Source organism: Lactuca serriola, chromosome 7, assembly GCF_051521515.1.
Source record: "Lactuca serriola cultivar US96UC23 chromosome 7, Lser_US96UC23_V15, whole genome shotgun sequence".
Taxonomy (NCBI): Eukaryota; Viridiplantae; Streptophyta; class Magnoliopsida; order Asterales; family Asteraceae; genus Lactuca; species Lactuca serriola.
This window is the reverse complement of record NC_136414.1, coordinates 190679385-190750143: the sequence shown is the minus strand read 5'-3', so window position 1 is coordinate 190750143 and position 70759 is coordinate 190679385. Positions and strand designations below refer to the sequence as shown.

The 70759-nt window shown below is 34.2% G+C and overlaps 8 protein-coding genes across 12 annotated transcripts; 1 reads left to right on the top strand and 7 right to left on the bottom strand.

Annotated features, from left to right (window-relative positions):
- Window positions 1-5047: 5047 nt before the first annotated feature.
- On the bottom strand, window positions 5048-6738 carry LOC145064808 (uncharacterized). Its single transcript, XM_079012174.1, has 2 exons — window positions 6013-6738; window positions 5048-5659 (listed from the first exon to the last, which is right to left on the bottom strand). The coding sequence occupies exons 1-2, from the start codon at window positions 6644-6646 to the stop codon at window positions 5241-5243; spliced, it is 1053 nt and encodes a 350-aa protein (XP_078868300.1). The 5' UTR covers window positions 6647-6738; the 3' UTR covers window positions 5048-5240.
- Window positions 6739-16893: 10155 nt separating this feature from the next.
- On the bottom strand, window positions 16894-21671 carry LOC145061510 (ADP-ribosylation factor GTPase-activating protein AGD5-like). The gene is made up of 10 exons (XM_079009011.1): window positions 21538-21671; window positions 20366-20424; window positions 20178-20268; window positions 19635-19689; window positions 19445-19535; window positions 18279-18447; window positions 18040-18202; window positions 17488-17951; window positions 17344-17411; window positions 16894-17258 (listed from the first exon to the last, which is right to left on the bottom strand). The coding sequence occupies exons 1-10, from the start codon at window positions 21586-21588 to the stop codon at window positions 17090-17092; spliced, it is 1380 nt and encodes a 459-aa protein (XP_078865137.1). The 5' UTR covers window positions 21589-21671; the 3' UTR covers window positions 16894-17089.
- Window positions 21672-27334: 5663 nt separating this feature from the next.
- On the bottom strand, window positions 27335-29116 carry LOC145063422 (uncharacterized). Its single transcript, XM_079011032.1, has 6 exons — window positions 28537-29116; window positions 28338-28415; window positions 28202-28236; window positions 28065-28120; window positions 27878-27976; window positions 27335-27541 (listed from the first exon to the last, which is right to left on the bottom strand). Exons 1-6 carry the CDS (start codon window positions 28939-28941, stop codon window positions 27483-27485), a joined length of 732 nt encoding a protein of 243 aa, XP_078867158.1. The 5' UTR covers window positions 28942-29116; the 3' UTR covers window positions 27335-27482.
- A 1536-nt stretch (window positions 29117-30652) lies between these two features.
- On the bottom strand, window positions 30653-32416 carry LOC145063130 (uncharacterized). Its single transcript, XM_079010723.1, has 5 exons — window positions 32277-32416; window positions 31711-31985; window positions 31506-31628; window positions 31129-31419; window positions 30653-31010 (listed from the first exon to the last, which is right to left on the bottom strand). Exons 2-5 carry the CDS (start codon window positions 31957-31959, stop codon window positions 30813-30815), a joined length of 861 nt encoding a protein of 286 aa, XP_078866849.1. The 5' UTR covers window positions 31960-31985; window positions 32277-32416; the 3' UTR covers window positions 30653-30812.
- Window positions 32417-34729: 2313 nt separating this feature from the next.
- LOC145063256 (uncharacterized) lies at window positions 34730-37896 on the bottom strand. Of its 2 annotated transcripts, none has more exons than XM_079010849.1 (11): window positions 37633-37896; window positions 37153-37266; window positions 36924-37034; window positions 36783-36845; window positions 36615-36728; window positions 36366-36515; window positions 35821-35904; window positions 35526-35747; window positions 35346-35432; window positions 35029-35241; window positions 34730-34952 (listed from the first exon to the last, which is right to left on the bottom strand). In XM_079010849.1, exons 1-11 carry the CDS (start codon window positions 37777-37779, stop codon window positions 34893-34895), a joined length of 1365 nt encoding a protein of 454 aa, XP_078866975.1. In that variant the 5' UTR covers window positions 37780-37896; the 3' UTR covers window positions 34730-34892. The 2 variants fall into 2 exon arrangements, with proteins under 2 accessions (XP_078866975.1, XP_078866976.1); XM_079010850.1 differs by having other exon boundaries at window positions 35827-35904; window positions 37633-37892.
- A 1295-nt stretch (window positions 37897-39191) lies between these two features.
- SRT2 (sirtuin 2) lies at window positions 39192-42493 on the top strand. Of its 2 annotated transcripts, none has more exons than XR_013687089.1 (11): window positions 39192-39318; window positions 39971-40013; window positions 40131-40377; window positions 40464-40529; window positions 40692-40737; window positions 40845-41005; window positions 41090-41219; window positions 41301-41462; window positions 41575-41702; window positions 41819-41913; window positions 42291-42344. XR_013687089.1 is itself a non-coding variant. In XM_079008374.1 (11 exons), the coding sequence occupies exons 1-11, from the start codon at window positions 39277-39279 to the stop codon at window positions 42339-42341; spliced, it is 1176 nt and encodes a 391-aa protein (XP_078864500.1). In that variant the 5' UTR covers window positions 39192-39276; the 3' UTR covers window positions 42342-42493. The 2 variants fall into 2 exon arrangements, 1 of the variants encoding a protein (XP_078864500.1); XM_079008374.1 differs by having other exon boundaries at window positions 41814-41913; window positions 42291-42493.
- A 63-nt stretch (window positions 42494-42556) lies between these two features.
- Window positions 42557-45648, bottom strand: LDL2 (LSD1-like2). 3 transcript variants are annotated; one of them, XM_079008373.1, is made up of 4 exons: window positions 45557-45648; window positions 45259-45369; window positions 43624-45155; window positions 42557-43504 (listed from the first exon to the last, which is right to left on the bottom strand). In XM_079008373.1, exons 3-4 carry the CDS (start codon window positions 45146-45148, stop codon window positions 42732-42734), a joined length of 2298 nt encoding a protein of 765 aa, XP_078864499.1. In that variant the 5' UTR covers window positions 45149-45155; window positions 45259-45369; window positions 45557-45648; the 3' UTR covers window positions 42557-42731. The 3 variants fall into 3 exon arrangements, with proteins under 3 accessions (XP_078864499.1, XP_078864498.1, XP_078864497.1); XM_079008372.1 differs by having other exon boundaries at window positions 45259-45648; XM_079008371.1 differs by having other exon boundaries at window positions 43624-45369.
- An 8005-nt stretch (window positions 45649-53653) lies between these two features.
- On the bottom strand, window positions 53654-54217 carry LOC145062412 (uncharacterized). Its single transcript, XM_079010024.1, has one exon. It carries the CDS (start codon window positions 54122-54124, stop codon window positions 53918-53920), a length of 207 nt encoding a protein of 68 aa, XP_078866150.1. The 5' UTR covers window positions 54125-54217; the 3' UTR covers window positions 53654-53917.
- Between the last annotated feature and the right edge of the window lie 16542 nt (window positions 54218-70759).

Here is a 70759-nt window from a genome sequence, read left to right as displayed (position 1 = left end):
TTTGTAAAACCTTTTGATAAGTTTAAAAACAAATATCGATGACTTGATGTCACTTTATAAAACGATTTAAAAGCAGTTTGGCATATAAAAAACAAGTTTGATAAAGAGTTTAACGTGTAAAACAAATTTGGTAAACAGTTTGAAGTAGTTTGTTTGATAAAACACCTGAAAGTATAGTAAATCTAATTGTTTGATAGTTATTAATCACATGTGATTGATATAATAACTATAATGTTTCAATTGTATTCTCCCCCCCCCCCCCATAAAAGCATTTAAAATCATTTAAAAAGGTAGATTAAGGGGGTATGAACTCACCTGCAGTGAGTGGTTTGGATGAAACTTCTGTATAGGATGCTAAGTGCCAAGTGAAGACTTAAACACACGTACAGACCCTAGTTAACATATAATGACACATATATGTATCTAATTAGTGATTAAACAACTAATTAAATAAGTATAGACACCCTAGATCATGGAAAACACTTTGATTCAAGTGTTATAAGTACTAAAAGGTTGCATCTAAGGGTTGTAGGGGTGTACCATGGAGTTTACGGCCCAAGAACAAACTCCTCTTGAGTTTACGGCCTATGGTTTGCAGCCCTAATGTGTTTACGGCCGTAAAATCATGGTAAGGTGTGCCATTTTGATGTTTAAGGTCATTAGTTCACTTTGGAGATGTTCTAGACCTAGTTCTAAGGCTTAAAGAATGAGTTAAGGCAACTTTGCACCAATCATTTGAGTTTACGGCCAAGGGAGATTTCCTTGTCCGTAAACACCCTTTGTTCTTTGAGTTCTTGGTGTTTTCAAGGTGTAAACTTAGTCCTTTAGACATATAACAAGCTAGGGTAAGAGTACTTACAATATAGAAGCTTGTAAGCGTGTTTAAATTCCAAGAACACTAGTGTGTGTTCTTGGTGTTCTTGGTGAAATGTAGAACACTTGAAGATCTATGAAAATGAAAGGATTTCATGGATGAAATCATGTGTATTCACTAGATATGGAAGGATATCAAGTTGAAAATGGAAAGACTACTTACTAGATTGAAGATTGGAAGGAAAGTTCTTGATGATACTTGAGAGCAAACCCGAGTTCTAGGCTGGAAAGTGTGATAATGAATGAAAATGGCCAAGTTTTTCATATATAGGCATGGAGTTTACGGCCATTTTGAGTTTACGGTCGTAAACTCCAAGGTCTTGGCCGTAAACTGCTCTTTTGAGGGTTTATCGCTTTTTTGGTAGCTTACCAATCCAACTGGCACTCCCTTTCACTTATTCCTTTGATGTATTAAGGCTCAGACCGCTCAAACGGACTCTAAACTGTGCTAAAAGTTAGCAAAAGCAAGCTTGACTTTTAAAGAAGTGTTTGACTTTACAGGATAGAAAATTGTCGGTTTTCACATCATCCCCCCGTTAGAGGGAATTTCGTCCCGAAATTCGAGTTTAAGTAAGAAATAGTTACAAATAACTAAGACAAATGACGAGGATATTTCAAATTCATCTTATCCTCACGCTCCCAAGTGAATTCCGGTCCTCGCTTGGCGTTCCAGCGAACCTTTACTATCGGGGAAACGCTTTGTTTCGTTTGCTTGACCTCTCGGTCCATGATCTCTACTGGTTCTTTCACGAAGTTGAGGCTCTCGTTGATCTCGATCTCGTCGAGTGGGATTACAAGAGTCTCATCAGACAGACACTTTTTCAAGTTCGAGATGTGGAAAGTAGAATGTATGTTACTAAGTTTGCGGGGTAGATTAAGTTTGTAAGCTACTGGGTCGATTCTAGCGAGAATCTCGAAAGGCCCTACGTATCTTGGATTTAGCTTTCCACGCTTTCTGAAGCGTATCAAGCCCTTCCATGGTGAGACTTTCAAAAGAACACGGTCTCCCACCTGGAATTCCAAAGGTTTCCTTCTCTTGTCTGTGTAGCTTTTCTATCGGTCTCTAGAGGCTTTCAATCGTTCACGAATCTAAACGATCTCCTCTGTCGTTTTCCGAATGATCTTCGGACCTTCGGAGCAATTTCCACTGCCCTTAACTCCAGATCGTATGTTACATAGCTGGCTTCGAGTGTCTTAAGCTGACGGGAGGCATAGGCAATGACCTTACCTCGTTACATCAGAATACAACCGAGCCCTTGATTTGATGCATCGCAGAAGACCACGAAGTCTATTTTTCCTTCTGGGAGGGATAGTATCGGTGCGGTGCATAAGGCCCACTTCGGCATTTTGGAATGCTTTCTCTTGCTTCTCTTCCCAATCAAAGGCCACTCCCTTTTGGGTCAAAGTTGTAAGAGGTTTCGAAATTCGAGACAAGTTCTGAATGAACCTACAACAGTAGCCAGCGAGACCTAGAAATTGGCGAATTTCTGTAGGCGTCTTTGGTGTTGACCAGTTTCCAATGGCCTTGATTTTTGGAAGGGTCTACATGAATTCCCTCCTCACTGACAACGTGACCCTAGAATTCGACTCTTCGAATCCAAAACTCGTAATTAGAGAACTTCGCGTAGAGCTTCTCTGATCGTAACGTTTCCAAGATCGGACATAGGTGCTTACTATGCTCTTCCTTACTACGAGGGTAAATAAGTATGTCATCTATGAAGACAATGAAGAATTGATCCAAGTAAGGATGGCATACTCTATTCATTGAGTCCAGGAATATTGCGGGTGCATTAGTCAATTCGAATGGCATCACTACAAACTCGTAGTGTCCAAAACGAGTTCGGAGGGTTGCCTTGGGGACATCCTCCTCTAGCACTCGTAACTGGTGATACCCGGATTTCAGATATATCCTTGAAAAGTAATTCTCCCCTTGAAGTTGGTCGAACAAATCGTCTATGCGAGGCAGAGGGCAGCGATTCCTAACGGTAAGCTTGATGAGTTCTCTATAGTCGGTGCACATACGAACTGATCTGTCTTTCTTCTTGACGAACTAGATGGGAGCTCTCCAGGGTGAAAGGCTTGGTCTAATAAAGTCCTTGTTGGGTCGTTCGTTAAGTTGACCAGACAGTTCTTGCATCTCTGTGGGTGCTAGACGATAGGGCGATTTGGCTACGGGGGTAGCCTTTAGAACTAAGTCGATTTTGAACTCAACTTGACGTTGTGGAGGTAGTCCGGGGAGTTTTTCTGGATGGATTTCGGGAACATCTAAAAGGAAGTACGATTACTCATGAGTTAAGGAAAAGGATAGGTACTTCTGTCTTATCTGCATCTCTTGTCCCGGTCGGCGGGAAAAGCACTTGATTGGATTCTAAGTTTATTCGATTGGCAGCACGATCACTCGTAGTCTTGAGTAGTCTCCGTCCTGAAGTTCATATTAGAAGTCATACTTGGTTCATCAATCACAGCTTCGCATATACGAGTCGTATATAATTAAGATTGAAAAGGCATTCGAATAGATGATTCTTCTCTAAGCTCACATCCAAACAAGGAAAAGAAGTTAAAGCGGAATCATCAATTCTAAACCTATAGAACATTGATTATATACCACCCTTGAGTATACATTCTTCAGCAATAGATTAACCGTATGGGTCTTCGGATTGAACTTAACGTACTGTACGAGTGGTACTCCGGGGAAGTTTCTTCTGGAAGGATATGAAACATAAGATATTCCACACATGAGTAATTCGGAGTTCTGGAATGACGGCTTCGCTAGAAAGGTGATTACGAGGAAAAAGAATTTCCGCACGAGACTGGCACTATGAGGATCAAATTGACTCAAGTTACATGATAATTTTGGACTACTCATAATAAAAGGTGTTAGACTAGATTATAATGGTGTTACAATAACATAATGTTGCAACTTTGACAGAGTCTCAGTACTTTAGTTCATCTACCAGACTATTGTTGTGAACATGGTATACAACAAAAGCAAGTATACGCAGTATGAGAGTCCCTTGACTGACGGGATCTCGCAAAAGATTAGACTCGAGTTGCACTAGTTTTTAACATTTTATAAGTCTACTATAACGAAACGCCCTATTATTTCAACATGGGTCCGGAGTAGTCTCTCCTGCGGCAGTGATCCTTAGTATATTCCCGTCTGCGCCAGAGTTCTTTGTTATTGTACAATCCTTCTTGAGATGTCCTATCTCACTTCATAAATGACATATCTGGCTTGTACCAGCGTCGGCAGTGGAAGTGATGTGCCGGTTTGGAGTGATGTGGACACGGGTGCTTTTGTTGTTCCTCCCTTTTAGACAATCCCTGTAATAATGTCCGGTCTCGCCACAACTATAGCAAACCTGGTTGGCTCCAGTGGTGGAGGTGGTTCTACAGACACGAGCAGTGTGCCCCATTTTGCTGCAATTGATGCATTGCAATACACGGCAAGCTCCATTATGATGATAGTTACACTTGTTAAACTTCGGGAGTGTTCCCTCATATCATTTTATCGGTGTTGGGGTGGAAGGGGTCGCCACTAGTTGCTGTTGTATAAAACCACATAGTATTTATATATTTATATATGTAAAGTATTGTATAATAAATATGATACTAAATTGCAATTAATACATTCCTTTATTTTGTTATTTCAAAATTTTATTTTAAAAAATATTTATTATTTACATTTTAATATTTAATCTCTTTTTTAATCAATCCGTGTAACACACGGGTTTTACCCATAGTCCTCCTTAATAAATGAAAAAAAAATGTCACATCAATCTCTCATGAGTTTTGATACTTGTCATTTTGTGGTATTTTTGAAATAAATATTATTCATTTGTCAATTTTTGATTTTTTTCAATTTTTAAAATAAAAATCATATTCTTATATATGTAAAGTATAAAATATATATCTTATATATATGTAAAGTATTAAATATTCATATATATGATATTAAATTACAATAAATACGTTTCTTTGTTTTTTATTTTAAAATTATATATTAAAAAATATTTTTTATTTACACTTTAATGTTTAATATTTTTTTAAATCAATTAATGTAATACACGAGTCTTACACCTATTGGAATATAAATTAGAGTTGGACATCTAATTACATTCATATAAACAAAATTAACAAAATAAAATACAAAAATATTATATTCCATTATGAATATGATCTAATATACAGTCGTTTACTCCTACGATAAAATTGTACATAATCTACTTTGATCTTGATCTTTAGAAAACCATAGGTAAGGTAACACCAAAAAAAAAAAAAAAAAAAAAAAAAAAAAAAAAAAAAACTTGTTGATAAAACGATAGAACAAAACAGGACGAACGTATGTACGAACGACCTTTGCCAATTTAATGTGCCCCACGATTGATCATCTCCATGTACTGATTCAAGGATTCTTGTCTCTGTAATCTCATATCCTCATTGAATTTCTTGATGAACGCTTCCACTTTCCGGTTAAGTTCCTCCTGCCCCAACGACGGATCCTTCCTCAGCCTCCCCGACCCACCCGACCGACTCAGCTTCGACGGCAGAGGCGGTGGTTTCCTACTACTGCCACCTCCGCGGTTAACGTCAAACGTATCGGACTTCGTCATCCTTTCGGGGTGATGCTCGATTGGTGAGTCCTCGGAGTTGCGGTGTGTCTCCCACGTGTCAGATTTACGTAGGTGTCTCGTCAACGGCACCGACCGGCCCTCCGTTATTGTCTTCCACGTGGTTTCCAGTGTGTCCTGACGCTTCGGCTTCGCAATTCCCAACGTCCGTCCACCTGCAAATCCATGGTGTCAACTGTTAACTGTAAAGTGTAAACCCAAAGAAAGCTGACGTTATCTTCATGGTGTCATTTTTTTATGACGATGTTAACCTTATCTTTTTAAATTATAGTGGAAGGATCAAGCTTCAAGATTACGGCTAGTAAGTTCTGTTTGTCCTCTTCCTCACCGTCTTCAAATTAAAGGGCAATATCGTAATTAATATCTTTGATTGAAAACTCAGTGTATATCCGTTAAATACTCCGGCGTATCACCGGCGATTACTAGTAACATATTGAATACGTATACTTCGTGTAACCACGACTTAAATTTGAAAGAGCTTAAAGAGAAAGAGAGTGAGTATTATTACCTTCGGCGCTGCCTTTTGCAAGTTTCCGGTGGCTGAATCTGGCGGAAGCTGGTGGTTTCTCCACCGGAAAAGTGAGATCTACTTGTTTTATATTTGACGGGGTCCAGGAAGACATCGAGATTACATGCTTATTAATTTTATTATTTGTGATTTCTTCATAAGCTTCGGTTGCTACCTTCATATCTTCATCCTTGTATTCATCAGTAAACTGATCAGGAATACCAACCGGTTCCGGAGCTTGAACAAACATCGGACTATCGCCGTAACTAGCGGCGGTGATCTTCACGGGTTCATTCGCCAATTGACCACCGTGGAACGGTGGTTCCAGTGGGGGTAGCTCAACCTTGACGGGCTCGGTTGAGAGTAGGAGTGCAGTAGGGAGAGTTGAGGACATCGAGGGAGAAGGAGAATCATCGAGCTTGGACTGTAAGCGTGAAGAAGCAACGATGGTGATGATGATACAGTTGATGACGACGTAAAGATACGGCGGTTTGAGCCAAGAGATGACGGAGGTCCATATGAAAGGAAGGTCGGAGATTGTCAGCTCCATAATGACAGGTGCTACAAGTTTTAGCATGACAGCGGTTGACAAGACAGTGGCGGAAACCACGGCGAGTTTAAGAGAGAAGCCCATGGCGGTTTGTGGTGGCGGTGGTAGTGGAGTGGAGACGGAGTTATGTGGGTATAAATAGTCGGAAATATGTGAGATCGGGGGTGGTGGAGGGATGGTAATAAATGGAGGAAAGTGTGGGCTTCCGCGATATGTATTTAAGTACACCCCAGTGGGACCTACGTGCAGATGATGTTCACACTTGTATTTTTTGTGATAATTAATTCATATGTTGACCCATAAACTTCATCAATTGTAATTTGTATAGTATGGATAATTTAATATTTTATCTGTCAATATGTATGATATACTGAATTGGTTTGTTTAGTTCATTCCTTTTTTCCTGACCAGAAAACATTAAAATCAATTATTTTTTTATATTTCTTTCGATCCAAAGAAAATGAAAAATTATTATCATTTTTTTTCTTTTTTTCTTTTTTTTTTTTTTTCGTTTCTTTCTCTCCATTTCTTTGAAAGGGGAGACAAATATATTAATGACAAAAATGCGAAAATGGTCCTATGGTTTGTCATTTTTTGTGGATATAGTTCAAACCTTTTAAAAGTTGGATTTTTGGTCCTTATTGAGAGGTTTGTTTGTGGAACAAGTCCCTGGACTTAACTTCCGTTTGTTTGTGGTTATTAAACCCCTCACATGCATTGCACACGAGGGCATAAATATCTTTTTACATGAGGGACCATTTTTACAATTCCTGAACTAAACCCACTTGTTACCGTCTTAGCGTCATATTACACAAAAAATATTTTAGTTACCTTTCCATCTTCTTCGTCATTCATTTTGAACACAAAAACCCTAATCAAGATTTGGTCCAAAGTGTTTACTTGTTTTTGCTCTTAAACTGTAAAGGGAAAATGACCTTTGAGGGTAATAAAGTATTCGTCTTGTATTCATTAGGTCCCTTATCTTTTTTTTGTCTTTATTATACCATTGAACTTATAATCCCTGCTCACCAAAGCCACCACGACCAGTTATCACCTGTTTTACCGGTTACCACATTTAATTAGAGATGACATGTCTTATTACGTGGAATTAGAACACATTTAATTACTGTTTCTCTTTCACCCCCTTTGTCCTTACAGTTAGGGTTCGTTTAAATTGAAGAAAAAGTTCAATCGAAGCATACGGTTAGGAAATTGAAGAGAACTGATGAATGCGAGTGTTATAGTGAAGAAGATGGCCTCCGATTCCAAACAAAGTAATTATTTAACAGTTTATATACATTATAATGGTTTATTCGCACCAAAACCATTAGTGTACTTGAACGTTGTTGTTGTTTCAATCTGTGATGTCGATTTTGGTGCAATGGATTTCAAAGACTTTAACTTGTTCATTGTAAAGTTGATTGAAGGCAGTTGTGATAATGTATATTATTGCACTAGAAATGAACCGTTGGCAGAGGGTATTAGGAGAATTGGGAATGATGCTGACTACTTTGAGTTTATTGAAACGGGTTATAGTGATGAAGTTGGTCTAAGAATGAATGTGTATATAGACCACGAAAATGAACCTGTACTTGATTGGGCTGATATGGAAGTAGTGGAAGATGATGAAGGGCATTATTCTGAGGAAGACCTGGATGATGATAAAGATTCACAACTTTCTGATGATATTCCATATGAGCATGAAGCAGATTATTACATTCCTTCTCTTGACAAGACTATTGGTGATGAATTCTTACATCGGGTGTCAGGTATGTGTAAGGATATAAATGATGAGGCTGATACTGATGAGGTTGAAACCAAGAATGGAGATGACAAACCAGTGTACCTTGTCCATAATGAGAACCAGAAATGGGACAAAATGGTGCCAATTCTAGGTATGAGATTCTCTAACTCCATGGAATTGAAAAATTGTTTGACTAACTATGCAGTGAAGAATGGGTCCAACCTTTATTTTGAGAAAAATGATAGTCAGAGGTTATTAGTGAGATGTTGTAAAGATAACAAGAACCCCTCCTGTCCTTTTAGACTGTGGGCTTCCTGGATGAGCAGTGAAAGGTCTTTCCAGATTAAGTCATTAGTTGATGACCATAATTGTTCAAGAGTCTTCAAACTTGGTTCCATTGTAACATATAAATGGATTGGAAAGCATTTTAAGAATCAACTTGTGAAGAACCCTAAAATGAGCATAAGGAAAATGAAAGCCAAAGTGAGTACAAAGTTTAACTTGATTGTTAGTGTCACTCAATGTAGAAATGCTAGGAGATATGCTTTGGATGAGATAGAGGGTAGTTTGATAGAACATTATTGTAAAGTATGGAGTTATGGAGAAGAAATAATGAGGACAAATCTTGGTTCAACAGTAAAGATAGATGTGAATGTCATGCCTGATTCCATAACCTACTTTTCTAAAATGTATGTTTGTTTTAAGGGTGTGAAGGATGGTTGGATTGCAGCATGTAGGAGGGTAATAGGGGTAGATGGTTCTTTTTTAAAGGGCATATGTAGAGGCCAACTGTTAGCAGCTATGGGTAGGGATGCAAACAACCGCATCTTCCCTATTGTATGGGCTGTGGTGGAAGTTGAAAATAAGGAAACATGGAAGTGGTTTCTTGACCTCCTTCTGGATGACATTGAAATGGGAATTGGACATGGATTGACCCTCATATCAGACCAACACAAGGTATATTTTTGTTTTGTTTTGTTTAAGTTGAATGTTTTTCTTATGTCATCTATTTCATGCTTTCTTTCAGGGATTAATAGAGGCTGTCAAAGAAAGGGTTCCAGCAGTAGAGCATAGACAATGTGCTAGGCACATCTATGCTAACTTCAAGAAAAGATTCAAAGGTGAACAATATAGGAAGTTGTTTTGGGCAGCAGCTGCTAGTACTACTCAACCTAAATTTGAGGCAGAAATGAATTCCATAAAAAAAATTGACCCTTTGGCTTATGAACACCTCATGGAAAGGGACCCTAAAAGTTGGTGCAGGACATTCTTTGAAGTGGACAGGGCTTGTGATGCTTATGGGAATGACAAAGTTAGGGGAATTTAAAAATATGTCCATCTATAAGGTTGAAGATATCAAAGCTAAAGAAACAGCAAAGGTATGATATAACTTCTATTTTATAAATATTATATGTCTCATCTATAAGATTAATAGAACTTCTTATTTTTTTTGGGCAGATTTTGGGGGGTTATACCATCTGGGATACAACAATATGAAGTTAGGATTGGAAATGATGGATATGTTGTGGACCTTAACAACAACACATGTTGATGTAGATCTTGGCAAAGTATCAGGTATCCCATGTGTGCATGCAGTGGCAGCCATTTCATACCTCAACAGGAATGCAGAGGATTATGTTGCACCATTGTTCCATACAACCATGTTCTTGACTTGTTACAACCATACCATTAATCCACTTACTGGTAGTTCCATGTGGCCTGAAGTTACCTACATGAAGCCATTGCCTCCCCAAAAAAGAAGGTTACCAGGAAGGCCAACCATTAAAAGGAAAAGGGATCAATCTGAGAGGGAAAGCCAGGGGAAAACAAGGCATACTATCTCAAAAGCAGGTGCAGTTATCAGATGCACCATTTGTAGAGAAACAGGCCACAATAGATCAACATGTCCTACAAGACCAAAAGATGCAGCATCCACTTCACTGCCAAAAAAGAAGAAAGCTAATAAATGTAAAACAAAGAAAGGTATGCTATTAAAACAATGTAATTATACTACAACATCCAACTCATTAACTACACCTTTGTATAGCAGGTACTGTGGAACCAGTTCAAGTAGATCCAATTCAAGTGGAAGCTCCTGCACAACTAGATAATGATGTTCAAGTAGATGATCCTGCTCCACATGTTGATGTTCATGTAGATGATTCTGTTAATGATGTCCCTGCTCAACATGTTGATGTTCATGTAGATGATCCTGTTAATGATGTCCCTGTTCAACATGTTGATGTTCATGTAGATGATCCTGTTAATGATGTCCCTGCTCAACCTGTTGCAACTGGGAAGAGGACACAAAAATACTCAGAAAGAATTACCAAGATTGGGTTGAGGAGGAACGTTTTGAAGAAAGAAGGAAGCATTGATCACCACCCACTGGAGTTGGAATGAATTTATGTTTTAATATTTTTGTAAAGACAAACTTTTAGTCTTTTTATTATGTAATTGGGAATACTTTTAGTCATGGCACATCTTTTGATAATGTAAAGACAAATGTGGGCACAACTTTTGTAATGATGCACATGCTAATGGAATCTTACAAGTTCGTCTTCTATCTATATTATATGCTTGGGTGTTATACGTAATCTGGACCATTTTACCCCTGTATCATGTCCAATACACTAACCACTTAAACACATTTTGAAACCACTCAAAACATCAAACTAACTATCATTAATAAAGAACATTTAGTCTTCATACATTAAGAAATGTTTGATGTTGTTGTTGTGGTTAAAATGGACCATTTTACCCCTGCATAATGTCCAATTCACTAACCTATTAAACACACTAATATGTCTTTGTAACCACTCAAAATATCAAACTATTGATTGCTGTTATACTTAATCTGGACCATTTTACCCCTTGATCGCATTAAGACGTTAACAATTGATTGTTGTTATACTTAATCTGGACCATTTTACCCCTGCATCATGTACAATTCACTAACTTGGATCACATTAACACATTAATATTTCTTTGAAACCACTCAAAACATCAAATTGTTATTACTCAGAAAGATTTAGTCTTAATACATCAAACAAAATTCAACATTGTCTTTGAATACAACTTAATTAGTAAAAAACATTTAGTCTTAATACATCAATAACTACTTCTTAAACACAAACAACAGAAATAACGCAATCATCAGAACTTTATGAGTAAATAGCTTCCATTTGATTTTTTCAAGCTCTTGTCTAACAACCAAATTTTCTTGTTCCATCTTCATCTTACATATGCTGATCTGGTTTTCCAATGTACAAATTTTGAGGGTTAAATTGCACTGTTCTTTTTTGTCCTTCCCAGAACTGACTTCATTATCAGGGGTTTCAGGCACCAACCATTCCCAGAACTTGCATTTTGGTCCTTCATTCTTGAAAAAAAAGTAACAAATTGGTCAAAGAAAGAACATTAAACCAAAAACATAAAAACATTTGATTTACCATGGAGTTAGGGCACAATCTGAATTTTTTTCCTGGATTGTCTTTAGTTCGTGAAGTTTATACGCGAGATGGTAACCCACAATAACAAGGATTTTCAGGTTGAAATTCAACATTTCGTTTGGAAGAGATAGAAGAAGAAGAAGAAGCATCCATGTCGGTCGATCTAGGGCACAATTGATGAGAATGACGCAGCTTAATAGGGATGACCTGCATTTAATAAGCCAAATGTATGCCACATAATGCCACGTAATATCCACATAAGCAGTAACCTACAACAACCGGTCGCAGTGGCTTTGATGAGCAGGGATTATAAGTTCAATGGTATAATAAAGACAAAAAAAAAAAGATAAGGTACCTAATGAATACAAGAAAAATACTTTATTACCCTCAAAGGTCATTTTCCCAACTGTAAATGGTGTTCATAATGTGGGCGATTAGGCCAAAAGGCGAGACGTATGACATCACAAATGAATATGGTTAGTTTCACTTATCCTCTTTGTACGAAAAAATTTTGGGTTTCTTGATGATCTGAAGAACAGAGCCTAAAATACAAACATCTGATAATTTTTTACTTAATGTTTTTTGTATCTTGTAGAGCGTGTACCAACAATGTTCACCATAAAGCTACACCATGGTGGAAATTTTACCAAGCTTCCAAACACAAAATATGTTAAAGGTGAAGTGTGATATATTGATTTAGTAGACATTGATGAGTTCTCAGTTCATGAACTAGACACAATGATGTTAGAGCTAGGTTACTCCGTACCCCCAGTAATATATTACCATTTTAGGATTCCTCATGAAGACTTGGATTTTAGTCTTAGAGCTTTAGGGAATGATAATGATGTCTTGAATTTGGCTCAATATATTGGAGATAAAAAGGTCGTTGAAGTGTATACAGAACATGGACAAACTAATTTGCTGACCTATTTTATGTCTCCAAAAGGAAAGCAAAAAGTCATTATTAAGGAGCTCTACGATGGTGATCTTCCAAAAGAAGAAAACGTATCAAAAGTACCAGCAAAGGATAAAACCCCAATAATAGATGAAGCTAACGATCAAACACAGTTGGCAGGGTATATGTCCTTGATACTCTTTGACAGAGTCCCTACACAAGTTTCACCAGAGTATAGAAGAAATAGAAGGGTGAACTCAATAGTTGGTCAAAGTTCTTGTGCCAAGAAGCTTCGTTTAGTTGAATTGGATGATGTAGTAGAAGATCAAGGTGGTGATCATGCTAAATTGGATGATGTAGTAAAAGATCAAAATGGTGATCATGTAAAATTGGATGATGTTGTACAAGATCAAGGTGGTGAGAATCCTAAATTAGATGATATGGTACAAGATCAAGATGGTGAGCATGCTAACATGGATTATGTGGTACAAGATCAAGGTGGTGACCATGCTAATTTTGATTATGATGACTTTCATTATGAGAACTTTTCTCATGATCACTTTGATCCTTTTGATGGAGAACATTATCAACCACCAGAAGATGAGAATGTTGAAGACCATCATTCTGAACATGAAAAGCCTGTTGATAGTGATGATTTTGGGCAAGAATCAGAAGAACAGTATGATGAACTTGTTGATGATGAAAACAATGTATCAGAAGTGGAGGTGGATATGACTGAATTTAACATTAATCTTGATAGGGATGATGGTTGTGTTCAAATGGATGGGTTGATAACGGGGTGGGGGCAAATGATGAACATGAGAGAATAGCCTATATTTGGGGAAATTACCTATAAGCCTAATGAAGTTACTAAACCGTTCAAAAAAACTCAATTATGTTTTGTCTGTTCAAGAAAATCCAACGAACTTAACATTCTGTCTAAAAAAAACCTAACTAACTTACATTTTTATTCAATTAACCAGCTAATAAAACTCAACAAAGGACATAGCTTATGACGTGGAATTAAATATCGGGAAAATGACTTGTAAGACTAACAAAGTTTTGAAACCATTCAAAAAACCTCAATCATGTTTTGTCTGCTCAAAAAAACCTAATGAACTTAACATTTTGTCTAAAAAAACCCAACGAATTTAAGCTTTTATTCAATTCTTATTAGAGACAACCAGATTCATTAGATATACAATTAGTTGACAAATGATATGGCATTATATTTAATGACATGAAATAAACAGATTAGAATTGTGCTTCATATATCGAATTAGGGCTTGGAGAGATGAGATTAGTCCTGGAATCGAACGAACCAAACTGAGAACCAAAAAATTGAAAACAGAAAATGAGGAAATATTGGAACCGAAAACCGAACCGAACTTCTAAAGTACATTGTCGTTTTTTGCATTTTGAGGTAGGTGGCAGAGGAAAAAGGAGGTGGTCAGGCCCAAATTAACTCTCTCTCTCTCTCTCTCTCTCTCTCTCTGTGTATATATATATATATATATATATATATATATATATATATATATATATATATATATATATATATATATATTACAAAAACCTTGATACCCTGAATGTTGCTCATGACGATGGGACCATTATATTTAATGTAACGAATATAAAAACAACCTATAATATTTACAAGATTCTTGTATGCAATTTAGGTGTAGTACTTGTAATATAAAACTAAACTAATTATTAGAATAAGATGCATGAGTTGATAAAATAACAAATAATAGTTGAAATTTCATCGGTCTTGTGCATGTTTGTGACAGCTAGTTGGGCTGTCGCATTTATCAAAATATCTCATATTTGCTCGAACTTAATAGCATAATTTATTTTTAAGAAATATTTACTTATTTGTATCGTGTAAAGATGGAGATGTCTTATTAATAAAATCAGGCCCAGATGTCTACTGATCTACTAATATTTATTTTATAAATGTTTGTACCCGTTTTCCAAATTTATTATTTATGTTTTTTACCAATTTGCTTTTAACAAGAAATATGCGTATGAGTTTTTCCTGATCTTAAGAGTACTCGAGAGCTTATTGTTTTTGGGAGAATCACTAGAGTAGCAACAACACGGAATCTTATATTTTGTTTGTGTGTGTGATTAGACATGATTTCAATTTATTAATTTTGGTGTTTAATTTGGTCGAAAAGGTTACAAGGGAAATAGTGCATATTTAATACATAACGTGGAAGGTGGCGTTAAATATAATTAATTTAGTAAAGTTGGTTTGTTTCTTAATTAATTAACTAGATCTAAGTGATTAAGGATTTAAGATTAGATTAATGAGGAGCCAAGTGTTGATATGGTTCCCTACCGATAAGTCATTATCATAGACATAAGCAAACCTTCTCATGTACTCCATTCCTTGATCGTACTTTGTTATTGTAGTTGATTAGTTGTCGGATTAGATAGAACGAAATTGTACTCATTAAGGTGATTTTTTTTTTTTGCTTGGAAATTTGAATTGAATAGACTTGCTACTAAGAATAATTTAGATCAAAGGGGGATTGATTTGCATTCTGTTGTTTTCCTGATTTGTGAAACATAGATAATGTCGGGGTTTGAGAAGAATAAGATTGTTTATGGAATCATGTAGAACACTTTTCGAATCTGATATTTTTACATTATGTTTGGCATCATGAAATCCAGTTTATGAGATAATATTTCAAAGAACAATTTTATATGAAGATGAGAAATCACAAACTATGAATTTATATGAATATGAATTCTTCTTATTAACAAAAAAAATTGATCAATTAGCATCAAATGCTCATTATATCCGTAAATGGTTGCAGCCCACTTGACCCCTGTCATTTGGTCGAACCGAGATCAAACTTCTCTTATACAAAAATGTACTCTATACCTCCTAACTTGTTTAAAATCAAGACTTGAATTCTATTGTTAATCTTGTAAATTCCATTACACTACAATGATATAATGACAAAATTACCAACAGATAAAGACACGACAATATTTATTTGTTGGTCGTTAAGTTGCTAAGGATTTGTAAATTTGAAAATGCACTTAATATATAAAGTATGTTTTAAAAACTATGGAAACTGTGAATGGGGAGTTTTAATTGCATGAAAAACTGAAGCTTTTTACAACGTAAATTTATTTACATGAACATAATCATTATATTCGAACTACATATCAGTTTTTATAATAAATAGATTTTGATAATAATAAATATCTTCTACTTTTTATTTTCTATCATCTTCCTATCCACCTATCCATTTAAGATTGTGATATTTGCCGTATTTAATATAATTAATAAATTTTTATTACACGGAGAAGGATGGATATGAAGAAAAAGTATAAAAAAAATTAAGGATATTTAAATTTTCTAATATGTTTAAGCACTCAACAAAGTTAAAACAGTCGGCACCTGTGGCAACTGGCATCGCATGTGGGTTCTCCCAAAGGTACACACATGTGCATATTTGAAACTTCCATTTTTCACGCCTACTTTTACTAGCCTTGTTTGTAATTAAAAATATATAACACAAACTTATTCTGACTTATAAAAATCGAACTCAATATTATATACATAATATACATGAAAAGAAGAAGATATTTTATACTTGAAGAAAGGAAGAGAGTGATCAATAAATGGAGAATATGAAAGTGATATAATAAAAAGATAAATTCATCACTAAGCACGATGATGAATGATTCAGGTATTGATACATCTTGAATGTTTAGATTATAAAACTTGATTGTATACTAATGTGAATTAAGGTTATTTAAAAACGTGAAGTAACCTCTCGAAACGTGTAATACTTTGACCAAAATTTTATAAACGATATGCATACAATCTAATAAAAAAAACATCAAACAAATCTAAAATTAATCGAGCAACGTCACCCGCAAACCTACCATAGTGAGTCACGTAACGTTTAACGGTTTAATCCATCCATCAAAAGTCAAAACTCAAAAGTCAGTTTAAACTTCAAAGTTACGTGTAACTTGTGTCATGAAATTTTATTATCCTCGGGATTCACAGCATACCATTTCCATATTTGTTTAACCCAGTTTTTAATATTATTGATTTTAAAATACTCACTAAATTTTCTATTATACGCATAAGTTTTCTTATGTTGAGTCTTAAACTTTAAGGCTGATGAGTGATAACGTTTTGATCACAAGTGGTAGACAATTGTCAATGTAAATAGATTATCAAATACGCAAACGCAAGTAAGAAAAAAAATGCAAGGAGCAACAATTTTAGAAATTCATTCACATAAATTGGAAAATTAAGAACAGAGAATAATGAGAAAAAAAAACAAGCTGAAAATTGCATCCTCTACAAATAGTTTACAATCCCCGACACAGGAAAAATAGATTTTTTTTTTTTTTTTTTGTGAATTATAGTACACAATATAAGAAGGGCGTATTAAAAAAGATCATGGTTTGGAGAACATCCCTTGAGTTAAGGAGGAGAAATCATAGTCTTTTGCAGACTGTGAAGCCGATGCGGTTGCTGCTGGTGGTTTAGACCCACCAGATCCCCCCATGCTGCCAGGTGGCATCACCCCATTGGTAGTTGCATTCAATCCCATCGTGTTGTAAACACTATAACAAAATAATAATAATCATAGTGTTATCATTTACGCCAATTAATACATACAAAAAAGTAAGATATAAATTAGAATCATACCTGGATGATGTTGGAACCTGAAATGAAGTGCCAGCTGGAATTTGTGCTCCAAGTCCCATATTTCCCATCTATTATTTATTACACCAATTAAAGTCTATCCATATTTGTATAGAAAATAATCAAAACATAAATATACTTGTATACCTGTTGTAAATATTTCTCTAGTTCATCTTTTCCAGAAGCTGGCGTAGGTGTAGCATGCATCCCAGGAAACTGGTAGCCGACATTTGCCCAGTTTTGATTGGGGAGTAAATTACGTTGTTGCCCTTGGCCTCCATTCCCATTGCCAGTAAGATTTGGCAAACCACCTGATTTGGCAGCAGCAGCCATGAGTAGGTACTGCTGCTGAGCTAACATAGCAAGTTGCTGTTGGTGAAGAGCATATGGTGATGTTGTGTTGTTATTGTTACTCTTTTCAAAGAGACTCATGATATCATTTTTAACATCCTTCTGAGGCTTCTGTGATTGTGGTTGTGAGAGAGGAGGTGAGTCTTTGAACAGATCTTCAATTCCAGAAGTGGGAACGGGATTTGGCTTTGTTTGGTTGTTAATGTTATCAACAGGTTTTGAAACGTCTGTTGTGATTGGTGGTACTTGAACAGCAGCAGCTGTAAATCAATATCACGAGATAAGTTGTTATGTGTAGTAGAATTTTAATCTTATTAAGTAATAAAAGGAAGGAGTAAGTAGAGTTACATTGAAAGCCTGCCCATAGATCGTCTGTAGAAGCTTCTGGAACTTTCTCATCCATTGAAAGCATGTCGAAAAGATCAGTAGCAAAATCATGTTTTGGAGGAGAGACAGCTTCTGATTCAGTAGAAGAAACTGCTGATGACTCGGCTTTTGGAATTGGGATCACCTGTTAAGTTGAAATAAATGAACAAACTTAACACGTATTGAATTTGATGATGATGATGATGATGATGATGACATACAGATACAGGTTCGGGTCCTTTTGGGGGGACACGAAGGTTGACTCTTGCAACAGGTGTTTGATAGGTCTTTCTTTCAGTATGCTGAACAGGTGGTGGTGCTTTCTCTTCATGCACTACAGGAGGTGGGATTTCTCTTCCTTCTTTAGCAACCCATCTTTTGTCTTCATATCTTAAAAATAGCCACCACATTTATTTTTAAGACTTTGAAACATAGATAATGAAGAAGAGAATAGATTTTTTTAAAGGGTTAATGTCATAAAAACCCTCAGTTTTTCAGGATTTTGTTGGTTTTACCCAAAGTTGGATTTTATGTCTGTTTTTACCCTCACATTTTCCAAAAAAATGTTTGGTTTTACCCTTTTACCGGTGATAACAGGTTTTCTAGGTTACCATTATATTAACTTCGCAAAAAACCCTTAAATTTACAGTTTTTGACGTTTTTACCCTTAAGTATATAATTTTTTTTACACTTTTACCCTAAGTATTTTTTTTTTCATAATACACGTATTCATGCAAAAAAATCGTGTTTATATACGAAAAAAAATGTTTAATTAAATGTTGTATTTATAGTTTTTTAATATTATATATAAACACATTTATGATTGAACAAGTTTTGTTATTGATATGTATATTTTTAAATACATAAAAGTATGTATTTGTAGTTCTAAAAACATATTAATTTGTTTTTTATTACATTTTAAACGGTTTATCCAAGGAAAAAGACCCATATATATATATATATATATATATATATATATATATATATATACACACACACACACACACTCACACACATAAAGATATAACATTTAAAAAAATGTAAATACAATATTTAATTAAACTTTTTTTCATATATAAATACGATTTTTCTGCATGAATACGTATAATATGAAAAAAATACTTAGGGTAAAAGTATAAAAAAATTATAAACTCAAGGGTAAAAACGTAAAAAAACTGTAAACTTAAGGGTTTTTTTTGCGAAGATAATATAATGGTAACCTGAAAAACCTGTTATCACCGGTAAAAGGGTAAGACCGAACATTTTTTAGAAAATGAGGGTAAAAACGGACATAAAATTCAACTTTGGTCAAAACCGACAAAACTCTAAAAACTTGAGGATTTTTATGACATTAACCCTTTTTTAAAGTGCTAAAAAGGGTACGTACTTTGCGCGAATGAAATTTTCAATGCCAACTCTATCATAATTTGGTGGCAGTTGTGCTTCCCAATAACTATTTGACTTCTCGTTTCCCATGGCTGAGAAGAAAGAGAAAATGAATCACATAACATAATCTTTAAAATTACAACAATTATTTATTTATATTTTTTTATAAACATGAGGAAGATCTGTCTTACATTGGATAAATGCAACCTGCTCGGGTAGCCATGTGTCCAGTGTAGCTGATCGCACCTAGAGAAAGAGAGAAAGGTGTGCATAAATAAATAAATAAATGAAAGAACACATTATAGTGTCTATTAAAAGGTATAGTTAACCTATATGTTTTAAATTTTAATAACTATTTGTCTTAAGGGGAATGTCTTTATAACAAAACATGAAACATTCATGTAAAATGTGACTCAATAGTACCATGCATCAGAAGCTTGTACTCACTGCATCAAGGGCAGTTTTTTATGTAGTTTTTTTTTTTTTATGTTAAATAGCTCCAAAAACTCAATATAAAATGATGTAGGCAGATCTGTGCTTTTCTGTTTCTTGTTCTAATTATTTTTCTCTCCATATACAAGGTGGCTAGTGGCAAAGGGATTCAGTCAAATTCCAAGAATCCAAGGTATTAATTTTACAAATATTTTTCTCACATGTTGTGAATAAATTGAACTCTGTTTTTTATCTATTCTTTTAAGACCTTCAGATGATAGGGACTTGTATGGAATTATTACCTTTGATATGTGTACACCAAGGCTTCTATGGATTCCAGAACATTGCATGCATATAAAGATGCCTAGGTTCACACTAGCCCATCTAGGACCTCTGTCATGAAAAAAAAAATTGGTTTTAATAGTTAATATAGATAATAACTAAACAATAATCCAATTTGATTAATGAATGTCATAAATGAAGTGCATACTTGGTTTTGCAATCAGCACACTCCCTATTCTCAGGCAATTTAAGAAGCCCTTCCAGTATCTGGAAACAAAGATCACACAGAATCAGTTGATATGCAGCATAAAGTTTTTTCAGTGCACCATAATGGGAATTGTATTGTTTTCACTTCACAAGTTTCATTCTATATGTACACAACAGTTTTTCAAAGTTTTAACTTTTAGCCCTAAATTGCTCAATCTTGATGGCAAAATCAAATAAAGGATGGTGTTTCTTCTATAGCTTAGTTTATATCATCATTATATAATAATCACATATTTGGTAGCATTAGCATTTAAACAGTAATGGAGTCCATCTAATTCATAACAGCCCCTTTCTTTTGATTAAAGACAGCTCATTACACTTGTTTGCAAGTGAAAGTCCACCTTGAAAAAATATTAACTAAAATAAATAATGCCAAATTGGGGGATCAGCACATTACAGGAAATAAAATTGTTGCAGGCAGTTGTAAGATTCATGTTTACATCAACTTGCCTTGGAACTTAATAGACTAAAGTCTGCTTCTTGATTCACACTTTCTGTTCTCTTAATCTCTTATTACATTTATTGATGCTCAAAGTCAGTTGAAGCCCATGATTCGTTGTTATAATGTGACTTCTGATAAAATTCTAAATGTAAGTACTAAAAATTTATATATGACTGCAAGTAAAATTCCCTAAGCTTTGGAGTTATAACCATCATCCGTGTAACTATAGGTCTATATCCCCTTCTCAGTCATGTTCTAGTGCTCATCCATCACAAAAAGTTTACAATTTTTTGTTTTGGAGAAGTTTCTCATCTGGTATCCCTTGCACATAATATGAATCAATTTACTAAACATGCTGATGTTTTTATTTAACTTACTGTTACACGATATATGATGTAAAAGTATGCTTGAAGAGGAATATAGGATACAGATCTCCCAAATTACTAGACAAAATTTTTTTATGAAAGTCGCAAACAATAATCGAATAGTCAAACGGAACAGATTTCAAACAAATTCAATAGTTTTCGATCACACGTATTCAATGTTTATTGAAATAGATCAGCTGCTAAATCTTAAATCAGGTATACTAGATGATATCATGACATATCAGTTAACCTAATAAGTGCAAAACTAAATACAGATCAAGTTACGGAAGAGGAAGAAGAGGAGACCTTTCTGTGCCTAGCATTGAGCTCCTTGGAAACACCTGCCTTCTCGTTCATAGTTGCCGATAGGATTAAAGAAAAACCTCGATCTCTATCGGCGTTGAGATCTCTCCGTTTTGAGGTGTTCTGATTATAGGATGACGATTTGGATCACCGGAGACGACAACGACGACCGGGAGAGATCGGTAGTCGGTTAGTCGTGATGAGGCTTTGATATTTTGACCTTTGTTTTGGGGTTTGGGCGTGTGAAGAGAGTTGCTAAGTGGCTGTGGAGCCGGTGTACATTGATCTTGGACGTGTGAATCGGATTACTGCTGGTGTAAATGTATCCGAATTGGGTCCCACCTGTTATTTTTAGAAACAAGAAGTAAATGTAATATCTTTCCTAATATTAATCAAGTTTCAATATTTAGTGTAATGGACAAAAATAACTATGAATTATTAAAATTTTAAAATTATATAAAATAAAAAGTTGAAATCAGTAATTTTGTATTAAAAAAAATTATCCAAATAAAAATTAAAAGTTGAACAGAAGTTTTTTATAATTCAAGTTATTTTTCTTAAAACCTAAAAATATCAGTACGAGGAAACCTTGAATTATTTTGATCAACATCGCATATTTGACTTTTTTTAAGTTGTGTTTGTTTTATACAATTTAGTTTATTTTTTGATTTTATTGCAATATAATGTTAGATTATACCAATAAAGTAGATCATAAGCTAGTATTTTAAACATCATTTGAGATAACTTTGACCTTTTAACCGAGTTTAGCAAGACATTGTTTGATTTCTTGTTGAACCAATCCTGTCAGACCTTTTTGGCTGACTCTTACCCATCATTGCGTTTGATACCATCATTTGCTCTTCTTCTTCTCACACGTCCGTTCTCCTTTCCTACCTCTGAGATATGCAAAAGCAAATATATATCAACACCACTCTTGCCTCCTTTGGCTAACGCCTTCGTCATCCCCGTTACCCACCGATGCCACCTCATCCTCCTTCCCCACATCATTTGGTATGTCTCTCCCTCTCAATTGATTTGTGATTTGTTCTTTAATTTTGGATTATTGATCTGATTCACGCTCTGCTCCGCAATCGATTTTTATAAAGATGGGCTCAAGTAAATTCCAAGGTTAGCATCTCTTTGAATTAAATCCAATCTCTCTTTATGTTGTGTAATTGTTCTTTAGTTTGTTACAAATTAAATTTATCAAGGAAAATTATAGGTCCAAGAAGAACTAGAACATCATCACTTCTTGGATTTTCCAAGCTCTAATGTAGTGTCACTATTATAGCAATAATATTCGATCTTATTATTCTATGTTATCTAAGGGCAGGTATCTATGTGTAATCAGTAATGCTTCTATGATTATAATTATTATATACTAAATTTCACATATTTTGGTTGGTAGAATTCTCATTAGAGTTGCCCAAGGAGAAATGTAACCATTATCGTCATCATTTGAGTTTTTGAGTTGGTTTGTTGTGGAACTAAGCTTGTTGGATTACAATTATATAAGATTCTTGCCATCAATAACCGTTTTAAGCTATTTTGTTGCAAGATTTACACTTGAACCAACGGATAAAATTTTGTTAGCAATGGATTATCTATTTTTGATTCTGAAAAATCAAGATGCATTCTCTTTGTTTCAGGGATTGAAAATTCAATGGTATTCAGTTTATAAACCATTTGAATTAAAGGATTGTGTGCTTGCCTTTCATGACTTAAGGGTTGTTTGTTTTTTCATAAAACTCACTTCTGGTTGTGTTGTGCAGCATAAGCGCATCATTTGACATTTCGCAACTGTTTGTTTTTTAGAAGACTTCTGACTTAAAAACCGTTGCGTGTGTGCTGTGCGGCACAATATTGGACCATCCTCTTCAAACCACTTTTCACTTTACTTTAAGTTATATTATTTAACATAGATTTGTTTTAATTTTGTTCAACAACATGTTTATTATTTTAATAATATTATGAAGGATATTATAAATAATTCGAGTATATTTTACATAATTTCAAATAATTTAAAAACCGTTTAGTAAATTTCATATAAATATTTGTTTATACTACATTCTTTATAATTAAATATTAATAAATTATAAAGTGATTCACTAAAATTACCAAATTTATTGAAGCTAACCAGAAAAATAATCATCATCTTCGAAAATTTAATAAAAATGAACATGTTTTTCGTTAAATTAACAATTTTATTTATTGTTATTTAGCAAATATTATGTTTAATTATTTTATATACATGTCTTTAAAAATCATATCATCACAATGATATTTATATTTGATTTGCACATGATTAAACTTAGGGATGAGCAGTTTGTCCCAAATCCCGATCCCCCACCAGAATCGGTATCGAACCGTATCAAATTTAAAAATATGGAACGATACTTGGTACTCCAAATACATGAAATTCGAAAATCGGTACTGTCGGTACCGGTACTAGTACCGAAAACCGGTACCATTCCCGGTACCGGTATCAGTGATTTTAATTTGGTCTGATACTTGGGATTAACTTTCGACCAAATTCGGTTTTCGGGAAATCAGAAACGGTACGAGTCGGTACCTGTCCCACGCTCATCCCTAATTAAACTAAATAAAATTTTGATTTAGAATTATTTTTAACTACTATATAGTTAATTTTAGTTTATTGAAGCAGTCTGCAGACGTTAAAAAACAAACAGACTTCTTATTACAGGCTGCAGTGGATTGGTCTACCTCTTCTTCTACAGAAAGTTACAAATGTGGTCCGCAGACTTCAGACGTTTTCGCTTCGTAAAAACAAACAACATCATACATATGGATAAACGCTTATCTTCACAAGCATAAGGTAATTAAATATTCATATCTTATATAAATATAATATATGTATTTTACTATTGCTTAAAGATATTTCATATGATTCCTTTTTTTTGTGAAAACAGCTCAAGTATGTTGCAACTTTGGCATGCCCTTTAGAAACTCCTAGGGGTGAGCATGGGTCGGTTTGGGTCGGTTTTGACCTAAAACCGAACCCAACCCAATAAAATCGGTTTTCAAAAATATAAAAACCGAACCATGAACCCAAACCGTCGGTTCGGTTTGTCGGTTTTCAGTTTCTTCATGGGTCGGTTCCGGGTTTAAACCCGAACCCAATGATAATCCCAATTAAACTGATTTGAGGCTTGATAGAGGTTATCAATTCCTTATATTAAGGGTGAAGCATGCGCAACTTTCATACACCCATCGATGTGGGATAGATCAAATTGCAAATTAAAATAGAAAACTTTGGCAAGCAGCAAGATTCGAACCCTTGACATAATGTTCAAGGGGAAGGCGCTCAACCACTGGGCCAAGAGTGTGTTTGTATATCTAATTCGCGCCTTAGATATATATATTCTTATGATTACATATAAAAAAAATGGCACTCAACCATTGAGTCGGTTTCTCGGGTTGGGTGGGTCGGTTTCTAGGCAAAAACCGAAACCGAACCCGATTTTTCGGTTTTTAAAAATTTGAAACCCTAACCGTCGGTTTTGCTTCGGTTTCGGTTTTATCGATTTCGGTTTCGTCGGTTTTGATCGGTTTCCCGGTTTCTTGGTTCGGGTTTGCTCACCCCTAGAAACTCCAATTCTTAACCGGAAGAATAAAACAATGAATGGAACGGCAAGTATTTGAGAGCTTAATTTCTTGATGGATACCAATTCATCTTTAATTACAGCTCTAACATGTTTAAGCTGAAATTTTTTATTAAATATTGGTGGATTTTTTTTAGAAGAGTTTTGGATTATGTATTTGTAATTGTTGTTTTTTTTCCGTTTGTGTTTATTTTAGATTTTGTATTTTATAACTTTCAACAAATATATTCATATATTTTATCAAACATATACATAGTATTAAATACAAAAAATAACAGAAGTATAAAATGGTTATTTTCATCATTCAGCATAATCAATCAGACGTAAAATCAAATAATATGGTTTCAGTCAGATTTCAGACTCGGGTATGATTAACTACCAAACTGTACCCAGTTGGCCAAGTCTGATCGAGTTGGCTGAATTTGTACAAGTTGATCTGATTTTGACCAAGGTTGACCGAATTCTGAGTTATTTGGTAAATTTTGCTTAACTCATCTCAGTAAGAGAGTCTAAGTATTCGTCCGAGTTGATCAAGTTCTACAACACTAGTACTATGTAACAAAGACAAAAGTATAAAAAAATAAAAACTTAGCAAATTTTCAATTTTAACACAACAAATTAAATGTCAAGTTTAAACCATTTTTTTTAAATGCAAAGGATTTTACGTCAATATTCATGTTAGATGACAACAAAACAAGTTAAGCATTTCAGACAAATATCAAAAACAAACTTCGGTGAACTTACAAGATTCTAAAAAACGTAAATCAAAATAACACGATATTTAACGTGATTCAGTTAAGATGACCTACATCCACGGGGGAGAGAGAGAGAGAGAGAGAGAGAGAGAGAGAGAGGATTTAATTAACTTTCTGAAACAATTACAAGCATTCAAATTGTATCTCACTTTGAGCTCTCACAGAAATCTAGCAATTTACAATGATGGGGGGTATGAGCCTATTTATACTTGAGGGATCAAACCTAAAACTCTAATGGGTCAAGTCCATTGGGCCATAGGCCCGTGAATTGTGACAACCAATCATATTCCACCATGCAGCATCTTCTGAAACATTCTTTCATCTTGAGTATATCTTGAGCATCATAGAGGACTTCATAGCATACTTGGCTCATCAAGGACCAAGATGGTCTTGCGCCATCATGGCACAACAAGAATATAGATGGTGCAAGAGGCATCAAGTATGACATAAGAGCATCTAGGTTGGAGCAACATCGCCATCTTGGCGCAACAATAACACTTCATGGCACAACAACATACTTCATGGCGCAACAGGAGTACCCCATGGTGCAAGAGGGGTACCTCATGGAGCAAGAGGGAGTATCTTGGCGCAAGGAGTGCTCTTGGCGCAACAACATCCTTCTTGGCCCAAGTCTTCAGCAAATGGCGCAACAATGTTCCATTGTTGCTCCATATCACTCCCAAGTGCTCCAAACCCCCTTCTGTACGATCTGTTCCTTTGGCACTTGATCCATTCCTTTGTTATACGATCAATTCCTTTCTTAGATGATCCGTTCATTTGTCACATGCTCCATGAACCCCAAGTGTTCCATTGTGATCTATGTGCTCAATGTTGGACAATACTTCATACCCGCACCACTCTTTCTAACAATAATTGTTTATAATAAAACTTTAAAGCTAATGGTTAAGGGAATTTGATTTACAAGTAAACAAAATTTAGCTATTAATTTGATTTACAAGTGGAAACAATATTAAGATTTTTTATTTAACTACAATAAAATCACAAATGGTAGAATATATATATACACACTTATTATTAAATGATAAAAATGATGACATCGATTTACTTTTATCTTTATTTCTGCATTTTCTGAGATTGAATTTGAAAATCTGAAAATATTGTCCAAGCCCTTTATGATTTTTATACATTAAAAACTTGCACAATGTTATACAAATGTTAAACTTATTCTTTTATTAATGGTATTATGGAAAAACCCCCATAAGTTTATCAATAAGCCACATCCAATAGCTTTCAGTAAAACTAGTTTATCTGTTCCAAACACAGGGATTTATACATTAAAAACACACTCTCACCTCAATCAAATATACCCTGTTTTGTAGATATTCCTCATTTTAAATGAGTCAAAATTGACATCATTTTGCATGTAAAGTGATATGTTTTCCCTTGAGTTAAGGGAACTACTTAAAGAATACAAATAATCTCACATTATTTTGCTACAAATCATATAATTCTTCTGTACATCAAAAACTTATGAATACACAATTTCTGAATTTTGATTCTATCTATATTCATTACAACAATAGGGAAGGAGTAAGAATAGTTTGACACCTCAATCGATATCCTTAACCTCAGCTTCAATATCAATAACAGGTCTAGATGAAGCCTTCCCTGCACAAACCATCCACCCGTGTAATATATTAACATTTTACCTATTTATGGGGTGTTTCTTTTTTATTTAATGGTCTTAAGGGTTTAAGCACTTAATCTAAAAAAAAAATGACACCAACCAAATTCCTATTTGCCTTTCTTTCTTTCTTTTTTCCATCCAACTCCCCTTGTTTTTAAAATTATGAACATTGTGAAAATTGGAATATAAGGGTAAAATGGTCATTTAGTCTCTTTTCAAACGGTTTATTCAATCTATAAAAGACACAAACCTAATAAGCAATATATGAGCATTTCTATCTGACATAATACAGAAAAAAACAACTTAAGAAAATGTACCTTTTTTTGAACGAGAAGAAAAGTCGCCAAAAGCTTCACCAAATGATGTAGATTCATTCGGGTATTTCACAGGATTTCTTACAAACTCATTACCCACCACTGAAATCCAAATATTATACACACAAATATTCAGTTATAAGAAATTATTCTATTTACAAAAATACACTACAAGATTACATAATTTTACCTGAAAAAGGTTGACTACAATAGGGACACACCTGTGACTCCTCAGTTAAAGTAGATCTACAACAATAAAAAGAAAATGTAAATACCAAATATTTCATAAACAATTTAGAAGCATAAGAATCGAATTGAGTTTCTTACTCAAAAACCTGAAATTCATTTCCACAATTGGGGCACTGTATAAAAAGACACAAATCAATTGCTTAGATAATAACATTTATTAATCTAAATAATGGAATTTTCTAAATACTATAGTGTTGTCAAAGATCGAAATTACATTGCTTTGAACCATGTCTTTTCCTGCCCACCAAATAAGAACTCCTAAACCCACAATTGGGACAAGAATCACAAGAAGCTGCCATTAAAATACAGTAAATTCGTTTGATTAGAACACAATTAAGCATGAAATGTTACTAATCGAACAATTGGATCTAATTTTGGGAATAATGCAAAAACAGAGGAAGGGAGATTAATACCCAAACGGAAACAATGGCGTCAAGTACCCAACCAAGCTGTCCAGTAAAAGAAAGATAAGTCAAGCCGATAGCCAAAGCAAGATTCCCCAAAACCCTTGCTGTACTGCCGTCGTCTCTTCCGCCACCGCCGCCGCCGCCGCCTGAGCTATTGAATTTAAGATTATTAGACCTAACAAGAACGACCCTCTTCTTCTTGCTTAGATTCTCATCGAACTGATGTTTACTCAGTGACAATTTAACTCTGGATTCAAAACCCAATCTAGAATTTTGTTGATGAAAACAACAAACGTATCTCCTTGTAAAAGAGTTGGTGGATTGTCGTGATTTTGTAGTGTAAAAAGCTTGTCTTTGGGGTTTGTAATCTGTGAAAGTGGCGAAAATTTGTGGGAATATTGTCGTCATCATTGCGAATATGAGAAGGGTTTATGAGAATTGGAAAAGATTCATAGTTTCTTGAAGAAAAACAAAAAGGATGTAGCGGATAATGAAAAATAAGGGATCTATTCTTGTTGAAAATCCCCTGAAAAGAAAAGAAATACTTTTCTCTGCCTTTCTTATTTCTCTATTTTAACGTTCTGCGTTCATCTCTATCTTTTTAGCCTTATGTCGACTGTTACGGTTAGAACCCATTCACTTCGACGGTTTGCCCAACTATAACTACTTTTGTTTAAGCAATAATATTGAACAATATAACATTTTAAAACACAAATTATATTCCATATCCAAACATGTTTGAAGGATAATTATGTAAAATATTTTATATATTGAGGTTTCCTTCTTTTAATCATTATATTTCTAAAATTCTCACAAAATGACAAATGTCAAAATGAAAGAGAAGATGACATGTAGTAAAAAAAAGCCTTCATTTATTAAAGAGAATTTATTTTGTTTTGTTCATTTTTGCAAATTTATGATAGTTTTTTTCGTTGTTTGAAGTTGTACAATATAACATTTTAAAACACAAATTATATATAAAATAAAAAAATATGTATACTAACCGGCTCTCATATCTAAAACATGTTTGAAGGTTAATTGTGTAAAATATCTTGTATTTTAAGGTTTCTTTTTTTAAATCATTATATTTATTTTGCTTTGTTCATTTTTAGCATATTTATGATAATATTTCCGTAGTTTGACAAAAAAATTATATTTATCGTAGAAGAATCATTATGGATTGACCCAAGACTGGGGGTATTTATCATCGATGGAGGCTCAATTGTATATGTGAGTACTAATTTGGAGTTCGAGTGTTTGTGACTGCCAACTTGGATAAATTGTATCACATCTAGTTCTATATATGCTACTTTGATGATTGAGGTGTTGTGTCTGCTAATTTGGATATTGATGTTTTTGTATTTGTTAAATGTTAACTGAAGGTTACACGTCTACTAATTTGAGGACCAAAGGCTTTGTGTTTGTTAATTCGAAGACCGATGCTTCTGCTACGTTACTAATTTGGAGACTAGACTTTGCATTTGCTAACAAAACGTTTTGCATCTACGCGGTCAAACCATATTGGACAATTGTTATTGTTATTCACCTATTACAATCTCTGAATATCATGTAAATAGATTTTAACATGCATTTTGCCAATAAAATTTGGATATAGCATCCATTTTGTTTGGTCGGAAAACAATATAAGGTTTCCTTCAAATTTTAATGATGAAAACCATCAACAACACCAATACAAACATTTGAAGTATAAGCTATAGTGAAAAAGTTGGTTTAAACGAAAAAATCTATCAAATTTGATTTTTATTAAAATAATTGAAGGTCTTTTTGGGAAAAAAAAAATTGTCTACTCGGACTAATGATAAATTGCTAAAATGGCTAAAAAAATTGTTTTTGAAATAAAAAGGTTAATGTTTTAAACCGATAAAACCCTAAATTATAAGATACTTTTAGTGTAGTTAGTTATGTCTATACAACACTTTAGTACAATTTCAGTTTAAATATGTTTTTTGTGTTCATTTTGTCATTAAAAATTGTGTTTCGTGTATATGGCGATTGTGTTTAAAAAAAAATCAAGAGCCATATCCAAAATCGTATTATATTTCATGAATTGCCCACTCTGCCTCCATATAAGTTAGTGTAATCAAATATCATTAGAACAATATTATAGCATGAAGCACTCTGCATTCATTCAATATCTACTGTATCCAAATACAATCCCTATATAAGGGAATTAATAATTAATTATATTATTCTAAGCTCAATTCATAAACATAAAAATGGTACCTTTATATATAATACCCAAAAATCGAATACTTTTACCATCACTCTTTCTTCTTTTCTTTAATATCAGCAGCCTTGTATGGTGCAGCAGTGTATGCATACATCTGAAACATTGCAAAAAACACCATCTCCACAATCACCAATGCATTTTGCAAAGCTTGTTGGATATGTGACACATCAAGCCAAAAATGATTCGATTTAATTATCCCCATTGCCACAAGACCACTAAGTACAATCCCCTGCAAATAATCATCATACAATAAATAAACCCCAACATTTTTTTTTTTAATTTCAAAAAAGAATAATCAAATTTCAAAAGTCATGTCTTGTCAAATGGGGCCCATGTGAGAAGTATACCTGCCAAAAACAGAAGAAGACGATTCCTTTGACACACAAGAACTTTGCAAGAGGTTTATGTGGTGCCAATTCTTTAGCAAAAACATGGTAGAAAATCACAAGGGCATATAACGCCAATGAAACTGAAACATTCAAGATCATAGTAAATGTCCAGCTCAGCCAATCAGGATAGATCTCAAGAAGCTGTAAGACTATCATTAAAACAGAACACACAGGGCGAATCACTACAAACTGCCATGTCCAGTATTTCAAAAGCTTCAAGTTTTGATGGTTTAAACGAACAGAATGAGGCTGCATTTAATCATTAGATATGTCAGTATATTTCAAACTAAACATTGTTCATTGTGTCCAAAAATGAATATAAAAACCGAAATTACTTGGAATAGAGTCATTGGGAATGAGTGATGAATTTCTCTTCCTTTGATTTCATCCGGGACTATGTTCTTGCTTATAGATATATTCAAATAAGTGTAAAGCAAAGCCAAGAACTTGGCCATTACCTGAATTTGATAAACGATAAAATTAGTCTTTTTAAAACGATTAATATCAAGAAAATGGAGTAATTAAGGGTTTGATCTTTACCAGAGCCTCGTAGCATTCTTTGATGGAGTCCAGGAGCACAAAAAAGGTCTCGCTACCACGAATATCAAGCAATCCGACATATGAGTCAACAGCATAGATTGGGGCCATGAGGATGATCACTATGATCGCCTTTTGTTCCTTGGGTTTTTTCCAATGAGAAAGATGATCGCGAACTAATTTCAATGCTAAAAGGACTGTAACTGCTACACAAGCTCCAGAACCTATCAACGTCTCCTGTTTACGAGTCATCTTAACGTTCTTCAATGGGAGAACACCTGCGTAAAGATGTTTGTTTCAGTAAATCAAACTCACATAATGAAAATTTGACTTTCTGTGTTGACCAAAATACGACCGAATGATCCGATTGTCGCGATGAATGCTATGTAAGATAACCTAGAAGTTGAATAGAGTTGACTACACATATATCAGACTTAATGAAGCGGTTTCAAACAGCAAATCGAGTAAATACCTTACAAAAACTCGAGAATCAAGATCGATCGGAAACAACTAGATGCTTGATCTGTAATTAATAAAAAAAACTACCAAATACAAAAATTAAGGGGTACCTGTAGGGTGAATCCGAGTTAACAACAAACGAACGAAGAAGAAAACTTGAAGAGAGTAGGTAGACGATGATCAATTGAAGGAGTAGAAGTGTACAAAAATTGGTAGAAAGTGTTGATGTTGTGCGATGAGCGTATTAGGTGGGAAAATCAGTAACGTATTCTTAAATTGACCCACGAGGTCGAGGAGACACAAACGTGAGACATGATATGTGGGCCATATATACATGGGGATCATTGATTGATGGAAGAAAGCGTAGATCTCGATGTGGGATATAAATATGTCGACGATTCTCTACATCCCGACGTTAAATCTTTTGTTTAAGGGGTATACGGATTAACTTGTTATCTTATTGTTTATCACTTTATTTTAATGTTTTAAAAACCGGTTTTTTAATTGAACCAGTCGGATGAAGTTTTCCGGTTCTATATTTTTATATGTTTTTAATTATCCTGCATACATTGATTATAAAATTTATCATCTTTTTAGTATTACAAATATAAATAAAATGAAACATATAAAAACAATCATTATAGAAATCAAAATCAAACAAAGAAGCCCAAAACAAACACAAAAATCCAAGAATATCCGGTTCAACCTAGTCCATTCGGTTCAATTCAGTCGGTTGAACCGGTTTTTTACCAAAACCGGCCGGTTCAATCCGGTCAGGAAATCATTATAAAACCGGTCCAAATCGAACCGCCCTCACCTCCGGTTCGACCGGTTCAATCGGCCGGTTCGAACCGGTTTTTAAAACACTGGTTTATTTGTGGTCTGAATAAACAATAAGCAAGAGAAGAGATGCTTATTGTTTATCAGTTTATTTGTTAGCAATAAGCAAGAGAAGAGATGCTTATTAAAATTAGCTTATTTCTAATACAATAAGCTGATTTTATCCAAACACTTAAACTTAGCTTCTTGTGGTGGGAATAAGCAACAAACAATAAACATCTTCTTTTTTTTTCTATCCAAACACCCCTAATAAATGATACGGGAAAAGCGGTGTTAGGTAACCAAGTAACCAACTATTGATTTTTTTTTCTTATTTGAATGCAATAATATATCATCGAACTTGTTGTGTGTATTCACCATAACCATTTTGACTGGCTATCATTTGTGATAGTCATAACCGGTCAAAATGGTTATGATGAATACAAACAACAATTTCGATGATATATTATATACAAAAAAAGGGAAATGATTAAATTTGAACAAATCAAGAGTTTGTTACCCTTTCGAATTATTTTCCCTATTTTTCCAAAAACAGTATTTCATTTTATTTTACTAAAGAAAACATTGGTATATAGTGAATCAGGCCATGCCTTTTACATTTTACTCATTTTCTTCTTCAGCTCGTATCAACGTTATCATTTAGAAAGGTCTTATTGATACTCAAGTAAATCCATCTCTTACCCTATTAGGATATTAAAAAAATATATATATATAGTTTTGTTCATTGATAAATGTTTGGATTCACCATCCCCATCATTTAAACAAACCCTATAAATGTCCTTCCCCAAATCATTAGAAAAAGTTTGACAAAAGTTGCCATCAGATTGAGATGATCAACATCAACTTTACCATTTGAAGTTAATTTTGTATATGTTCGTCGACTTCATATCCATATGAAAAGAACTAACCATCAAAACTCACTTAATGTTTTTATTACACTTGTTTATACTTCGATTTATACTTGTTAAATGAATTTTTCCAATAATAATTGAAGAACTATTTTATTCCCCCGAACATGTAATTGACCTTGACATATAATAACTTGTTTATTTCCAATTCATATTTTTCAACTCATTTTTAATAAAAGGAAAAATGGCATAGGTAGGTAACCATCTGTTAATTTCGTTCACATTTGGTTTTTTTTGTACTCAATATATCATCCAACGTGTTTCTTTTGACCGACTATCACCTGTAATAGCCGGTCAAAAGAGTTATGATAAACACAAACAAGTTCGATGGTATATTACATACAAAAAAAATGGATCAAATGTGAACAAAATCAACAATTTGTTACCCTTCTGAGTCATTTTCCCAAATTATATTAATTTATGTTGATCAAAGAATAGAGGCTAAACGTGTGAGATTTTGAAGATCTAAATGATTATTATAACAATACTTCCTAAATATTTTAGGCTAAGCTAGGTCAGTTGACTTCAATACTTGACTCAATGTTATAATTAAGTCTAACTTTTAACTAAAATAAAAAACTACCAATCTAAAAGTTATTTCAATTAGCGGTTAACAAAAACTATTATATAATTTTACAAATTGACTTAATTATCAATATTTAAAATCAATGACATGTTTTAAATAAGTCTTTTTATATAATTTTACATGCTTTAAAAATTTCTAGCTATTTTTGTTAAACACTCGTATTCGGATAATGTTTTTGGTCTATGGACTAGCAACATTTCTTTTTTCTATTTAATGACTATTTTACCCCTTTGAATCTAAAATTCAACCTCATGTTTTTAACATAACATTGACGTGTCCAAGTAAATCTAAACCAAAGTATACAAAAATGAATCCAAGTAACTGTAAACATCATTTACACTAAACGTATACAAACCTTACTAATCAAAAACATATCTTCATATCTCTTCTAGCTACAATGATTTCAAAACTTCACCAAGAACAAGTCCCCATTGAGTCCAATGAGTGCCACCCTGATATTATACATAAAAAAAATCCAATTACTTTTCCAATTTCTAAATATAATATTAAAAAAAATAAAATAAGAACCTGACAAAACACACAAAACGGCTCTCTTAACGGCCCGTCACACGAAAGCTCACTCGTACTCCCATCAATAAACGTCCCGTCAGCAAAGATCACCTCTGACGCATAGCCAGCTGTCACACCCGCAATCGGCTTCGTATAAGAGCTCACAGGCGAGCTTCTTTGCACAGCTTCACAAAAAGCAAGTAGCCTCTCACGGCTTCCAAGTTGTACAGCCTACACAAAAATAAAGTAAAATCCAAATTTTATTATTATTATTATTTAACAAATATAATAAAATTAAACTTTGATTTATAAATAATAAAATGTGTGTAACAAACCTGTACTATGTCGTGACGTGGCACTCGAGGTAATGGCTGGACCTTGTAACCTTTGTCGGACATAACTTCCGCTATAAGTAACCCTCCCTAGTAATAGTAGAATTTAAACAGGACAAGTTTAATATATCTTTACAAAAATTATGTTACTAAACTATACTAAGGATTTAAGCTCCAAAATACCTTTATGGATTCACCAACCATTTGAGGTGAGAGATATAATCCTTGAAAAAAAGTTCGCATGATGTCACCAGGAGTTGACCCACAGTCAACCCCAAGACCTGGTGCAGAGAGACGAGCTGCTGCTGCTTTTACCCATTTTTCTTTTCCTGCAACGTATCCGCCACATGGCGCAATTGTGCCACCTGGATTTTTTATTAAACTTCCTGCAATAAGATCTGCACCCTGTTTAACACCATAATTAATTGGTTTTGTAAAAAATAAAATAAACAAATATAAAGATTGATGGATGACATACACATACCACCATAGGAGGCTCAATGGTTTCTGTGAATTCACCATAGCAGTTATCCACCATAACCAAACAATTCGGATTTTGTGCCTGAAATATTAAATAATATAATATACTTTTGTTAGGAGAAAGAATGGAATTCCTAGAAAACTGTTTATTTTGGCTAATGGAATGGAATGAATCATTTTTAAGAATTTCATGATTCTAATTAATAGATGAATTTGGTCCCTTGCAAGAATTTTTTACCTTTTTCATCCCTCAAAGATGTTTTTGTTGCTCTTTTCATCCCTCATTGGATGACATTAAGTAAGAAACTAAACATAAAGACAATTTTTACCCTTACTAATATCTTTTCTATTGTCTTTTTTATATTTTTAATTGCATCAAACTCCTTGCATTCTCAAAACCAACCAAACATGATCATGGAATGTAATGACTAACTCCATTCCCTTGCTTATTTCATCACCTTAACCATTCCATTACTTCATTATTACATTTCATCAAAGCAAACAAATCCTAAAGAAAAGAACAATAAAAAGTTTGAAAGTCACCTTGATCATGTGTATTGCCCTTGATATTTCATCTACACTTAAACTTTTACGCCAAGAATACCCACATGATCTTTGTATTAAGGCACATTTTGTTTGAGGTTTTAAAGCCACTTCAAGAGCATCCCAATCAAGACCTCCATCATCTGCAAGCTGAAACAAGGAATGCATAACAACTTGCAACACAGGGTTTAAGGTTTAAGGTTTAGGGTTTAGGGTTTAGGGTTGAAGAAAAGGTGAGGAGAAACTTACTGCAACTTCTCGATAACTGATTCCAAAATCTTTCAATGAGCCTAATCCATTTCCATCTCTGATTCCAATGACTTCTTCTAGTGTATCATAAGGAGCACCAGCAACTGCCAAAAGCTGATAAAAATTAATGAATAAGTTTTATGCGTTCTAAATGAGTAGATTAAGTACCTCATCACCAGGTCTCAAGAAAGCAAACAGGGCACATGTAATAGCATGAGTGCCTGAGAAGAACTGAATTGAAGTGTGTTAAGTCAATTGAGAATGTATAAAAATGGTGGAAAAATAGATGAATGATTAAAAATGGTAAACCTGTGAACGAACAATTGCTGATTCAGCACCAAAAATTTCTGCAAAAGCTTGGTCTAGGGCTTCTCGGCCACCTGCTTCTTCATGGCCATAGCCAGTGCAACCGCTGAAGTGCTACATTCATATAATGGAAAGAATGTTTTAGGAAGCTAGATATAAGTTACCGAATTGATTATGAAGCAATTGACAATTTGTATTATCGATGGCTTAAAGTGAAGATGAATAATCATACATGAGATCCGACCCTTGCGTTCTGAAAAGCTTTGAGAACTCTAGAGCTATTCTGTGCCACAAGATTATCCACCGCCCTAAACTCCGGATACAAGGTATCAACTGCACTTTCAACCTAAATTGAGATTCAAACAGAGAAAATTGTGAAATTTTGTTATACCATGATGCTACACTTTCATTCTTAATCAAACGCATGTTGTTTAAAACCTAATCTCCAACAAATTTCACCAAAAGTAACTCGTTCCTTTTCTATAATATCAATCTGGATGCAATTTCGTAAATATTTGGTGAGAAAATGAGTTTCAAATGCTGTTGATTTCCAACTCCAAATCAAATTTATGTTTCGACAAAAGTGCCGAATTTGAGATAAAAGCAGGGGGGAAGTTTCAGGAATAGGGGAGCAGAAGCAACAACGCAACAGAGACAGGGTTAATCAGGTTCAATTAAAAGGTTATAAAATTCGTAATAAAGGAAGACGAACCTCCGGAACAAATAAAGGAGCAGAATGTTGATGGTGATTAACCATGGAGATTCGAGACCTTGACTGTAATGGAGCTGCTGTTCTGCTTGAGTTCGAAATCACTCTGAAATTGGAAGCAGGTGTGGCGAAGGATAAGATCGCCGCCATCTTTTCTCCCGACTAGAACCTTTTGCAACCCAAAGTGTTGATTATCAGATATTCGGATACTTGTAGAGTAACAAACTCGTATTCGTTTTATAGGTTTATCCTTTGAAATATGGTTATTGCCGAGAGTCATAGCAATGTACTTTAGCCCAAACATCAAATGTTAAATGACTATAAGCTAACATTCCACAATCATCATCAATGATGACGACATCAGCAATAGATCCCGAAAATTCTATTGGAATGAGATAAAGGGTAGAAGTTGACAGCTATAAGGATAGAATGACTCTTTCACATAGATAACATCCCACATATGAAAACTGATGTTGTAAACGAGATAAACAAGAGGAAATTACATAGATGATGTTCGTTATGTAGAAGCGATTGTATATAAGGTTAACATGGAAAATAAGTCAATGCAAACAATAGAACATAAACAAGAATAAATCATAATATGACCGACAAAGCCACACCTACAAATGACTGGATGAGGTGCCCCCATTAGGTTTACAGAACAAATCATGTTAGCAAAGAGATGAAAATTTGTAATCAAGATAAGTCCACACACTACTATTTCACATATTTTATTTTAAACTCCAAACAAAAAACAAACATGACCATAACAATAATGGTCGATCAATTCCATGATGTCCAAGTTTTAATGCATGACTTTGGTGATGTCAACATTAGTAGAAATGGAAGTGTGATGATCAAACATACTAAAGTGATGCGACCATCTCGAAATTAGTAGCAAAAGTTATGTGAAAACGGTCTGACTAACAAAACTCATAGCATCGTCATGACGTGTGATTTTTTTCGACCATTCAGAACTGTTTTGGGGCCTAAAATAACGTTTTTATACTTTATATTTTATATTTTCAGAAATTGTATTTTTGAGATTTGATTTGGATATATTAGGAATGTTATCATAATCAATTACATTCTCCTATAATTAAGGAATGAACTTATCTTCTCCTTACTTTGTTTGAGAGAATTTTCGATTATCAGTTAAAACTCCACTTTGGAGTTTTCTTTTGTGTTTTATATTCGTGTTAGTTGTAATCAATCATTCAATCAAATCGTCTAGACATCAAATTCCATTACCGCACACATTTTATTTTCTTGATATTTCATTTTATCCAACCAAATAATCTCATTATACATCTTTCCTTGGATTTAAATTTCTAAGAGATAAAGTGAAAATATGAGGAAATTGTTTATTAAATTTACAATAATAGAAATATCTATCTAATTTTACCTTAACACATAATATTTTTTATAATAATCAAACTAATAAATACACATTGTAAATGAAATAATTAATTTCACCTCCTTTTTTTTAAAGAACATATGGTGTAAACGTGAAATTTAATTTTAATAAATGGTGCAAAGATAAGCGACGTGGAAATATCATTGTAACCGACCTAACCACACTAAAATGTCATCGATGACCACAATGCGCCATTTTGTTCTTCTGTTTTTAACGGACTCAACAGCTCCATGGCCATGGCGATGCGTGTTTCTTCCCAATCTCTATTTTTTGTAATCAATTCTCAATCTCCTTCTCTTTCGCTATGATTCAATTTCAGTTTGACCTTTGTTTGGATTTTACAATAAAAAAACCCTCGCTTAATACTTTTTGGGTGTGAGCTTGATTTTGAACTGTTGTTCCGTGATCTGAATTTGCTCTTGGTTCTTTATAATTTTAGTATGACAGGAAGTGTTTATGAAGTTCTGATTAGAAATTTGAAAAAGCTGAATGCTTTATAGATACTAATCGATGTGTTACAGTTTTCGTAGTGCAATCAAGAATAATGGCCATTATAGCTTTTAAGCAGTTTTTATATAAAGGGAATTGGAAAATGAATCCTTATAGTAAAAAAAAAAAAAAAATGGTTCCTTTAGCAACTGTAAGTAATTGGGGCAAAAAGGCTTGCTTGAGGAAAGAGTCATCTATATTGAAAGAATTTGCATTTGTAGGGTTGAAACTGAATCATGAATAGATAAATCTTGTTAAGTTAGTAGTAGAAGGTTGAAAATTGATATTAAGAACAAACATGATGCAGAATCAATGTTTATATATCTGAATAACCCAATTATGCTTGAACATAAAACCTAATCCATGAAATGACAAAAAGATTTACATTTTTCTTGAAAATCCGAAAATCCTTATTCTGATTTTTTCAATATGCAGTCTCTCAATAATGCAAGGGAAGTTCTTTCACATTTTATGACAGGCAAGTAAATTCAAGCTACTCACAAGTCACAACTGCTTTTTCAAATCATCAGAATCTTGAATCCATATAACAATTTGTATTATAGTTTTCCATGTTTACCCTTTTGAAGCAAAACAGATGTTGTTCATCCAGCTAGCAAATATTGTAAATTTAATGGTAAAAGTAAAACCACAACAATATCATTTCGAGGCTCTGTAAAGCATATACAAACAGTATGCAGAATCACAGTTCCTGGATCCTCTTTAGAAACTGTTGTGAATCCATCTTCAAATTCAAACTTATTAAAAGACAGGAAAGTGGTACCCGATTCAGATCCACCAACCACTAAAGATGTTGATCTTTTATACGAGTTTTTTGCTAAAAGGTGGAATTTTGATGCCATAAAACTTAATAGTATTTATTAATTATCATAATTAAAGTTTTCTTTTTTAATCTCCCAACTTTTTTCAGTACTAAACTTGTTGCTTTGACTGGAGCTGGAATAAGCACAGAGTGTGGCATTCCTGATTACAGAAGGTACTTTTTCATTTTGACTTAACGAGCTTAAAATTGATGAATATTATCAGCTTTGTTTTTGGAATGTAAGGGTAAAACGGTCATTTAGTCTACAACACTATGAACAAACTAAAAGATTGTAATAACATCATCATTATTATTATTATTTTTTAATAATTACAGCCCAAATGGAGCTTATAGTACTGGTTTCAAGCCAATTACTCATCAGGTGATCTAAAGGCATCTTAATGGTTGCATTTTCATGTTTGTTAATTTTAATCATATTACAGTATAATTTTTTTATTCTAATATTTCCAAATATTGTTATGTATTTAGCAATTTATTCGTTCTAGTCGTGCAAGAAGGAGGTATTGGGCAAGAAGCTATGCAGGATGGAGGAAGTTTAATGAAGCTAAACCAAGTGCAGCTCACACTGCTTTAGCATCTTTAGAAAAAGCAAATCGAATTAGCTTTATGATCACACAAAATGTCGATAGGTCATCTTTTTTGTACCAAATTTTTATAGACAACTTATTTTATAAAAAAATTCATAAAAAAATAAATGTTTTTTCATGTCGTAGGTTGCACCATCGTGCTGGTAGTACCCCGCTTGAGTTACATGGGACTGTGTACACCGTTGGATGTGTGGATTGTGGATTCTTGTTTCCAAGGGAGTTGTTTCAAGAGAAATTGAAGTCTTTAAATCCAAAGGTTAAAACATTTAATTTATAGTTTTTTTTTTTTTGTAAAAGTTGTTATATGTAATGAGAAAGATATAATTGGTTAATACAGTGGGCGGAAGCTATAGAAAGTTTGGATTATGATAGTAATTCAGATAAGAGTTTTGGGATGAAGCAAAGGCCCGATGGTGATATTGAAATTGATGAAAAGTTTTGGGAAGAAGATTTTCATATACCAACTTGCTCTAAATGTAACGGAGTACTAAAACCAGATGTAAGACAGTTCTGTCACTATCACTGTCAACTGTCTCATTGTCACTGTCATTGTCAGTGTCAGTATCAGTATCACAAAATTTTGAAAGTATTAATGTGTGTGTGTTTTGAAGGTGGTATTTTTTGGTGATAATGTACCAAAAGATAGAGCTAATATGGCAATGGAGGCGGCTAAAGGGTGTGATGCTTTTCTTGTTCTTGGTTCATCGGTTATGACCATGTCTGCTTTTCGACTTGTCAGGTGTAAATCTTGGAACTTTTTTTTTTTATTTTATTGTTTGATAGGTTGTTTATTTTAATTATTTATATATTTTGTTTAATTTTGAGATTATGTAAAAATTGATTTATATAGAGCAGCTCATGAGGGTGGTGCTGCTACAGCAATTGTAAATATAGGCAACACTCGAGCTGATGATTTTGCAGATTTGAAAATTAATGCGCGCCTAGGAGAGGTCTGTTCTACATATTAAATTACATTTTCCGTCCCTGGATATAGCTAACTTTTGCAAATTTGGTCACAAAACGTTCATTTGTAACGGTGGACCTTATTTTGAGGTTTTTGTAACGTTTTTTTGGGCTCCTTTTCCAAGTAAAACGGCTTTTTTTTGGGGGGGTGTAACTGACTTTTGCAATTTTGGTCCTAAAAATAGTCATTTTATTTGGAACATGAACTAAAAACGTTACAACAACCTCAAATAACAACCAAATATGCAGGAGAACTTTTTTGGGATAAAAATTGAAGAAAAATCAGTTATACTCAGGGACCAAAACTGTAATTTTGTCTGAACTTTTAATGTTGTATTTACATGGATTCTTAATGTTGATGCAGATATTACCACGGATACTTAACACTGGGTCACTCAGTATTCCTGCTATATAAAAGTTTGAAGATGATGTATGTTTTGTAAAATTTATTTTATACACCTACAACATGCAAAAAATAATTTGTAATTGTATAATTACGGATATCATCTCCAAACAAAAATCAATGTATGAAATAGTTGTTTTATGATATTACTTTTGTTGCTTTCAGATTATGCAAATCATTGCGTCATCTCACAAGAGAGTTTGTGAGACAAAACAAATCGTGTCAAATACTAAATCAAAAAGATTCTAGTATACAGTTTTACAAGGTGATTACAAAACTCAAAAAAGATTCTAAAACTAAATCCATGAGGACATGTATGCCTTCCTCAACAAAACTGTGCAAAAGTGTTCATGTCCTACAAGTATCTGTGCTTACAACAATGTCCAACACGCCACGTCATCATCACGTGTACGAAACACGGTTTCCAAACACTACCCGATTCCTAACCCTACTTCTCCGTGTAGCAATATTAGAAATCAATGAATTCGCCACAAGGGCAAAACAGTCCATTCCCATTAACTTCAACCCGAGATTCTCCGACATGTAACTCAACCCACTTTCCCCGCCACCAACCACCGCCTCCAAATCCCGCGCCTGTACACGTGTCACCATCGTATAAAGCTTCACCGCATGTTGACTTTGACCATTGTTGACTTTGACTTTGACTTTATCATCATCATCATCATTATCAATGGCAACCATCATGAGCCCGGTTGACTCATCGTCTTCATTTGAAGGGTCAAACACAAAAAGAAAATTCCCGAAAGATAAATCGGGATTCTTGAAAAGGTTTATGAGAGTATCACTCACTCCAATGATTTTTCGAATGCTTTTTTTGGGATTATTTTGTTTGTTATTGTTATTATTATTATTATTATTATTATCATCATCATTATTATTATTATAATTAGACTTTCTGACTCTATAAATACATGAAGCTTCTCTTAGACCACTTAAGTAGGCCCCATGCATGGTGGCGGGGTGTTGGCGGTTGGTGGCTTCTCCGGCGAAAAAGAGGCGGTTTGCAACGTTTTCCGCAAGGATATCGTAGTCACTACCGGAAGAGTGGACCCGCACATGAGAATATGAACCGCATGACAGAGGATCATTTCCCCATTTTGTACAAATGGATTGGATTGGATTAGGCACTTCAATACCCTTTGGTCCATATATTCCTGTCAAAATTTATCAAAACAAAAAAAGTTAGATAAAGAAAGTAATTCCATTCCATTCCATTCTTTGTGATTCCATTCCATCATACCAAAGAGATAAAATATTTAGAGATGTGTAGTACCTTTAAGGACATTTAAAACACGATGAAGCAAAGTGGAAGGATGTGTGGATTCAAATGATTTTGCAGCTTCACCAGCAACTAATGCAACAAGAACTGATCCCCCAGAAACTGTGTGATAACTATAAAACAAGAAAAACTCTCCACGATTCTCACTATTTCTATTCAAACAACCAAATGTATCAACATCTTCACCCCAAAAAACATAAGGAAACACCATAGCAACCTTGTTCAACAACCCAAATCCAAGTCTCTCAATCGCCTCAAGTTTTCTTTCAGGTAATTCAGGCACAAAACTTATCACCTTTTTCTTCAAAACACCAAGAGGAACAGTGCATAGAACAATATCACCTTGAAATGTTTGATCACTTGTAATCACCTCAACACCATTTTCACCATATCTAATGGTTTTCACAATCTTTTCATAAAAAATCGGAACCCCTTCACATAATGCTTCGATTAATCTCCAATTCCCACCTGCTAAAAAGCAATGATCACCACCCATTTCATATGGGTCATCTTGATCCCAATAAGCAGCTGAAAGATCCGAAAGGGGGCCCGCGTTTGCGTATTCTAGATTTGCAAAATGCCAATCGAGTAATTGTTTTTCTTCTACACTTGTGGCTACAGCGTATAGTTTTGTGAGTTTGTCAAGAACTGATCCTAATGAAATGTCACCACATGATTCACCCATGATTTGTCTGAATTCGGTTACTTTGTCTAGAAGTCTATTGAAAATGAATTCTACTTTTGAATCGGTTTCTTTTCCAACAGGTTTTCCTTCTGGATCATATAATGGACATTTATCTCTCACTTTATGAAGAGGAATCGATAGCTGTCTAGCTAAAACTCCAAGAGGGTTCGCATGAATACCTGTGATAACACTTCCACCAAGATCCACCACAGCATAATTACCATTTTGCCCCTGACCCATTTTCTGGGTATAGACTCTACCCCCAGGTCTGTTCCTACCCTCTAACACAATCACTTTAAAACCAAAAGCTAACAACTGGCGAGCTGCAGCTAATCCAGCAAGACCTGCACCGATTACTATTACAGATCCTTCTGTTGATTCTTCGGGCATTTGAGGTTTGAAAGTCGGTGAAACTCCAAAATTTATATACCCATTGAAGAGAAGAAAGTCATAAGCAGAATGAAGTAAGTGATTGAATTCGTTACTTACAGTTTCCTTTATTTCACCTTTGGAAAGCCATGCGTGTACATTAGCTCTCCATCTTGAAAGAATATGGTTTCTGACAACGATGTAGTCGTTTTGTTCTTTTCCATCTAACTCGCTTACTACTTTGGCTTTGATTTCTTCTTCAAGAAGGGCATCAATGGGAAACCCTAAAGAAAGGGCTATCATGGCTTCTTTTTCTGTTTCTTTCTCCAATTCCTTCTTTGTTCTGAACCTTTTCCTTGGGGAATTACCTAATTGCTTATCCAGATAATCATCCATCAAATTCTCATCATAGCTTCTAGAGAGGTGTTTCTTTCTCAACGGCCTCTTGGAAACTGGGGTTTCCATCCTGCAACTATTATTCAAACTCAAAGATACGCGGATTGTAACCCTCTAAAAACTAGCATGTGACATCAAATACTCAAGTTTCGTTGGTTTTACGATATATACCATTATACCTCAGTTACAGAAGGCATAATTTAACTTCTCTCAGACATATCATCAAACAACATGAGTCCAATCGTAAAGAACACCAAATCACCATGAAGTAATCATATGACCTGAATTTTCTGCATCCAAAGGCATCTTAACTTTAAACATCATCGAGAAAATCTTATATTATATCAGTTCTCTTTCAACCGGTTCATGAAATCATGTGCACAATCAAATTCGAGCCCTAACTTATACCATTCATTAGGAACTAAAAGCAGTACTAAAAAGGGTTCGGAAGATCTTGGAGGGATTGAGAAAACGTACCGTTTGTACACGGAAGTTGAATCGTTGGTATCATCTTTTTGAAACGTTGAGGGGGAAAAATTAGGGCTTCTTTTACGCGAAAACCGACTGTCAACGTGAATTGGAAATTTAGTTCATTGGATTTGGAGGGAAATCCAAAAAGATGAATGGGGCTTAGAACAAATGGGCCTAACAAGTGGTTCGGGTTAACCCAATGGGCAATGCTTCTCCGACACTGTCCAACACTCCAACTGATCTCATTAATAAATATATATATATATATATATATATATATATATATATATATATATATATATATATATTAAAGAAGTGAACCTTAGGAACAGTTAACATGCATCTTTTTTGTCTATTTTGGTACTTGTACTTACATTGCTTATTTCTCCCATTATAGGTCCCTATTTTTTTATTAGATTTGGTTTCAGGCTATTTTATAGAAATAATGTTATTGTGTGTACACGTGTTCCTCGCACTGGTTAAGCCTTTTACTTCCAGATTCTTCCACCGCCTTCTTTTATCTCTAGTCTAAATTATACACATCTCTTTCTTCATCCTCTCCCCCGGTTCTCCATTGTTATTGTTTCGCCTCGGCTTCTTCCAAAAAAGCACCATTGCCTCTGAATCCGCCTCAAATAATCTCACCGTCAGGAGGTCGGCCACTTCGTGATTATACTGCTGGTGAACATGAATAGTTCCCCCTTCGGTCACCAACAACAGTTAGACGCCCTGCTCACCATCGTCCACCACAACATCCATCGACAAGTAAGAATTACCAAGTAAATAAGTTTTGCTTTTATCTTTTTTATCGTTCGATTTTGTTCTCTAAAATCGCCATTCAATTTCTCCATTTTGGGGCTTCCCCGATTTAGGGTTTCACCTGTATCATTCGTCTCACTTGAAACTCACCTTCAATCTTTAACCCTCCTTGCTGAAAACCTTCTTTATCACCAAAAAAACTCATATTTCTTACTCGATCTCTTTTGCTCCCTAAAACAATTTAATCCCATCACATAATTTGGTTTCTAGTCTCGCAAATAGTCTCAGTTGCCCTGCATCTCCGTTTTTTTAGTTCTTTTTAGGGTTTTGGTTTTTACGTCGATGCTTCTGGCTGTTTCCTCTGCTCCGGTGCTGCGTATCTGCTTCCCTTCATCTGAATCATTCCTCTTCCAGGTTTATTGTTTTTAATTTTGTTTTTTTGGGTATTCCTACCTTATCTTCCGGTAGGCTTTCCTTCGTCAATTCTGAATTTCACTCTCAGATTCTTTAATTTTTGAATTCGGTTTTTGCTTGGTTGGGTTTTCAGAATCTTAGCTTCTCCACTGCCATTGAAGCACCACTCTTGCAGGTGATTTTGTTTTTAAATTAATGTTGACTTTTGAGTTTTGATTTTAGTCTTCTCCTTGCCATTCTATCTTCTATCATCAGACATATCAACCACCAAAATGACTTCTTCTAAGAATGCATACTCCAGGTGTTCGAGTAGGGCTTTCAGCTCGAGTTTTGGTTTTGCGTCAGCCACCACGACGTGGTGATCTTGCCATGTCGTGGTGTCGTGGTTTTTAATTCCAGATCATGAATAAAAACTTTTCCACGTCGTGGCATCCTCACCACGTCGTGTTGCCTCTTCTGTCTCTTGTATTGTTTTATTGTACTCGCCTTCTTCCAATAACTTCTCCAATTCTTATAGGTCGAGTTCGGGATCAAATTTTCCTTCATCAAGCACCATAAATCCCTCATTTTCTTTTTCTTTCCAACCCGCTAGCTCTTTTTCCAGTACTTCATCCAACACATCAACTGAAAACGCCGTATCATCACTCATCCTTGAATGTTTGATCGCCTGATTAACACCAAAAGTCACCGCTTCTTCTCCAACACGTAACATAAGCTTGGATTCCCTTATATCAACTAAAACTCGGGCGGTGCTCAAGAATGGCCTTCCAATAATGATCGAGACTTGCTCATCTTCCTCCATATTGTGACATCCCTGTTTTCACGGTCATAAAAGACCGATTTTGTTTATGCTTTATAAAAATCAAAGTACCTCTTTTTAATAAAAATGTGCGGAATTTGTTCCCAGTGAAACATGATAAATACGTTATCAGGGCATTTTCGAAGGAAAGTATTTTTATTCATTTTAAAACATTTGGGATGTCATCGTCAATACAGAAACATAAGCATAAACAGAACTTACATTCATTATCACTAGTGATTTATATCTCCTTAATCTCTCAGTGTAATGTGACTTCATGTCAACATCTGTGATATAAATAAACTGAGTGGGTCAGGTTGGTAAACCTGGTGAGTACATAGGGTTTTCAACCCACAATAATATAATTATTATGTTTAATCTTCAAACAGGTAACCCAATTACCCATCCCCATTATCTTTTTTACTCTTAAGGATCTACCCTAAGAATCAGTTATTTCTCATTCATTCATTCCTAAGGATTATCCTAAGGAATAGGTACGAAGTCCATCGTTGTCAATGACACAACTGTCAAGCACAGCTGCTAGTTCTATCACTTAGGCGCAACTGCCAGAATTGTGACATTCTATGTGAGGCGCAGCTGCCAGTATTGTCCTTCAAGCACAGCTGCTAGGGTTATCTCGTTTATTGACAGTATCGTTTTCGAGATTCCACTCACAATACATGTCAATGGTTTTTTAGAGTACACTGGTGAACATATCGTTCACAACACCTATAGGTTGCGAGTCTGCTAGTGTTCCACTGGACTGTCTAGAGTAGTATGTGGTTGTCATCCATACTCTGTTAGATGACGGGGCCAACATTTGGGAACAAGGCTTCTCACATTGTCCACCTCTCACCCTTACCTCATGGTCTATATCACCTCTCAACTCATCATCCAACTCATATTTCATCTACCCATATTTTACCCAACATATTACGTGGATATAAATACATATACAGTTTAAATCATATAAAGCTTGTATAAAATCGTTCATCCAGCATAGATAACACGTATATAGATAATATGCACACATAACACGTATTTTATATAAAATATTTCATATCTATGTGTAAGATGAAAGGGACCATGCACTCACTTGAAAAGGTGGTGATTCCGAACTCAGACAACGCTTCACTTCTTAAAAATAATTTCCTTCGACGAAACCTAGTATTATTACCACTAGAGTTTAGTCTATTATTCGCCGAGACTAATTAATAGTCTAGCTATTATTACTATTATATAAGCGTTAAACAATACTTATATAACCCATAATAATAGCCAAAGTACTTATTATAAGTTCCTAATAACGTTACTATAATTAAATAAAAGCTATATTAAAAATAGCGTAGGCGTAGCTCACTTACAACATATTTTCTAGAAAACCGGGCTTTGCTTGGAGCAGTGTTCCCGAGCCAAAAAGCTCTTCTTCTTGGAGCCGTCGAGCACTCTGGGGCTTCTGCCTCCTGCTAGGGAGGTTCCCCTAGGCTTTTCAGGGGGTTTCGGGGCCAGAGAGAGGTTCTAGAGAGAGAGCAAAGAGAAGAAATAATGGGAAAGATGTGAAGAAAATGAGGGTGGAAGGGGTTGTATTTATAGGGTGAAATATGGCTGAAATTGGTGCCACATGTCACCATCTAGTGGCAAGCCTTGGGGAGAAATCAATGGCCAAGATTGTGCCATGTCATCCCTTTTGCGACATCACCCTGCCGACTTCTAAACCCCATAACTTTCGCATACGAACTCCGTTTGCAACGTTCTTTATATCCACACGTAGGTAAAAATAAGATCTACAACTTTCATTTTGACTCTGTCGGCTAATTCTCGACCGATCTTAAATTTAACAGTACGATGAGATTATACTGTTAAATGTCCGCGTAAAATTCATAACTTCTACATACGAACTTCGTTTTTGTCTGTCTTTTTACCGTTGAGTTCATATTAATGAGATCTTCAATTCTCATTTAGGTCACGTAGGCCATAAACCGCTCGATCTAAAATTCGAGTTTCGGGGCGTTCACTACTATGCCAAATCTTAGAAAATTCATAACTTCCTCATACGAAGTCAGATTTGGGCGTTCTTTTTTTTTTTTGTATGTTCTCGGTTTAATGTATACTACAAATTTTGTTTAGATCACTAAGGCTAAAAAGTACTTTATCAAAAATTCACTATTTACGTCTCCCGGTGCCGTGCCGATTTTGCCGTAAAACTTCGACATGCCATAACTTCTTTGTTATAACTCGGATTTTGGCGTTCTTTATATGTACGGAACCCTTGAGACATATTCTACAACTTGGTTAAGGTTAATCCTTATAAATAATCTTCCATTAAAAACTCATTTTTGACGCTCATTGTCTCTAAATTGGCTAGCCCAAATCTACGGACGTTACACATATCCAAAACAATAAAATTTGCGGGGAAAACGAACTTGTCAACTTTCACTAGCAAGTCCTCACAAATACCCCTTGGAAATGTCATAGTTTTATTAGCCAAATGAATAACCATGCAGACCGGTCTTGGCTCGGGAAGGTCGAGCTTCTTGAAAAACGAATAGGGCATTAAGTTAACACTTGCTCCCGAGTCTGCTAGAGCATGACTAGTTGCAAGATTTACAAATTGGCATGGCAAGGTTATACTTCCTGGATCCCCCATCTTCGTTGGTAGCATGTTTAACATAGCAGCAGAACAAGTTTCATTCAACACTACCTTAGATAGCCCCTCCATCTTCTTGCGGTTTGTTAACAAGTCCTTGAGAAATTTGGCATATTAGGCATTTCAGCTAAAGCCTAAAGGAATGGAATGTTGATTTCAAGAGATTTTATATGATCTAAGAACCTCCAGTAATCTTCATCATGAGTCTCTTGAATTGCTCTGCTTGGGAAGGGAAGTGGTGGACGATATGGCTTCATCGGTTCGGTATTTTTCTTCTCAGTGTCTTGCCACGCCGTGGTAGATTCACCACGTCGTGGTGATTGCCCATACTCGTTTTCTTTATTTTCTTCTTGTCATTCCTGTTCCGAATCTGGTTTGTTTATGTCAATAGGGGTTAAGTGAGTGATAATTTTCCCGCTTCTAGTGGTGATGGCTTGAATGTGAGCTCCTCTCGGGTTTTGTTCGGTATTTCCCGGAAGTCCTCCATGTGATCTTTCATTTAATTGGGTAGCTAATTGCCCGAGTTGCTTCTCTATAGTGAGGATTGAAGCTTGTTGATTATTAACCAATGCTTGTGTATTTCTCATTATCTCTTGTTGTTCCCTCATGAATACTTGTTGTTCTTTTATCGCTGCTTCAGCTCCTTCGTGCTTTTTTTCGGAAGCGGCTATAAATCGGGTAATCATATTTTCCAATTCAGATTTCTTTTCAACTTGTGGCTCCTCTTTTTGGTAAAACACTCTTCCTTTTTGTTCATATCTCTCTTCCTTAGCCTTTTTGTATTCTTCATAAGGTATCCAATTTTTCTTGGGTTTTCTCCTATTGTCATCAAAACGATCACCGCTCGAGTAGAAAGCTTGAACCTTCCGGTTTCCATTTTCGTCTGTCTGAAAGTCCAACTTAAAACGGAGTGTTTACATTTTGATTATCTAGTCTATCCAATTTATAAGGTTATCCATAATTTAATCTAACTTACATGTAATATATATATATATATAAGCTTCTAGTGCATTTGGCTTGTTAAAACCTATTATAAATATTTGGTGTATACATTTGAATTATTTAATAGCATCATTTTGGCTTGTCAAAACCTACTATAAATATTTGATGTAGGAGTTTGAATTATTCAATAACATAACATGTTTCTTCATCATTCTTAAATTTATCACCAATGATCTTAAAATACAATACTGCGATCAAAAGAGCAAATAAAACCCGCATAATTCATTTTTCTTGAAAATCCTAACCCATAAAGTGTTTTAACTAGAAAACAACACAATGATTTGAGAATAGAACTTTATAATGGAACTTTGGGGTTCAAACTATTGAGGTTGGAGTCTGATTATCACTTTGATCTTATTGTCACTCTAGGCAAGGGCGTATTTATATAGCTTCAAGGTGGGTCTTAGGACTCACCTATTTGTATTAATAATAGTATAAAGTATATATGAAAAACATGGGGAACGGTCTATAATTTTTGAAGTTCCTACATTATAATCTTTAGCAAAATTAAAATGTATGAAGCCCATATTTTATAGACAAAATTACATAAATGGTCATTGTGGTTGACACAATTAACCAACTCTAGTCCTTATGATAAATTTTATGCATAGATGGTCCATGTGGTTTCATTTTAGCTAATGGTGGTAACTTTTTTAGTTAAGTCACTTGTGAAATGACACATTTGCCCTTCTTACCATAAGGACCATTTATGTACTTTGTTCGAGCCATAGGGACCATTTATGTAACGTCATCTATTATTTATTATTATTTTTTATTTAATTTATTTATATTTACTATGATTTAGATTTTTTTTTAACATTTTGTTCGGATATATTATTTAATGTTTTTTTTCGCTTACATTTTTTGATATTTTGTTCATATAGTTTTTCTAATTTTTTGAACAATTTCTTCTAACCTTTTTTTTTTTTTTTTTTTACTTTTTGTTTGAATATACTTTTTAATTTTTTTACATTTTGTTTGTTTGTATTTATTAAAGATTTTATGATCGTTGTAATCATAATTTCTAACTTAATTTACTTACAATCATATTTTCCTTTTTATTTTTTTTTGTTCTTTTAATATAAATAAAGTTTTATAAGTATTATTTTATAACTATATAACACATATAAGGTCGTATAATTATTATTTATAAAGCTTTTTATAAACATTTTTAATAAAAAAATACAAATTTTTTTGTTAAGCGTGAATATGATTAAGACAAATTAGGTACACATAGACTAATTTAAGACTGTCTCGTAGTCTTGATGAGAACTCCCATGTCATTTCACATTGAAATTAACTTTAGTATTTTCAAGTTATTTAATTCTTTTAGTCATTTTTTATTAGCCTATATGTTTTGATTAGCCTATCTATATTAATCATATTCACATTTAACAATATTTTTTTATATAATTAAAAAAATATTTACAAAAATAATAATTATACAACCTTATATGTGTTATATAGTTATATATTTGAATTAAAAAAATAATAACTGTATAACCTTATATATATTAAATGAACAAAAAATAGAAAAATATGATTGTAAGTGAATTAAGATACGAATTATGATTATAGTGACCATGAAATCTTTAACAAATATAAACAAACAAAATGTAAAAAAATCATTAAAAAAAATATATTTAAACAAAACGTCAAAAAATATAAGAAATTATTCAAGCAAAAAGTCAAAAGAAATATTAATAAATGTATTCAAATAAAATGTCAAATAAATATATATATATATATATATATATATATATATATATATATATATATATATTATACGAACAATATATCAAAAAATGCAAGCAAAAAAAAAAACATCAAGAATATTAGAACACAACGTCAAAAAAATTCTATATCATAGAAATATAAATAAATTAAATAAAAAAATAATAAATAATAGATAAAGTTACATAAATGGTCCCTATAGCTGGAGCAAATTACATAAATGGTCCTTATGGACTTAACTGAAAGAGTTAACACAGTCAATCAAAAAAACTATCTTTGTAAGATTTTGAAACCATAATGACCATCTACACACAAAATTTGCCATAAGGAGCAAAGTTGGTCAACCACAATGACCATTTATTTATTTTTGTCTATTTTATATTTCAATCCATTTAAAATAGCTCAACTTAAAAACTTAAATTATAGGATCAATCAGACAATTGTACCACCAGGAGAGTTGACTGGGTAAAAGGAACAGGTCCTTGGCAACAAGAAATAAGAGTAACTTAGACATAACAACATTATCACTGTAAATGGTGGTCCTCAACTTTATTTACAATGTCTTGTGAAGACAAAGTAATTTTTACATAACAAATTATCAATGTAAATGGTGCTTCAAACTTTTGAGTTCAAGTACTAACAACAACACGATCTGCTGACATCATCATTGCTATCAATCAATAATAAGATAACAAGCCATAAGTAGAGTGGGGTTGGGTGGGGGTGTCTCCTGATGCACAGTAAGAAAGATCGATATAATGTAACATTTATTAGAAGTTACTTGCTGCCAAAATGACACAGGTCATTATACAAGGGGTAGGTTAACTTTTGAAAACAACATTCAAGTCTTATAAATGCTATTCCATACCAAAAATAGACATTAGATGTATATACTAAACTTAAATAGAAATAAATAAAAAGAACTAGTTTATCGATCGTATAATTATACAACTACGTACGACCATGATGATGATGGTTATGTATATATGCATGTATATATGTAAGGACATGGTCATGGATATGCTTTAAGAGTGGCACCACAAAACGTGCAGACAATGGCCTTGCAAGATCTCCAGTAAAATGGGATGCTACAAAATCTGGTTTTCGTTATGATTTCACCCACGCTGGCTCCTCGTCTGCATCTTGAACACGATCCTGCCACCGGCTTTGTCTTCTTGACCTTACGTGTTTGATCCACCAAAAAGCAAAACACCACCATATATTTGTATCTATATATACGTATATCTTTATGTATATATGTATATATAGAAAGACTAGAGAGAGAGAGAGAGAGGGGGGGGGGGGGGGGGTGAAGGGGTGGGATGGGATTTGAAGACGAGGGATATTGAACTGAAAATGTTTGAAGAAGTGAACGTGGGTTTATGAGATTTTATAAGCAAAGTACCTTGTACCAGGGTGTCCATTAATGGGAACTTAACTCCCACTAGTTCAATCACATCCATGTCCTAATCTTATCAATTACGTTACAACTTACAACTAATTATTCTTATTTTAATTAATATGTGAAACGTGACATTTTTTTTGAATCACTAAAATGACCAAACGTGGTAGGTCGATAACACATATGCCATCATTTTCAACTAGTGACAAAAAGTAATTTCGGAATATGTTCGCAAAAGTCGTGAAGTAAGGTAATACAGAAGAATCGTTACTATTTAGGTTTAATGAAATATTTGTTGTTATATAATTATTATCAGTTTTACCGGAACAAAATATTTTTTTTTTCAATCTTTTCTACCATCTTCAAACCAGTCTCTTTTAATTGATAATGAATATATAAAACAATAATCTTAGAGTACTTAACTGTAGACTTGTAGTGGGGGACGTAGGAGAAAGTTAATTAAAGTGGAGTATTGTGTGATATTTGATTAACCGAACTTCAAATATACATCTGGTATAACCTGTTATAGGATTAATTAATTTGATGGAGAGAAAATTAAATGTCGTGCATAATCACATCATCATGTTAACTTTTAAATATCCTATGATGCGTATTATTATCCATATAAGTGATGATTTATGAATCTTGTCTATTTGATTATGTTCATCAGCATAAAGATACACATGGAAGTGGGGATTAAAGATACACATGAGATGTTTGAAGACGCGAATGTGGGTTTATGGGATTTTATAAGCAAAGTGAGCTACCTTCGGACGATGGTTCACCCATTAATGGGAACTTAACACCCACCAATTACTCTAGTTTTAATTTCTCTTTAAATTTGTGATACGTGACATTTTTTACACTAATCCAAATGTTACATTTAAACCATATGTATATGTTGATATGGTACTTTTGACCTGTTTAACGATAATTGGATTGATACGGAGTATATTCATCTCTAATTAGCTAAAATTAAAAATAGACAAAGTTTCAAAAATGGTCCATATGGTTTTTGAAAAATGGCACATTTGGGATATCTTTTGAAAGTATTACACTGGTGATCCTTGTGGTTTCAAAATCAAGTGTGGTTGGTCCTTCAACCATTAAATCTAACATTTAGTTTGTTATTTTTTTTTGAATTGACTGAATTAGCCTTTGACCAATTTGAATTATACAAATACTACAAGGCCTATCTTAGTAATCATATTTTATTTTTAATTTTTAACTTTTATTGTTTTTAATTTTTTATAAACTAGTTTTTTCTTTTAGACATAATGTATTATTATATAAATCAAAATCAAAATAATATACAAAAATGAAAATCATATTAAAATTATTGGATTAAGGTGTCTAAGCTCATAACTAAATTGGTATAAACTTGTAATTAGAAGTAAAAACCTTTTTGGTTTGTCATCATAACTAGAAACTGATTAGAATGACATTTGTAGAGAGAGTAAATAATTTATTAGTTTATTATATGATAATAAATTAATTATAAGTATATTAAATTAATTAAGAATTGATCAGAATTAATTTGGATCAACTAGAATTAATTAGAAGTGCAATTGATGCTTTTTAATATAAGGAAAGTAGGTAATCATTAGGATTTGAAATGATATTATTTTATGTTCAAATCTAGGGTTTCTAGCGTTTCCTAGCAGCTATATAAAGGGACCAAGGCTTGCAATTTTCAGCCACTATCATTCTAAGAGAAACCCTAGCCGAAAAACATTTCTCAACTCCTCTTTCTTCTCTTGTGTTCTAGTTTCTAGCTTTTGGTGTGAGCCATTAGAGACATCATACTTTTGGTGCTTTCTTTCTGAATATCTATAAGAAAGGATTCAATGCATCATACTTTTGGTGTTTGCTATAACAATTCAAAGGTATGTAACCCTAAATCTAATGATTTCGATTTTACTAGGGTTCTTGTAGGGTTTATAGTTCATTATATGTTTCCTTTAATGTGAAGACATAGATCCTTATAGCACTACTAGAAAAACAGCCTTTTACGACGCACAATGCGTGTCATAAAACGCTCAAATGACGCGCAAATGCGTGTCAAGGAAGGCCCTGTCATAACGAGAGACGACACGCTTTTGTGCGTCGTCTATTTACGACGCGCATTTACGACATGCATTTACGACGCTCATTTTCAACACGCAATGCGTATCAAGGAAGGCCCTATCATAAAGGAAGATGACACGCATTTGCGTGTCGTAACCTTACGACGCACCTTTAGGACACGCATTGCGTATCAATAAAGCCTATGTCAAAAATAAAGATGACACGCATTTGCGTCATTGCGTGTCATAAACTTCAACAACCATTTACGATATGCATATACGACGTGCCTTTACGATACTCTTTTACGTATAATACAAAAATATAGAAACAAATATATACCAAAACAATCAATTTCATCCAAAAACATCATGTCAAAAAATTGTAATACATTGATATTAAATTGATCTGATTGTACATTGTTATTAAGAGGTATTCCCTAACTATGTAACCTAATACTACATTGCTGTAAAGGGGCACCTTCTTGTTTCAGTAACTCGTGATTAAGTTGTCTGAAGAAGCTCTAAAACCCATCATGTATCCAACCAATCATCATGTCTCTTAGCTTCAATATCAATCCCAACTCTTGATCAAGAACACCACAGAAATCCTACACAAATTGTCTACAACAAGTCAAATGGATTTATTCAACAAAATTTAATAAATAGTTTTGTATTCATATTTAATATAACACATCATATCATATATGACGCAAGTGATGCAAAATAAAGAGTCAGTCTACCCTCTACAAACTAATTTCTATTGAGGTTTGCTAGCTAATAGTTGTGAACAAGCATGACTTGGAGTGTGGTTGCTTGTATGTTTATCTTGAATTTAGCTCCCTACCTGTTTGTTGAAGATGTTGAGGTAGATGCTGAAAAGATACCACACTCCAAACATGGCCGCTAGCTGTAAATTCCGGCCAAACTCAGCTGGATTTGCAGACTCACCGAAGCTTTCAGTAGCCCTGACCACCACCAAATATAAACTCAGTTGTAGATTCATTATGTTTCCAGTTATTCCATTGTTGATCAACTTCAAAGGCCATAGTATCATTCCCATGCCCACTATTGTTCCAACTTTCTCCAAAACTAGCAAAAAACAATTTAAGGAATAGATGTTAAGAGAAAAATACCATTGTTGCTCCAGCTTTCTCCAAAACTACAAAACACAATAAAAATTATGATCAAAGAAAGTGATTATAGCATTGCGCTTTCACATTTTTCCTATTAGAACACAACACTTTGAAAAATCTACCCGGTTTTTCACTTATTAGGACGTTGTACTCTGAAAAACCTACTCAAACCTCTTAAAACTTCCACAATCAGAGTCGCCTGGTGCCTCAACATATCGAGTTGACTCACGGTTAACTCTATATCTGAGCATAAACGCGCCTCTGCCATAAGTGCTTGTTTCTGTTTCATTAAAGTTACATCATTATCAGATCAGCAAAAAAGGTGACAAAACTAGATGAAAAGAGTGGTTTACAGTATCGATATGTTGATCATGTTGAGCTTTGATTGTTGCTTTCAATTGATCTTTATCAACCTTTTTCTGAAACAACAACAAAACCCAAAACATATATTCAACAAAAACAAAACCCAAATCCCAAGGGTAGAGATATCATATAGATATAGGTGAAATGACTTATTTACCCCTTACAGGCAGCTAAAACCAAGGCCAACACCTATTGTGAGCCTACGTGGATCAACAAGAGAGTTGTAATGGTTTCCATGTTGGTAACTTAGCCAGATTGGATGTGTATCTATGTTATAGATTCCATGGACTATATTTATAGGCTCTGTGTGTGTGTGTCTATATATATATATATTTAGAAGTAAGTTCAAATAAAAACAGTAAATAGTGTGAGAACGTAAAAACACTATGTTTATGTTATTATCCTGTAATGAATTTTGTATATGTGTATTGTTGAAGTAATTCTAATATAAATATTAACTTTCGATTAGTCATATATTCATTATAATGTTATTATTCTATTATAAACTTATGTATGTGCATTTTTGTAGTAAATTCTAATTTTAATTTTAACCTTTGACTTTTCATTTATTCTTTGCTGAATAATAACATAAAGTTGTCGATACAAAATTCATTGCAGAATAATAAAATAAAAAAATGTTTTTACGTTCTCACACTATTTACTGTTTTTATTTGAACTGTCCCCTATATATATATATATATATATATATATATATATATATATATATATATATATATAAGCCAATTGCACAAAATAAGACCCTATTGCCTAATATAATAATAATAATAATATATACCAATGCTATATGAGTAGATAGGAATAGATCGATTGTACATTTCAGATAATGCCTGAATATCCACATTGTTCCCATAGACCTGGATTTATAAATTATATGAAAATATAATTAGAGAAAAGAAGAAAAGTTGTAGAAAAATAGATTCTTGATATTTAAATACTGTATCTATTCTCTTTCTCTTGCAATAAGAAGTGAAACCTTATGTTATAAACTATGAGAAGTGTTCTCTCTCGCGTTCCTGGATCAAGATTCAAGAAAGAACTTGTTAGTTTGTTACTTCATCTTTTTAACATAAATGACGCATTTTTTTCGAGTGTGGTTTGGATTAAATGAGAAAGAAAAAATTTGTTAGTTTGATCAGAAGAACAATTAAACTGAGACACGCAAGAAAGATTGCAACTTTTCTAGTAGTCCAACCGAAGTAATAAGTAGTAACAACACTGGATTCTGAAAGCACCTCATACATTATTACACCTGGTGACCACCTGCATTAATAGTAATAGTTAAAAACACTCATGAAATAAAAGAAAATAACAAAAATATCCTCAGCATATACTAATACAACACTAACCAATCACACTCCATCCCATGCCCTTTCTTCAACAACACTTCAGATCAGGGGCAATATAGTCTGGTGTCCCCACTGGTGAAAACGCCTTCTCTCACATAGAAAACCAAAAAGATCAAATTAATCATCTAAAACAAACAATAATAACCTTAAATAACTCATAAAATAGTAACATACCAGTTTTCTTCTGTTCATTTGCCAATGTTGAAGCTGTTCATGAGCACTCTTCTATCTATGTCCATTCACGACATCAGGAAAACCATCAATATCTATTGGTTCTTTTATATTTTCATCACTCATGGCTTCATTTTCATTCAATGTAGACAATGTCCTACAATCAAGAGGCTTACACAGCCCAAAATCTAAGAGCTTCATGTGTCTGTTTTTGTCTAGAAGATGGTTGTCTGGTTCTATATCTCTGAACAACAAACAAAAAGTCACATCAAACATGTTATATTAATACTTAGTATTAATAACAACAAAAACTATTATTATTATTATTATTATTATTATTATTATCATCATCATCATCATCATTTTACGAACATGTGCTTGTAATTATGTTTATGAATGGACTCTATGGCCATGACACTTTGAGCTATGTAAAACTCAGCAACATTTCTTTTAGTGTTTCTTCTCTCATTAATAAAGTCATCATGTCAACAAACAATTGTCACAATATTCATCGATGCTAAAATGTTAAATAAATTTATCAATTTCAACATAAGAAGGGCAGATTAGGTAATAAGGTAAATGGTTGGTATCTAAATACATTAAGCCAGGTTTTCAGGCTTAACTTATTTAGTCATTTTGTCTGGATTAAGTCAAAAAGAAACAACACCTAATTCACCTTAAAAAGAAAGTGAGTGGTCAATAAGAAGACATATACCTGTCCTCTAACAATCATTTCTGATTTCTTCTGTGTACCAATAGTATATGTACCATTTGGAGGGAAAATATATGCTCCAGATGCCTAAATTAAACAAGTTAGGAGCTCAATTGTTAACATAAAAAACTTGTACCAATAACAGTATAAGTATTTACAAAATAAAAAAAAAGAAGAAGAATAAATGATATAAGGAAAATAAAGTTACCTGCTCTCCTGTATGCAACATCCTGAAATTCAGGTACAACTATTTAACCCTTCTCTTTTGTCAAGTTGTCAAGAATAACCCTTGAGTGGGAAAGTGTTGCAAATGAGTACGCTGGGCGTACTGGAGAGTACGTTGCGCGTACTTATGCGCTTAAGTTGGACGCGAACTCGCCTAGGTACGCTGGGCGTAGTGGGCCCAGATGCAAACCCTAATGTAAGGCTTGTGCACTATAAAAGGAATGATAAGGCCTTATCCTCAGCCACCATTTCAGAGAGTGAAACCCTAAGAGAGCATTTCCTTCATCCTAAAGCTTGTGTGTGAGTATTTTGAGCTAAAGGTGCCTTTGTGTGTTAGTGAAGAAGGAGGAGAGGAGCTTGTGGAGGCTAGTGTTTGAAGTTCCAGCTTGGATATGAGTTCTTCAAAGGAAGGAGCTTCACTTTGAGGTAAAAAGCTCAGAGCTTTCCTCTTTATTTTGGTTTGGTGTTTTATGGTCCATTTCTAGGGTTTTAGTCCCAAAGGTGGAGACTTTATGAGCAAGAGGGGCTCCTTGGACCTAGATCTGTCCCATTTCAGTGTTATGTGTGATGTTGATCAATAAAAATCCCATCTTGGTCGTTGTTATGGACTCATGCTTGAGTTATGAGCTTTAGAGTGTTGAAAGTGGAGAGATTTGGGTGTTAGTGACTCTCTCAGCCATGTAAAGGCTTAAAGCCAAAAACTTTATGGATTAAGAGGCTTAGAAGTGGTCATATCTGAAAGTTAGTCATGGGTCTTAACCGTTTAAGACTCCAAAAGCTAAGGAGTCTGAAACTAGGAGTTACGTGGGGCGTAATCACAGTACGCACAGCGTAGGGGGTCGCGTTCCCCGTTTCTGTGAGGTTGTCGGGTACACCCAACGTACAGGTTTGGTACGCGCAGCGTAACCCGGAGAGTTGACTTTTGGTTGACTTTTAGGGTTTGGTCAATGTTAGGGTCTTTGAGCCTTGAGAGGGGTAAAATGGTCTTTAACCCTTCTGAGAGTGCTAAGAGACGGATCTAGTCTAGCCTTGAGAGTTGTATTGATTAGAGTGCTTATTCCATGTGATTAGGCGGAGACTAGACCGGGTTTTACCGAGTTCGAGATTACCGATTCACCCGAGGTGAGTCTTCTCACTGTACTGTACCTGGAAGGGTACCTATGTGTGACCGGAAGGTCTTATATGCTATGAGATGTATGTGCTATATGCTGATATGTGATATGTATGTGTTATGTATGCTATGTATGATAAGGACCGGAAGGTCAAGATGATATGGACCGGAAGGTCGAGAGGACATGGACCGGAAGGTCGATACGGGTAGGACCGGAAGGTCTACCGGGATTTGGGACGAAAGTCCCCTCAGACACTCGGCCGGAGGGTCCCACAGAGTTATGGCCTGGAAAGGCGTATGTGTTGTATGTGGTATTTTGGGGAACTCACTAAGCATTTATGCTTACAGTTGTTATGTTGTGTGTTTCAGGTACTAGCAAGGACCGTGGGAAGACGCCAGCATGATCCGTACACACTGAGAGGATTTATGTGTTTGAGATCTTTTGAGATTCTGGGATTTCTTTATTATGATGACATTGGATACAGTTGTTGGATATTGTTTTTGGTGATTGAAAATATGATTTAAAAATGAAAATTTGTTTAAGAAATTTCGTCATTACAATGTAGTTCCATCAAATCCAGCATAAAAGCTATATGATTGCTTCTCAGAGGCAGTGATCTTTCGTATTTTAAAATAAAAAAATGTTTGTTTAATAATGACTTAATTGCCAATTAACCAAAATAGCAAAAACAAGATAGTTGGTTGTTATATTATGCAAAAGAACTGAAAGGTAAATATATTTACAGAGCTTCAATTGTTAACATATTGAGAAAGCTTTCTTTCACTTCCAGAATAGATTAACTTCAAATTTCTTGTCCCTACTTCCATCCCATCTTTTCCTGTTTCAGTATGCTTGTACAATGCTTCATTTACAGAATTCCAAGCTGCAAAAAATAACAGAATATATATATATATATATATATATATATATATATATATCACTAGATAAAGATCCTGTTCAAAATTTAAAATCAATGTATATTATTAGTTTTAATTTTACCTGGCTTTTTTGTGCTTGAAACGACATATGTGGTAAATCCCAGAGGTGGAACAGATGCTGCAAATGCAAGTTAATACTTGGGAGTTGAACTTGGTGATTTGTATATATATGCAGTGGTGTAGTAGTTTCTAAGGGCAATAGTATCATTTACTATGGGGAGAAGTTGATACTCTACTTCTTTTTCATTGGACTCGTAGACAACAATATTCTCGCTCACAACCTGTTAGATATTCACATATAATATGTATAATATTATCCCAAATAAAAAAAATGATTTAGATGCAATAAAATGTTCAAAACCTAAAATGATACTCACTGGAAGTCTTATAACATCAGATCTCTTCAACCCCAGGGAATTGTGGACAACAACCGCCTACAATAAAAACAACAACATTCCATTCAAATTTATGTAAATATGCAGAAAGAATATAACAGTTTTTGTTGACTTTCATGGAGAAAATACAAATATTAAGCATCTCACTTACCAATTTTTTTCCAAATGATAGATCCATTTCAGTTGGAGGGCAATAGCTTATGTTCAAAAGTGAACACTAAAAATTGATGAAGGAAAAAAAAATTAATAGTGTTAAGTGTGTGTGTGTGTGTGTAAAGACACATACTTGAGTTACATATAAATACCTGTTGAAAGTTGGTTGCTAAACTTCCACATCTAGGTGTCGATGATACCATGCAACCTATAGACTCTGCAACTACCACTTCAGTCTGCAAGAAATTAATATAATTTTATTTTTCATATATAACCAAATTAAATGATAAAATAAAAAAACACAAATAGTTTTCAGTTTTCACCTCCTTTTGACCTATTGCCAACCGTTTTGAATAATCATTAGCCATATGTTGTTGTTTAGTTCCACTAACTGCATCATGATGTTGTGCAATCCTTAAAGCATCACCCAAAGAATCTGTAGTGCCCCCGCTTTGTTCCTTCCCTTCATCACTTCCAATTGCCTTGCTGCCTAAATATTTATTAAAAAAAGTCAGACTTATACTTTGAAAAATCTTATTACGAGATTATACTTTGAAAAATCTATTCAATTAAAGCAATAACATCCACATACATAGAACTTTTCACTTTCATAATTGGATAGATTTTTCCATTTATAATGTTCTATTAAGAAAAAGATTGAGCATACAAAGCTGTAATAAAAAAAAAGATAAAAGTGAGTTGCTATAACTTATAGTACACAAACAAACAAAAGTAATTCCAATCAAGAAAATGATAGAAATTAGAAATTTATTACCCAAGAAGAAAAACATATTGTCCATTCAAGTTATCAATGTTTCTAGTTCTTTGCAGCAATACCAGTTGTGGAAGAATTGCAACTGCTTCCAAATATGATGAAAATGTCCACATTACCTATAAAAATGGTGGCTTTTTGCATGATAAGTTGAAAGTTGAGTGAAATATCTAATATTTGAATGGAAAAATGTTTATTTTTTACCTCTTTAAAAGTGAACTTCTCGTGTTCAAATAGGGCCAAAATCATACAAGGAATCATGAGGAGATAATGGCGAAAGGTGTCTTGATCTTTATCATATGATCTACGAACAACCTTGTGGTGCCTTATGTACCACATAATAGAGAAAGAGCTTCCTAGAAAGATTATCTTCATCATAATATTGTATACTGAGAAACCCTAGTTCATCGATTCTCTCACATGAGAATTTTGGGATGTTGTGGCAAATCGATCTAGTTCACGGTAGTAATACCCCAATGTGATTGCCTCCTCAATGTATCCTTGCATCTCATTAGAACCCATCGCATTTCATTTTCCCTAGTTTATGCCTTTCTCAACTCACACCCAAATGGATAGAAGTTAGGAAATGCATTTATTCGTCTTCTTTGTCGGCTCCGGCAGTGAGGGTAGGCGGTGGATGTGGATGAGGAATGCGGAGGCAGAGACATGGATTGAAATGAGATATTATAGAACAAAATAGAGAGACAAGAGGGGCGAGAAGAGAGTGGATTTTGTACTTTTTTGTTCCCCTCCTTCTCCCCACTTTCCTATTTTAATGATAAGCTCTGAAATGTTCTCTATTTACTTAAGATCATCGGAGAAGGAGAAAAAGTGAGCCTGAGGTTGTCGACGATGAATCGATTATAGAGAGCACGTAACGTATGAGTGAGTGTTCGGATGTTCTTCAAAAAACCCTAAAAATTAATAGTGTAATAAGAAACGTGTGTTTTGTTGGATTAGTGTCTAAGTCCATAACTATTTTGGTATGTACTTGACCCGATGGTGCATGGTCCTTTTGGGTTGCCTTCACCAAAGCAACTTGATAGGATGAATTATGGAGAGAAAGGATTAAATATGATTTATTAATATATTATGAGAATAATATATTAAAGGAGAAATCATATTGTTTAATTAATATTAGTCAATAATTAATTGGTAATTAGTTTTGTGACTAAAAGAGATTAATTAAACTTAAGGGACTGGAATTGTAATTATAAGATAATTGCAATTTGGGCCATGGATTGCCTTTTATTATAAGGTGGACGAATTCTATGGGGGAAGCCCATATGAAATCGTCCAAGGCCTTAAGGAAAGGGCTCCATGGGTTGCTTAGGGCTTAAGCATCCAAATTAGGGTTTCCTTGTTAGATAACCCTAATTGCCTCCTATATAAAGAGATCCCTTATGACCAAAAACGTGGCTAAGACTTCTCTAGGGTTTGTAGACGTTTTTGGGCAGCCTCCATCCTCTCTCCTCTTCATCCTCTTGCTTATGGTGTTTGTGAACCATTAGAGGAGTGACACTTGTGACTCTAAGCCTTCCAAAGTCAATACAAGGAGATATGGGATTGTTATTACTACATAACAATCAAGGTAATATCTTAAACCTAATTATATGTTAATATTGATTCCCATATGCTAGAATTAGGGTTTATAGCCTTGGATAACTTGCATGTACAATAGAGAAACCTAGATCCAAGCATTAGGGTTTGTATGAGCACATAGGATGTCTTATGACTAAAACCCATCACGTTTGAGTAAAAATTATAAAGCGACATATGAACTTTGGAAGTCAATAAGTATTGCTTTCTAGAAGTCCAACTATTTTTCTAAATACGTGTCAAAGCTAGTGGGAGCATAAATGTTATGCTGGTATAGATATAATTATCATGTTAGTGGGAGCATGATTATTATTTTAAGTGTTGCAAGTTAGCAATATTAATTATAGAAAACAAAAGTTTCACTTTGCAAAGTTGCAGGGGTTGAAAATTTGTGTTGTTATAATTAAGGGAGAGAATATTATACTTTGTTTCAAAATGTAAAAGCTTGGATCGAGAAAATTTAATCAAATTTAGTCAAAGGACATATATGGATGTTATGTTGAAAAGGTTCAACATAAAGGAATTCTATATATGGAAATATTATAGCAAGAAACTGGTAAAGTATCATGTTTTTCATTATGAATCGTGTCCCATACGCTTCGGGTATAGGATCGATTGCATATGTTGTAATATTCAAACGTTCTAAATTTTCCAAATGCCTAGGGCATTAAGAGGGAAAAAGGACTAGAACCGGATTTGACTAAAATAATTAAACAACCGTCAAGGACGATCTAAGGTTCGCCATGGCTGATCCTTGTGGGCAGTTGGAAGTATAGTAACGAATGGACCATAATGAAATTATTATGATTAGATATGATTCTATTAATAATGAGTTGTCATATGGAAAATATGGAAATGTTTCCATGTTGGGAGTTGGACGTTAAGAATCTATGTCTAGATAAGAAACTTTTATGCAAGAAGGATGTTCAAATGAATGTACTTTGAATGTGAGACTTCGTATCTATGGAATTGCCTTGTAACAATCTACAATAGAGCACTTTGTAATATCATTGGCAAAGTCTTGGTGGCTTTGGTGCTATGACATTACGAAAGGATCGTTTCATAAAATGTTATAATCTAGCATATTCTAATAGTGACAAGAATATTGTATTCTTCCACTAACGATAAGGATTAGGAGTTGTGAAATGAGTATCATTGGAAATGTGTTCAGTTGATCTATTTCACAAAGTAAGGACCATAGGTAAACATAGTGTGCATGCTTGGAGCATGGGACAACTGTTGATATAATTCAAGTAATAAGTTGATAACCCGAAACATTATACAATGAATAATGAGTAATCAATATGGTGATTAAATAAAGGTGTCTTATTTATACTCAAAAGTCTTGGGCCATATAGGATTAGTATTATTCTTGTGTATCACTTTGCATGTTTTGACTTCCAGAATAACTAGGTTATTTAAACCATCCACAGTCGATAAATACTTTGGAAGTAGGTATAAAATCTAGATTATCATGAATTTGTCTGTATATTGTCTAAAGTGTTTAGATATAGCACAAGTTTGTTGCAGAGTTCATGAGTGCTACTATAAGATTAGAGTATTGGATTAAACCAATGCTCACTTGGATAGCTTCATGGATTTTATCACGAGTGATTGGTGAGATCATAATATCTTATATTCTTGAAACCGAGATGTGTGAGTTGTATTCTGCAAGTCGGTTTAACATTGATAATATGTAAACGCACCAGTAACTTGGTGTTATAAAACATATTATTGTGTGTGATTTGATGAGTAGGTACAAGCGATCATTTGAGTCAAAGTTTATCCGTTCCTTTTACCCAAAGTGGGATAAAAGCGATATATGTGGGCCCCCCGATGATTTAGTGATGACACCTTAAGCGTTTGGCCTAGTCGGGACTAAGTTGATGTGTTCAATTGTAGTCTGTTGTTAATCGTCATAAATCAGAAATCGGGAAGCAACACATGAATAGATAGTATGATTAAAATCCATGTCTCAGTTCATACGATATCTAGAATGGAGGAATATATGATCCCTTATCTAAAGGAAGCGTTATTGATAAGATCAGAGTTGACAACGGCTTTTGAAAGCTACGATTGCTGATCAGGTTCTGAAGTCATATGCAAAATAGTCATTAGACTTATCCAAGTAGGAGACTGTTGTATTAGGTGTCTAAGCCCATAACTATTTTGGTATGTACTTGACCCGATTATGAGCATGGTCCTTTTGGGTTGCCTTCACCATAGCAACTGATAGGATGCATTAAGGAGGAAGAGGATTAATTATGATTTATTAATATATTATAAGAATAATATATTAAAGGAGAAATCATATTATTTAATTAATATTAGTCAATAATTAATTAAGAATTAGTTTTGTGACTAAAAGAGATTAATTAAATAAAGGGGACTGATATTGCAATTATATGATAGTTGCAATTGGGCTTTGGATTCCTAATGGAAAGGGGATTCGACGAAATCTATGGGAAGCCCATATGGATTTCGTCCAAGGGATTTCTAGAGGGACTTCATGGGTTGCTTAAGGCCTAAGCAGAGAATTAGGGTTTCATCTGAAACCCTAGCAGCCCTCACAAGTATATAAAGACCCCTAAGGCTTCCAAAAATGTGGCTAACACTTCTAAGAGAACCCTATATGTTTTTGTTGCCTCCTCCTCCTTCTCCTAAGTCATCTTGTTGCTCATGGTGTTTGTCACTCCATTAGAGGTGCAACATTTGAGGCACTAAGCTTTCAAGAGTCAAGATCAAGGGGATTTGTGATTGTTATTACTACATAACAATCAAGGTAAGATCTAAACCCTAATTCATGTGTTAATTCGATTATTATATGCTAGATCTAGGGTTTATGAGCTTTGGATGATTATTGCATGTTCATTAGACAAACTAGATCCAAAGCTTTAGGGTTTACATGTACACCATAGGATTGATGTAGTGCTCAAAACCCATCATTGATAGTCTAGGTCAACCTTTGTAACTCGTTTTGAAGTAATAAGAATGAATTATGTGAATTTATGTGTTTTATACTTAATTATTATGATTTAATAAATTAAGAATAAAAAATAATCATAAAAAAATGTTAAATAAACCCAATATCTATGAAGAAAATTGTAGTGGTCGAAACAAGGATTCCGGAGATATAAAGAATACTGAAATCCGAGTTATAACGAAGAAGTTATAACTTGTCGAAGTTTCGCGACAGTACCGACACGACGCTGTGTGACGTAAAAAGTGAGTTTACGATAAAGTGCTTTTTAGCCTTAGTGATCTAAATGAAAGTCGTAGTACACGTTAAACCGAGAGTGTGCATAAAAAAAAGTCCAAATCTGACTTCGTATGAGGAAGTTATGAATTTTCTAAGATTTGGCATAGCAGTATGCAACCTGGAATTCGAATTATAGATCGAGCGATTTTTAGCCGACACAACCTAAATAAGAATCGTAGATCTTGTCGATAGTAGTTTAACGGTAAAAAGACAGACAAAAACGGACGACGGATGAAGAAGTTATGAATTTTTAACGGACTCTTCCTGTCCCGACCTGTTAAAAATATAACTTTAAAAATAAATTCAAAATTAGCCGACGGAGTCTAAACAAAAGTTGTAGAGCACCGTCTTAACTACATGTGCATATAAAGAGTGTCAAAAACGAAGATCATATGCGAAGGTTATAAAATTTTGAAGTTTGAAATACCAAAAATCGGGGGAGTATGCACAGTGTACTCGTGTACATCGTCCGAAGTTGGCCACATCGCCCTATAACTTCGCATGATAGACACGTGTGTGTAGCTTGCACATATCTAAAGCTCGGAAACCGATCAGAGAACACATAGCCTCTACGCCCAGCGTAAGAGAGTACGCCCGACGTAGAACTGTATAAGGTAGTACGCCCCACGTACCAAAAAGTTACGCCCAACGTAATGAGGGGCTTCGGCCACCTATAAAAAGGGTGCGAGGCTGCCCCGAATTATTTTACAAAATTTTCACTCTTGCACCCTTATACTCTCTCTTAAGCTATACTAAACCTCCTGAAGCCTAGGGTACCTTCCTAGCACCATAAGAAAGCCCCAGAGAGCCCGAATTCTCCAAGAAAAAGAGTTTTTTTGAGTCAAAACCCTGCCCATGCAGAGCTCGGTTTTTGAGAAAACCTCTCAGTTTCATCGAAAAATATTGTTTTAAGGGACAAAGTGCTGTCTAATTACCATCTTATCAAGTGGGTGTATAGTCACTTTCATCTTACACATAAATATTAAGTATTTTCTATAAAATATGTGCTATGTGTATATATTGTTTGTTTATTTGATATGAGTGTTGAGTGAATATTTTATACAAGTTTTAAACTGTCTATGTATTTTTATCTACAAATATGTTGGGTAAAACATGGCTAGATAAAATAGTTGATGTGTGATAAAATGATGAGAGGCCTCGATGTTTTTGATGTTTCCAGTCATCTAGCGGAGTATAGATGACGACCACATACCTTTCTACATAGTCCGGTGGAACACTAGCAGACTGTCAACTTGTAGGTGTTTGTGAACGATGTGTTCACTAGTGTACTCCATCCCCCTCATGGTTTCCTTACAGATATATATATGGCTGAGGAATCCCCTTAGCAGTATTGTCCATCCCGATGATGACCCTTAGTCTAGGTCCCTTATGATAGGTGTTTAGGGACGTAAAGGGATAACAGAAACGGGTAATCAAGGTTATTGTTGGTTGATGAAATTAATAAATTTATTGTTGGTTGATGAAATTAATAAATTTATTTATTGTGGGTTGAAAACCCTATATGTTCACCAGACTCCCAAGCATGACCCACTCAGCTTTCTATATTACAAGTAGTGGAACAAGAGTATAGTGGATGATGACGAGGGATTTTTGGATTATAGGCCAGTAGATGTAAATAAATGTTGTAAGGCCTATATTGTATTGTTTATGCTTTTGGTCTGTATCGATGTTGACATCCCGAATTTTGTAATGAAATGAAAATACATTTTTTTAAGAAATGTTTTGATAAATTTTTATCATATTTTGTTTTGGGAATAAATTCCGCATCACCTTTATTTGAAAGATTACTCTGATTTTATTATAAAAGCATAAACGTAAACGGTCTTTCTAACTGTGAAAATGAGGATGTCACAAAAAACTGGTATGAAACTGTTTTTGCAAGTTTTAGAAATGTTTAACAAGAACAAAACAGGTCTAGAGATCTTAGTGAAAAATAGTGAATCATATCTTAGATATTTGGGCATAAAAGGAACAAATCAAGAGACCTGAGAGAAAAAACGAAGTAGATCTAGAGATTTGAACGTTTGGGAAGTAGATCTGGATAGATTTTGGCAAGAGCCAAACGGATATGAATAAATAATGATAGAAATGAACATATATGAGCAAACATGAGGCGAAGAACAACATATCTGAACAGATCGGGGGCAAAACTAAAGTTGAGAACAA

Bases quoted from the DNA above. Each gene is read 5' to 3' on its own strand.
- LOC145063422 (XM_079011032.1), bottom strand. From the start codon at position 28,941: ATGATGACGACAATATTCCCACAAATTTTCGCCACTTTCACAGATTAC. The intron at 28,416-28,536 runs GTATTAATCTCC...TTTTAATGGCAG, and splicing joins ACGCCATTGTTTCCGTTTGG to CTTCTTGTGATTCTTGTCCC. The intron at 28,237-28,337 runs GTAATTTCGATC...CTTTTTATACAG, and splicing joins AAGACATGGTTCAAAGCAAT to TGCCCCAATTGTGGAAATGA.
- LOC145062412 (XM_079010024.1), bottom strand. From the start codon at position 54,124: ATGGTGGTGTTTTGCTTTTTGGTGGATCAAACACGTAAGGTCAAGAAG.
- LDL2 (XM_079008372.1), bottom strand. From the start codon at position 45,148: ATGGAAACCCCAGTTTCCAAGAGGCCGTTGAGAAAGAAACACCTCTCT. The intron at 43,505-43,623 runs GTACTACACATC...AAATTTTGACAG, and splicing joins TGTTTTAAATGTCCTTAAAG to GAATATATGGACCAAAGGGT.
- LOC145063256 (XM_079010849.1), bottom strand. From the start codon at position 37,779: ATGGCGGCGATCTTATCCTTCGCCACACCTGCTTCCAATTTCAGAGTG. The intron at 36,729-36,782 runs GTACTTAATCTA...AATTTTTATCAG, and splicing joins TCTTGAGACCTGGTGATGAG to CTTTTGGCAGTTGCTGGTGC. The intron at 35,905-36,365 runs GTGACTTTCAAA...TTAATATTTCAG, and splicing joins GGGCAATACACATGATCAAG to GCACAAAATCCGAATTGTTT.
- LOC145063130 (XM_079010723.1), bottom strand. From the start codon at position 31,959: ATGACTCGTAAACAGGAGACGTTGATAGGTTCTGGAGCTTGTGTAGCA. The intron at 31,420-31,505 runs GTAATTTCGGTT...GATTAAATGCAG, and splicing joins TCCCAATGACTCTATTCCAA to CCTCATTCTGTTCGTTTAAA. The intron at 31,011-31,128 runs GTATACTTCTCA...GATTATTTGCAG, and splicing joins TCTTCTTCTGTTTTTGGCAG to GGGATTGTACTTAGTGGTCT.
- LOC145064808 (XM_079012174.1), bottom strand. From the start codon at position 6,646: ATGGGCTTCTCTCTTAAACTCGCCGTGGTTTCCGCCACTGTCTTGTCA. The intron at 5,660-6,012 runs GTAATAATACTC...ATGGATTTGCAG, and splicing joins TGCAAAAGGCAGCGCCGAAG to GTGGACGGACGTTGGGAATT.
- SRT2 (XM_079008374.1), top strand. From the start codon at position 39,277: ATGGCCATGGCGATGCGTGTTTCTTCCCAATCTCTATTTTTT. The intron at 41,006-41,089 runs GTCATCTTTTTT...TTCATGTCGTAG, and splicing joins ATCACACAAAATGTCGATAG to GTTGCACCATCGTGCTGGTA. The intron at 41,220-41,300 runs GTTAAAACATTT...TGGTTAATACAG, and splicing joins TGAAGTCTTTAAATCCAAAG to TGGGCGGAAGCTATAGAAAG.
- LOC145061510 (XM_079009011.1), bottom strand. From the start codon at position 21,588: ATGAACGAGAAGGCAGGTGTTTCCAAGGAGCTCAATGCTAGGCACAGA. The intron at 18,203-18,278 runs GTATGTCATCAT...TCAACTTAACAG, and splicing joins AAGGACCCGAACCTGTATCT to GTGATCCCAATTCCAAAAGC. The intron at 17,259-17,343 runs GTATGATTCTAA...ATTTTGTTATAG, and splicing joins CAGGTTCCAACATCATCCAG to TGTTTACAACACGATGGGAT.